Source organism: Primulina eburnea, chromosome 11 (assembly GCF_022965805.1).
Source record: "Primulina eburnea isolate SZY01 chromosome 11, ASM2296580v1, whole genome shotgun sequence".
In the NCBI taxonomy this organism is placed as follows: Eukaryota; Viridiplantae; Streptophyta; class Magnoliopsida; order Lamiales; family Gesneriaceae; genus Primulina; species Primulina eburnea.
Genome location: NC_133111.1, coordinates 35,927,656 through 35,998,680, shown reverse-complemented (window position 1 = coordinate 35,998,680; position 71,025 = coordinate 35,927,656). Strand labels below are relative to the sequence as shown.

Below are 71,025 nucleotides of genomic sequence, written 5' to 3'. Positions count from 1 at the left end.
TAGTAGATTTCCTCTATGTGTAGACCCTCGATACAGAGTTGACCGAAGTCTAGGAATAAGACGTACCGTCACCCCGAGTGGTTGGGTAGGTGACAGACCGTCTTATTCACACCGGGATCCCTAGAGTAGAAATGAGTCGAGTCAAGATTTAAATGTTGAATATAGATTTTTATTCATTTACATGTTTAGATTTTCATTCATGTTACTTGATATATGCGATGCTTTTGTACATGATTATTACATTGCATGCATCCATGTTTTATACTGGGATTTGTTCTCACCGGAGTTATCCGGCTGTTGTCGTGTCTGTATGTGTGCATGGCAACAGGTGGGGCAGGATCTGGGTCTCTAGCTAGATGAGAGATTGTTGATAGCGTGGAGATCTCGGGCGTTGAAGATTTCTAGTGTTTTCCTATTAGACTTGTTCTACTTATGTTGTAGTTAGTATTTGAAAAACTAGTGAATGTTTGTACTAAACAGAATTGTATGTACATTATGTGATTAATTATTATGGAGATAGATTATATTTTAATCACACATTTCAATTAATGTTAAAAGCAAAATTTTGACCCACATTTTCGAGCAAAGATCCAATAAATCCCAAAAGAACTGAGTTAGAGCCCGGGTCCCCACAACAGGTGGTATCAGAGCAGTAGGTTCTGTAGACTGAGATAGAATAGAATGAGCGAGGTAGATCGAGTCATCTTCCTTGCTTTTGAGATGCTAGCATGATTTATTGCTTTCCTTATTATATGTTGTTGTATTATCTGAACTGATTTACAGCATATAATTATCAAGCCTGAATCAGAACCGATTCTCGATCAGAGGTTATGATCAGAGGAGGGCTGAGACAGATGATATTGATTGTGTACTAATCAGTTTGATAATCAGATTTATGCCACCTAGACGTATACCACAGCCAGAGCAGGGTAGCACATCAGGTGCACAGATGGATGTCACCGCTACGCCGATGGAGACCTTACTGAAGAGATTTCAGTCTTTCCATCCGCCTACCTTGAAGGACACAGAGAGTGCAATAGAGTGCGAGAGCTGGCTTGATGATATCGAGATGTTGTTTGAGTCTTTGGCATATACTGATGAGCGACGTGTGAAATTGATAGGGCATCAGCTGCAAGAGGTTGCAAAGAGCTGGTGGTTGACTACGAAGAGAGCCTTGGAGCACCGAGGCATTGACATTACGTGGAAAGTCTTCAAGGATGAGTTCTACCAGCGCTTTTTCCCCGTCCCCTACCGAAAGGTTAAAGGGGCTGAATTCGCGAATCTGAGATAGGGACAGTGGAACATCGAGGAGTATGTTGCTAAATTTTCTGCATTGCTTCGATTTGCACCGCATGTGGCTGGTAACGACGAGGCAGTGGCCGATCAGTTCATCAACGGGTTGAATCCAGATGTCTTTACTTTGGTGAACACGGGACGGCCTAATACTTTTTCGGAGGCACTGAACCGAGCGAAGGGAGCAGAGGCTGGCTTGATCAGGCAGCGAGGGGCTTCCTACGGTGTTCAGGGGCAGAGACCGCCACAGCTTACTACCGTACAATTTCCACCACCTCCTCCTCGATTTGACAGTGGATCCAGTAGTAGCGGCAAGAAGGAATTTTTGAAGTCTAAGGGCAAGCAGTTTAAGAAATCCGGGAGTAGTTCATCGAACTCAAGTGGATCTCGACAGAGAGGTCAGGGTTCAGATTATAGTGGCGTGTATTGTAGTTCGTGCGGAGGGCGACATGCCACGGAGCAGTGTCAAGGAGTTATGGGACGTTGCAACATCTGTTGGCAACCGGGACACTTTGCCAGAGTTTGTCCCCAGAGAAGTGCACAACGATTCCAGAGTACTGGGTCATCAGCACCAGTGCCACAGATGGAGAGACAGACATCCTCTGTACACTCCTTCCAGCCACCATCTACACAGACCCAGCAGAGACCAGGAGGTAGTCAGACAGTGAGTCAACCTCCCAGACAGCAGGCTAGGGTGTTTGCGCTGACAGAGGAGCAGGCGCAGGAGGCACCAGACGATGTCATAGCAGGTAACTGTTTCCTTTGCGGTTATACTGCATATGTGTTGATAGACACCGGTGCATCCCATACATTCATCTCTGAACGTTTTGCATTATTGCATTCTTTGCCTGTCGAGTCGATGTCTACTGTAGTGTCTATCACATCTCCGTTGGGGAGTGGTCTGATATCTGTGAATACAGTTAGACATTGTATGCTTCAGTTTGAGGGGCATGAGATTGATCTAGATTGTGTAGTACTTGGTTTAGCTGATTTTGATTGTATAGTTGGCATAGATATGTTAACCAAGTACAGGGCCACTGTAGATTGTTTCCACAAGATTGTCAGATTCAGACCCGAGATGACAGATGAGTGGAAATTCTACGGAAAGGGTTCCAGATCTCGGATTGCCTTAGTATCTGCTCTGACTATGAATAGATTGCTTCAGAGAGGAGCAGAGGGCTTTCTCGTATATTCAGTAGATCTACTGAAGTCGAGCCCAGCATTGGCAGATCTGCCAGTGGTTTGCGAGTTTGCAGATGTATTTCCAGATGAGATACCGGGGTTACCTCCAGCTCGAGAGGTTGATTTTAGCATAGATCTTATGCCCGGTTCTGTTCCTATTTCGAGAGCTCCGTATAGGATGGCACCGATAGAGTTAAAAGAGTTGAAAGCACAGTTAGAAGATCTTCTGTCCAAGGGGTACATTAGACCGAGTGTATCACCTTGGGGTGCTCCGGTACTATTTGTTCGAAAGAAAGATGGTTCGATGCGGTTATGTATTGATTCCAGACAGTTGAACAAGGCAACAGTAAAGAACAAGTATCCTTTGCCGCGCATCGATGATTTATTTGATCAGCTTCAGGGATCTTCGGTTTATTCGAAGATTGATTTGAGATCAGGGTATCATCAGCTCAGAGTTAGAGACGTTGATATTCCGAAGACTGCATTCCGAACCAGGTATGGACATTACGAGTTTGTTGTTATGCCTTTTGGGTTGACAAATGCACCAGCGGTATTTATGAGTTTGATGAACCGCATCTTTCAGAGATATTTAGATGATTTTGTGATTGTGTTCATTGATGATATTTTGGAATATTCGAAGAATCTGACTGAGCATGCAGATCATCTGAGAATCGTATTGAACACATTAAGAAATGAACAGTTGTATGCTAAACTGTCCAAGTGCGAATTCTGGTTGAAACAGGTTGTCTTTTTGGGGCACATTATATCTGGAGATGGTATTGCAGTAGATCCGAGTAAAGTTGAGGCTGTGATCAGTTGGCCGAGACCGACTTCTGTGCCGGAGATACGCAGTTTCATGGGTCTAGCCGGGTATTATCGTCGTTTTATTCGAGATTTCTCCAGTATAGCGAAGCCGATCACCCATTTGACACAAAAGAACATGCCGTTTGTATGGTCTGAAGATTGTGAAGCCAGTTTTGTAGAGTTGAAGAAGAGGCTGACTAGTGCGCCTGTCTTGACGATTCCTTCAGGTACAGGTGAGTTCGTTGTATACTGTGATGCATCTCACAGAGGGCTAGGGTGTGTTCTTATGCAGCGAGGGCACGTGATAGCGTACGCCTCTAGACAGCTGAAGCCGCACGAGACCCGTTATCCAATTCATGATCTTGAATTGGCGGCGATTGTCTTTGCACTCAAGATCTGGCGCCATTATCTGTATGGCGAGAAATTTGAGATCTATTCCGATCATAAGAGCCTGAAGTACCTCTTTTCTCAGTCAGAGTTGAACATGAGGCAGCGACGATGGCTTGATCTGCTGAAAGATTTTGATTGCGAGATCAAGTACTATCCAGGGAAGTCGAATGCAGTGGCAGACGCCTTGAGTCGAAAGGTATGTGCTCTTTCCTTGTCGACAGTAGGTGTATCGAATTTAGTAGAGGATTGTTGCTTGTCTGGGTTGACATTTGACACAGAGAGTAGACTGTTGCGACTTGCTGCGATTCAGATTGAGCCAGATCTGATTTTGAGGGTTAAAGAAGCGCAGAGAACTGATCCGAGCGTCCAGAGATCGATTGATATGGTCAGAGCTGGTCATATATCAGAGTATCAGGTTAGAGATTCTGTTCTGTATGTGAATAACTGTCTAGTAGTGCCAGATGTTCCCGATTTGAGACGACAGATCATGGCAGAGGCACACTGTAGTCGGTTCAGCATTCATCCTGGTGGCAGGAAGATGTACAATGATCTGAAGACACAATTCTGGTGGAAGCAGATGAAGACAGACATTGCAGAATTTGTGTCTAAGTGCCTGAATTGCCAGCAGCTAAAGGCAGAAAGAAAGAAGCCCGGAGGTTTACTTCAGAGTTTGTCTATTCCTGAATGGAAATGGGATCACATTTCCATGGATTTCGTGACGAAGTTACCTCGATCTTCGCGGGGCTGTGACGCGATTTGGGTTGTGATAGACAGACTGACCAAATCAGCGTGCTTTATTCCTTACAGAATGACCTATCGACACGATCAGATGGCAGAGTTATATGTCAGAGAGGTCGTCAGATTGCACGGTGTGCCGAAGTCGATCGTATCAGATCGTGATCCACGATTTACTTCTCACTTCTGGCACAGTTTGCAGCAGGATTTGGGTACGACTTTACATCTGAGCACTGCTTATCATCCTCAGACAGACGGACAGTCAGAGCGGACTATCCAGACTTTAGAGGACATACTGAGAGCTGTAGTACTAGACTTTGGTACTAGTTGGCAAGATTCATTGCCGTTATGTGAGTTTTCATACAACAATAGCTATCAGACTAGCATTGAGATGGCACCGTTCGAAGCGTTATAAGTGCAGATCTCCGTTGTACTAGGATGATATATCTGAGGTACCAGAGTTGGGGCCTGATATGATTCGTGAGATGATCGAGAAAGTGAAGATCATTCAGGAACGAATGAAGACGGCACAGGATAGGCAAGCGAAATACGCCAATGTCAGATGCAGACCGTTGGTATTTGAGCAGGGAGACAGAGTATTTTTGATGATCTCACCTTTTAGAGGCGTTGTCAGACTTGGCAAGCGGGGGAAATTGTCTCCTAGATACGTCGGTCCGTATGAGATCCTTGAGAAGATTGGCGATCGAGCTTACAGACTTGCTCTTCCTCCTTCATTATCTGGTATTCATGATGTTTTTCATGTATCGATGTTACGCAGATATATGCCAGATAGTTCTCATGTCATTCAGCCTGACGAAGCCGAGATAGATCAGACTCTGAGCTATGTTGAAAGACCGATACAGATTCTGGATCGGAAGGAGAAACAGCTTAGAACCAAGACCATTCCGCTTGTGAAGATTCAGTGGAGTCGTCATGGTACCGAGGAAGCAACTTGGGAGACAGAGTCGGATATGAGACAGAAACACCCCGAGCTACTCATATGATGTAAGTCTTCCTTTTTGTTTTGATTAGACTGTTTCATATATACTTGCATGATTACTTGTTTACGAGTTCGAGGACGAACTTCTGTCTAAAAGGGGGAGAAATGTAAGGCTCGAGAATTATCAGTTGTCATTGATGTTAGATTTGAAGAGGTGAGAATGCATGACATAAAAATGAGAATTGTTGAAAGAATGGCCGAAGTCATACCGCACCTGCGTCTCAGACAAGAACGCACCCGCGGTGTATTATTCAGAATTATGAAGTTTGGCCGTAGCATCACCGCACCCGCGGTCTTGCCGAGACCGCACCCGCGGTCAAAGATTTTTCAGAAATAAAATGAGGCCGAGACATGAGCGCACCTGCGGTGCTTAAGTAGCGCACCCGCGGTGCTGCATGCGAGAAATCCACCTTCACTCCTTAGGTTGACACATGGCATGGTATATATACACTTGGTAGATGATTCATTCTTTCTCATTCAGAAACAGGAGCACCGAAAGTATCCAAGGGAGAAGACTTCATTTCCCTTTGATCTTAAACTAGTAATTTTGAATGAATTACCTATCCAATTTGTGAACCAAGTAGAGATTTGTATTCCTCTCCTCAAGAGCTTCAAAAGGATGTAAGTTTCTTTACATTTCAGCATGAGTTGGAGATTAGATATTGGAGAAATTCTGATGTAACTATGAATATGTGTTCTTATGATTATTGTGAACGTATATTCGCTACCGGATTGAAGAAAGGACAAGATATGCTATTGTTATGAAATTCCAGATTATTTGGTTATGGGATTATGCAGATTTCAGTGTATATATGGATGTCTTGATGAGATTATGAATTGATTTGGATTGATTATGATGTATTGAGATTATTAGTATCGAAGAATTACCCCGTTACGTTGTCGAAGTATATTGAAACCGATTTCAGCTTATATATTGAGTTGCTTGAAATGTATACTGATAGAGTGCACATTGATTATGTCATTTCAGATTTGTATTGGCTATTGTGAACTTGAGACTTCGCCTACAACACCGATTATTCGACCAAAAAGGTATAATTCATGTGGTCACGGGATTGCACAACTCGATTCAGAATTGATACGAGTTTCCCTAAATCACATACTAGATTGTTATTACATTTGATTATGTAATGTCTTGTTTATTGATTTATATTCAAGTCCTGAGATAGGAGATATTGGAAGATCGGCCAAAACTAGACGTTTCGGTGTATCGACGCATAGTAGTAGATTTTCTCTATGTGTAGACCCTCGATACAGAGTTGACCGAAGTCTAGGAATAAGACGTACTGTCACCCCGAGTGGTTGGGTAGGTGACAGACCGTCTTATTCACACCGGGATCCCTAGAGTAGAAATGAGTCGAGTCAAGATTTAAATGTTGAATACAGATTTTTATTCATTTACATGTTTAGATTTTCATTCATGTTACTTGATATATGCTATGCTTTTGTACATGATTATTACATTGCATGCATCCATGTTTTATACTGGGATTTGTTCTCATCGGAGTTATCCGGCTGTTGTCGTGTCTGTATGTGTGCATGGCAACAGGTGGGGCAGGATCTGGGTCTCGAGCTAGATGAGAGATTGTTGATAGCGTGGAAATCTCGGGCGTTGAAGATTTCTAGTGTTTTCCTATTAGACTTGTTCTACTTATGTTGTAGTTAGTATTTGAAAAACTAGTGAATGTTTGTACTAAACAGAATTGTATGTACATTATGTGATTAATTATTATGGAGATAGATTATATTTTAATCACACATTTCAATTAATGTTAAAAGCAAAATTTTGACCCACATTTTCGAGCAAAGATCCAATAAATCCCAAAAGAACTGAGTTAGAGCCCGGGTCCCCACACCTCGAACAACCCTTTTAGGACCTAGACCGAGCCTCTCAAAGACCTTCTTAGACCATCCTTACGAGCCATGCACGAGGACGTGCATGGTTCATCCTATATCTCACGACCGCAGCTAGGGAGTGCCCTAGGTGTACTTTCCTTATCCAGCCATTCTCTAGCCTACCTAGGGCCATGACTCGACCACCTAGGGACCCTCTAGATGTGGCCCGAATGCTATTAGAGACCGTGCCCTTCAGTAGCCCTTGAGCCGTGCCCTAGTTGCCCCAAAAAACCAAACCATGCGGACCCTATGTTCATGAACCCTAACCAGTCTGCACCTTGCGACTTAAGGCCCTTGAACCTCCTGAAACTCATCCCTTTTCATTTCCCTACCATGGCACCCCCTTAGTGCACTATTAGCAAGAGTTTTAAAAAAAATAAAACACTAGTTTTGTGCATGTATAGCCATAAAAACGAAAATACAAAAAGTCCATCATGTTTTTCATGCAAGGATAATTAAATACACCTAATATGATGTGAAAGATCTTTGAAAGAAGATTAAGGCATGCCTTTACGTATTTCACGCATGAAATTCAATCTTTGACGTGTGGGACATTGACAGAGAGACGCAGGAAGAAGCTTGCTGAATTTTTCTTTCAAATTTTCGTGCACTTGCCTTCAAAAATTTGGGTGGGGTGGGGTGGGGTGGGGTGGATGGCCGTGTTCCTGGGGAGGGAATAATCCTAGTATTTTTTGTGTGATGTGTGCGTGAGTTTTAGGTGTATATGTTTAGGGTTTTAGGCAGTGTTCTCCAAACCGGACCGGACCGGCCGGTCCGACCGGTTCAACCGCGAACCGGTCCCCAGACCGGTCCGGAGATACGTACAAAACCGGAAAACAGGTTTAACCGGGAAAAAAACCGGTTTACTCCCGGTTCAACCGGAAAAACCGGAAACCGGCCGGTTTGTAGGAAAACTGAAAACCGGCCGGGTGGCCCAATTTTTTCTTTTAAATTAGTTTGGTCCAGCCCAGCTATCAAATTGGGCTTAAAAAATGATTTCTCCAAGCCCAAAATCCATATGATTGGTTGTCAAATGAAAAAAAAAATGTCAGCCCAGCTTTGCAAAAAAGAAATCGTCAAACCCTCCTCCAACCCCAACCATCGTGTCGCACTGTCGCTCATCTCAGCATCAGCCGTGAGCCGCCCGCCGCGCCACCTTATACCGGAATTCCGACCGGCGACCACCGTCACGAGTACTCAAGATAACCGTGCTTCTTGCTTTGTTTTGAGTTCATATTTGATTCCTTTTTGTTTTTTTGAATTCTAGAGATTTCACATATCCATTATTGTGATGTTTGTTGATTAATTCATGGTATGTTCTTGTTTTTTACTCTCCAAAGCTTTCATGGTATGTTCTTGTTTTTTACTCTCCAAAGCTTTCTAACAATTTAAATTTTGGAGAGTAGCAGATCACTTTTGGAGAACTGGACTGGACTAACAGATTTGAAAATGTGAAATCAATCTTTTTCTTTACACACTTTTATGTTGCCCCTTGTATCATCTATTATGTCTACTCTATAATTTTAAAGCATCATATATATTACTGAAAATATGATTTAACAAAATCCAATTAGTGTAAAAAAACACGTATTTTACAAAATGTTTGGATACATGCATGTCCTTGAAATGAAATGGGATAGAGAAGTGGTTATTGCCTTGAACAGTAAAACTTAAGAAATGGGATATAACTGTTGTTTACGAAAAATATTTGGATGCCAATCTATAGAATCAGGGAATTACCTTCAAATAAGCAAAACATATCTTAGTCCAGTTCTTGGCATATAAATAATTAATTTTGAAGTGATCTGTTAGTAGCTATAAATATTTAACATTTCTAAATTCTAACAATTTAAATTTAAGAAAAATGATCTGTTAGTAGCAATCATTAACTAATATATCAGTTGGAATGGCTGCTTGGGTTGAAGTTACTCATATGTTCATAATTTATTGTTTATTTTTCCTCTTTTACTATACTTCATCAACTGTGCATTAAAGTTCATTATTTTTTAAAATATAGATGGATTCATCAAGTGGCGGGCAAAAATCTAGTTCCACATCTAATTCTGTTTCCTCGTTTAGAAGCAAAACCGATCCAGCATGGGCTCATTTTAAAGAGGATGTGGGTAATGATGGGAAAAGAAGTTGGACTTGTTTGCATTGCAATAATGTGTGGAGGGGTGGAGGGATCAATAGGATGAAAAAACATTTAGCAGGTAGAAAAGGAGATATTGCATCATGCAAAAAAGTTCCATATGATGTAAGATATCAAATGGAACAATCTTTAAAGGCATTTGAAGAAAAAAGCATAGCTCCGATATCATTTGAAGATGATAATATTGATGGTCCTCATATGACAAATCTTGAAGAAGAAATGCATCCACCACATACTCAAACAAGGGGGAATGATAAATCTTTTTTTGGTGCGGCTTCTCAAAAAGGAAAGAGAAAGAGAGATGAGAAGATGCCTAACTTTTTTGCACCAAGAACTACTGTCGGTGCACAACGTTCTATCAAAAGTGTGCTCGTAAGTAAAGAAGCTTTACTTAATGTTGATATGAGCATTGCTAGGTTTTTTTATGATACTTGTATTCCCATCAATGCTGTGAATTCTGTTTATTTTCAACAAATGGTGGATGCTATTGCTGCTGTTGGTCCCGGTTATAAAGCACCGAAATATAATCAGTTGCGAACAAACTTATTAGGAAGCATGAAAAAGGAAGTTCAATTAGTAGTTGATGGTTATCGAAGTGTTTGGGAAGAAAGAGGTTGCACTATAATGGCTGATGGTTGGCAAGATCGGTCAAATAGGCAACTTATAAACTTTCTAGTGTATTGCAAGAGGGGAACATCATTTGTGAGATCTGTTGATGCTTCTGATATTGTGAAAAATGCAACCACACTTTGTAATCTATTTGTTGAGTTAGTGGAATGGGTTGGATCAAATAATATCGTTCATTTGGTAACTGATAATGGGGCCAACTATAAAGCAGCCGGTGCTTTGCTTCATGATAAGTATCCCTCTATCAAATGGTCACCTTGTGCTGCACATTGTCTGAATTTGATTCTTGGTGATATTGGTAAAATGGAGCTTGTTAGTAATCTTACAAAAAAGGCTTCTTTGGTAACAAAATTCGTTTACAATCATGCATTTCTGTTGGCATGGTTGAGAAAGAGAGAAGGATGGACAGAGATTGTACGTCCAGGGCCAACTCGTTTTGCTACTACATTCATTGCATTGAAGAGTATCCTTGAACATCAACATGATTTGCAAGCTTTTTTTACTAGTAAGACATTTAAGGATTCTCGATACTTCAAAGACAAAAAAGCAAGTGTTGTTCTGGCGGTTGTTCTTGATACAAGATTTTGGAGTGATTGCACAGTTGTAGTTGGTGTTGCTGCTCCTCTAATACGTATGTTGCGTATAATGGATACTGATCGAAGGCCTTCAATTGGTTATGTCTATGACGGAATGTATAGGGCAAAGAAAGCAATAAAAAATATCTTCAAGAATAAAAAGAAATTTTACAAGCCTTTTACAAGTATTGTCAAGACAAGATGGGACAAACAACTTCGACGAGATATTCATGCAGCAGCATATCTCCTGAACCCTGCTTTTGCATATGACAAGTTTAATATGTGCACTAAAAAGGAGATAATGGATGGTTTTGTTGAGATGGTCACTACCTTGATTAGTGATAAATCTGTTCAGAGAAAGTGCATTGATGAAGTAGCAATTTATCAAGATAGATTAGGAAGTTTTGCTCGACAACTTGCTATTGATTCATCAAAGAGTATGCAACCAGGTATGCATTATTATTTTAAATATTATTGTTGTGGTAATTCTTATATTTTGTACTCATTGTTTAAAAGTTTAAATTTTCTTGTAGATGAATGGTGGAGAGTTTTTGGATGTAGTGCTCCAAACATACAAAATTTGGCTATTAAGATTTTGAGCCAAACTTCTTCTTCTTCAGGATGTGAAAGAAATTGGAGCGTGTTTGAAAGAATACATACAAAGAAAAGGAATAGATTGGAGCATCAAAGATTAAATGATCTTGTGTATGTCCATTACAACTTGCGTTTAAAAGAAAGGTGATGGTTTTTTTACTTACTCTTTCAATTTGAATTCTTGAAATTTAGAATTATTGTTTTGTTTATTGTTGTTGTTGTAGGCTTGATAACCAAATGAATTGTCAAGATCCTATTGATTATGAGAGCATTGATAAAACTGAATTTTGGGTTATGGAAGAAGAAGAAGAAAATTCTTCACCTATTTTAGACATAGATGAGTTGGATGAGATGCTTTATGGTGAGGAAGCTATTCCAATAAATATTCAAGAAGAAGAAAGTAAATTTTCTTTCCTTTATTTTTGTTAAATAGTTTGAAAAAATAATTGTTTCTTGGTTTATGTCTTAATAATAATTTTTTTTAACAAATTTTTGCTTTTTGTTTGCTAAACATGTATTATTTTAATTTTTTTAAAAAGATTTAGATAAAGGTGTTGGTGAAATGCAAGAAACACCTTCTTTGGACTTGGAAGAACTTTTGGATGGTGGGGATGAAGATGATAATGACTACGAAAGAACACTTCAAGAATTGGATGCGGTGTGGGCATCAAAGAATGCAACTTGAAAGTTGCAACTGGATGTTTGATACTTTTTTGTATAAGAAACTTGATGTTTGCTATTTTTTTGTATAATTAAACTTGATGTTTTCTTGGGCACTTAAACTTGGTCATCACTATTTGGTTACATGTTAGGTTCAATTTGGATTTTTGAATTTGAAAAGTGATGTTTATTTGGATATTTGTTGTAAGTTTCATATTAAAAATTAAGTAAAAACTATAAAAACATAAATAATTCAATATTTTACTTTTTTATTTATTATATAAAATAAATAAAATATTAATTTTATTGATCCGGTTCGACCGTCCGGTTGAACCGGTTGAACCGGTTGAACCATTTTTTAAGGCTTGACCGGTTCGATTAACGGTCCGGTTATAAAAACACTGGTTTTAGGGCCTTGTTTAATTTATAATACATGGTGCAAATTTAGGCTCATTAACCTAGTATAATATGTTCATTAAGCCTTTTACTTAATATTTAAAATATTTTATTTAGGAAAGGTTGTGAAAATATTTCTCAAAAAGTCCCTATTTTCATTGAAAATGGCATCCCGGTTTAAAATACGACTCGGCATATAAAAACACCTCAAAACATCTCATTTTCGAAAATCTCATTTAAAATACGTCACACATTAAACAATTAAAAATTATTATTTAATAACAATATTTTTCTTTATATGGTCTCGGTCTCCGTTCCTCGATCGCGCCTCAAATAACCTTCAAACATAGTTTTACGCATTCATGTAGAAAAGTACATTTTAAACATGCATATCATATTAAATTTATGCAATTAAAACTATTTATTTAGACATTTTCGATTTTATCTAGATTTGTATATAGTTGGATTACGATCGTATTTTGAACCTACATTTCATTTAGTTTTAACAGATTGTTACGTTGCAACATTCCATGTATTTAGTAAAAATATTAAATCTAATGATGATTCTCTAGTTCCATGTATATATGTCACGAAAGCAAAATGAGAAAATTATTTTTTAGACATTCCTAAAATATTTTTATATGCTTTTGTTTTAAGTCCTCGATTTAAACTAGATGGTTTACAAGAAATGTTAATATTATATTATGATTCTTTAGACCCTATTACGAAAACGGTTCTATCTTTCTCATTGATTTTGTTTAAAATTAGAACATATTTATATGATATTTGTAATGAATATTATGCAGAATATTAACTGTTCTACATGAAACATATCCACTGATGCAGTACGAAATTCAGGTGATCAATCTATCCGGGTGAACACGTTATTATGAGGGAATGACATCTACTTTTGTGTCCAGAGCAGTAAATATCGGAGTCGCCACCTATGTCACGAAATGAGATTGGAGGTATCGGGAGATACCCAGCAACAGATCCTCCAACACTCAAGTTAGCAAACACCCCAAGATATGTACTCACAAAAGCTATAGACTTTTGGAGCATATAATGAGATAATGTGAATGTGTGTATAAAATGGTGAGATAGCTTCTATTTATAGGCTTCCTTGATGAGCCATTGGGCTTTGACTATCTTGGGCTCTCTATTGGGCATATTCCTTAATTAAGGGCCCTATCCAATCTTTACAACATTAATTATGCCCAACTGATAATAAAAATAAACCACTCTCCAGACTAATACCCATCATAAGCCCCCCACTCTCGAACACCTACACTTTACTGAAGATGATCGAGAGTAATAATTTATCAGAAGAAAAAGTTTTCTCCTACGCCCCTAATAAAATAAAATATATTAACTTAACCAAAAACTTACTCTATTCTTTATTTTAATTTTGCAACTAAGTTAAGCCCTACCTCCCTATAAAAGGGTCCCACACGCCTCATTCCTCTCCCGATTATCCGCCGCCATGTCAGGTATCCTCTCTGCTTTGCTCTCTTTCTTTATGAGTCATTATTGTTGCTTTTATATTATATTATATAATATATATTATTTAAATGCTTTTACATTATTCTTTGAATTTGTGCTCCATGAAACAATCGTTTTTCTCCTTCATTCTACTTGTTTTACTGTTGTAATCTTGTGAGGCACCCTGAGACTCTTCGACCCCGATGCCCTGGTCTGACCGTCTGGTGACATGTAAATCGCTTAAGCTTTCCCAAAAAATGGTGGCTTGTTTTGAATATTTCCTTGCTCTCTGTTGGTGTTCATAAAAGAAAATAGTTGCTTATTTTCTGCGGCTGTTGGTATAATTTCGGTTCCGAATATGCCAGTTGCCTTTCCACCGACCGTTTGTCGGGAACTCACAATGCCAAGCCTGGTACCGGCGGAGCGGGTGGTGCTGTCGGAGATTGATAAATGAGGTTTCTGTGGTGTGCTCAGTAGAGAAAGCAAGTCCGACATAATGGCTTTGGGCTTAAATGGCTGAGAGAGAGCGTCAATATTAACGAGATTGAGACGGGTTTTGGTGAAGGTGGCAGCGGCGTCGGCGAGGGAGAGGGAGAAGATGAAGGCAAATCTGAGTGGGAGATGGTGCTTTACTTCACGCTACAAATATATTTAGACCTGGAGCCGTAATATTTGACTTTAAAATGTTTGGTGAAAGAGTGTTGGGTCCTCTACGGGAGAAAGCAGCCATAAAAAGTGGTGGTTTGGGCTAGGGATTCGGTTGGTTTGATTTTTGGGTTGGGGTTATTTGGGATAGGGATTGAGTTTGGGTTGGGGTGATTTTGGGCTAGGGATTGGTTTGGGTTGATTTGTGGATTGGATTTGGGTTTGGGTTGGGGTACTGTGGTCTAGGGATTGGGTTGGGTTGACTTGTGGATTGGATTTGCGTTGGGGTGATTTTGGGCTAGGGATTGGGTTGGGTTGATTTGTGGATTGGATTTGGGTTGGGGTGATTTGGGCTAGGGATTGGATTGGGTTGGTTTGTGGATTGGATTTGGGTTGGGGTAATGAATAATCTTTACAACCTGATACGAGTTGTGCGCCTCACGCTATTTTTCTCAGGTTAGCTGATAAATTTTAAAATTTCTTGCAGGGTGCGCGCCTCGTGGTAAGGAGTACTCTTTACTAATGGCTAGTCGCATGCACAAATCTCCCCTTTCGAGTGATTTTAGTTGGGACGAGGCTACAGATACTTACTCCTACCACTCTGCCACTCCGTCCCTCTTGAGCGATTTGGGTTCTTTGGGTGACCTAACCCTTCTTGGTGAATTGGGTTCTTTGGGTGATAATGATTTAATGGACGATCTTGAGAGTGCTTCCCTTCCCATCCCCCAAGTGCCTTTATCTTGCCTTCATGGCTCCTCGTTTGGTGACAATCCTGATCAAGAAGTTATTCCCGGGGACCTAGATCGGAGCTTTCTGACTCCTCAGGATGTGAAGTGCTTGAGTGGTAAACTGGAAATTTCGTATGACTATGAGTTTAAGGCTCCTGGACTGGGGGATTCTTATCATAACCCACCCGCAGGGTATTTCACCGTGACCCTGGCCCATTTTAATAGTGGGTTTTCCATTCCTCCTCATTCCTTACTAGTCGAGGTGACTCGTACCTTAGGTGTAAGCTTCAGTTAATTGTCCCCAAACTCACTTACTTATTTTCTGGGATTCTGTCATCGAGCAAACGAGTTCCAAATTCAGGCTACTACTTCTCTGTTTCATTCTTTTTTCTCAGTACGATGCCTTAAGCCTGACAACTCCGTCTATTTTCAACCTCGTGTTGGTTGCAAGTTTATGGTCAGACTACGCTCGACTCGAGGGGATTGGCGGTCCCATTTTCTTTTTGTAAAGGATAGTGGGTGGGACGTACATTCAACTTGGAGATCTAGTTGTAGTGTTGTGAAAATGAGAATGATTCATCGCCATTTGCAAGTTAAGTGTCAAAATCTGGGGTTTTTTGATGATTTATTCGATCCTAAAAGTTTGTTGGCCCGCGGTACCTTTTTTGTTGCTCTAATTTCTTTTTTTGCACATCATTGATATTTACTATTTTTAACTTTTACGTTCGATTTATGAATTTTTGATGCTTCATTGCCCCCTTATTTTTCTTGTAGGGTTGCGCGTGAACTTGGCCACCCTTCAAGCTCGCGAAGACACTATGGGGAGGCCTCTTTCTAATGGAGAGAAGAAAAGAGTTGATGACCGGCGCCACCCTCCTGCTCCTCGATCTTCTATCCCTACTTCGGGGTCGCACCCCCAGTCTGGTCGTGGAGGAGGGTCTAGTTCTCAAGGTCGTCAGGGGCCTCATCCTATGTCCACTGATAGCCATGCTTCTGGAGCTGTTGAGGATAAAAGAAAGGACCAGTGTACTAGAGGACACGACGATGGAAAGAGGAAGGGCGAAGTGGTCACCCCGCCAAACCTTAAGAAAGGTCGTGGAGATCCGATATCGTCTTCTCGAGGCCCTCGGAAGAACTCTCTATTCTTGGAAGGAGTTAATGCTAAGGAGAGAGTGGGGTCTTTTTGGGATACAGATGACCCTGATATGGGATGGAGAAAGGGGAGGGATATGATATGTGATTATGACATGGCCCATTTGGTACCTCAACCCCCTGCTGCTCTATCCCATTGCCTGGCCTTGATAGGTTGCCAGGTGCTTTCCTCGCCCCTCGGTGCCTCTTCTGCAGGGATGTTTATGTGATGTAACCAATTGTTTCTTGCTTTTCAGGCTGTGTCTCTGGCCTGTGCTTACCAGGCTCAAGAGGAGAGAGGTCGAGCTGAGGACTCTCCCAATTAAAGGAAGAAAATGAACGCCTTCGATCGGAGAACATGAATTTCCAAGACGATCTTTCTTGCTTGACAAAGAAATGTGAAGAAAAGACTAGAGAGGATGAGGAATTGCGTAAAGAGCTTGGTTCCCTCTATGACAAGCACCATACCGAAGTGAAGACTGGCGGGATGTTCTTGGCTTCTAAGATGGGGAAGTCTTTTGTGACGGGTGTTGAGGAGATAGCACTAGCAATCTTTCGTGCTTCTCCGGCCTATACTGATGAGGTTTACAGTCATGCTTTTGGTCTCCGTGATGAGGTGGTGCGAGACTGTCGTCGCCAGCTCCGTCTGACAGACTTGGTTCCTGAGGAGGTGGTTATAAGGATTTCACCTCATGTGGCAGAGTTGGATGATACCGCTCAGGTTGACCCTCTGCCAGAGTTTCCTACAGCGGGGGATGCTGACTGCGAGGTCATTGGTGCGCTGCACTTGCTCCCTGCTGACGAAGCTATCGAGGAGGGATGATTTTTGCTTTCGCCACTAGAACTGTCCGAGCTTTATACTGAGATCACATCTTTACACAACTATTTTATTCACTCGAGGTTTATTTTGATTACTATGTCATCTGGGCATTAATTTTCGTTTTCTTCTGATCATACTTTATGCTTGCTGTTTAGTTAAATATGAATTTAGGCATACTTACGCCTCTGTGGTCTCGACGGGAAGTTATTATCCTAGTGTAGGTATCCTGGGACTCTATTTTGGTGACCTCTTACAGTGTCTGAGCACTTTCCCGCTGGGCTGGCCAAGCCTCTTATGCTTGGGTGGCTCTCTGTGACATCTTGGGTCTCGCGATGATTTTTGCGTACGTTACACACATTTTTTTTTCTTGGTTCTTTAATTAAATAAAATGGTAAGATGATAAATGCAAGAAAAAATTTTCAAATTTATTGATAAACGTAACTCAGGTAACAACATCTTGCCACTGACTGCTCTTTAAGTAAAAACAAATAGAAACACGTAGTCTATACGTAAAATTTCTTTAAGTTCGCAATGTTCCATGTTCTTGGTAAGGTCTTCCCATCTTGTTGCTGGAGACGATATGCTCCTCCTTTGTTTATCTCGATCACTTTGTACGGGCCTTCCCATTTTGGATCAAGTTTACCTACCTGCCGCAAGATTTCTGCCCTCTTCAAGACTAAGTCCCCTACTTGAAATAACCTAGGCTTAACCTTGTTATTGTATGCTCTGGCCATTTGCGCCCTGCACCTTTCTGCACGGAGTGATGCCTCTTCCCTAAGCTCGTCTACGAGATCCAAAGATAACCTCATTGCTCTTCCATTATCCGCTAGAGTATAATTCTGGACTCTCATGGAAGGTTCTCCTATTTCCTGCTTCTGCCTCGTAAACCAAGTTGAAGGGTGATTCTCCGGTAGAGATGCGTGACGTAGTCCTATAAGCCCAGAGGGCACTCGGCAGTTCATCCACCCATTTGCCTTTGGCTGCTCCTAATCGGGTTTTGAGGTGCTGCAAGATAGTACGATTTGTAACTTCAGTTTGTCCATTTTCTTGGGGGTTTCCTACGGAAGTGAAGAATTGCTTGATGGAAAACCCCTCACACCACTTTCTTAATTAGAACCTGAGAATTGCGCTCCATTATCCGAGACGAAGGCTCGTGGTATTCCAAACCTACAGATTATATTCTTCCACGCAAAGTTTATTATGTCTCTTTCAGCTATCTTAGTTAAAGGTTCAGCTTCTACCCACTTCGTGAAGTAATCGGCGACAACAAGAAGAAACTTTCTCTGCCCAGAAGCTATGGGAAATGGTCCCATGATATCCATTCCCCATTGGGCGAAAGGCAAGGGGCTTTCTAAGGGTTGTAAGAGCGTAGCTGGCTGATGATTGATATTTGCGTGCTCTTGGCATGCATGACAGTGTCTTACCAACTTTTCTGCGTCACGCCTCATTGTGGGCCAAAAATATCCTTGTCGCAGAGCTTTTCCGGCCAATGCCCTTCCTCCTAAATGATTCCCACAAATTCCTTCGTGAATCTCTCGAAGTACGTAGTTAGCATTACTGGGAGCAAGACACTTCAAGTACGGTAAGAAGTAGCCTCTCTTGTACAACTCATTATCTATTATTGTAAATCGAGCGGCTCTTATCCGAAGCTTTCGGGCTGAAGAAGGATCTTGTGGTAGGCGTCCTTGTACCAGAAAACTGATGATTTCATCTTTCCAGCTTGGTTCACCCTCTCCAGCGCACAGAATGTCAAGAGTTGGTCCTTCCGCCTCTTCCTTAGTAATGGCTAGAAAGGTGACCCTTCTACTGTCAATATTCGTCATAGAACTTGCCATCTTGGCTAACCTATCTGCTACTTCATTATGGGCCCTGGGCATCTGCTTTATCTCATAGTTATCTAGACGCGAGAGAAACTCATTAACCCGGAGCACATATCTGGCCATCTTCTCCTCCTTAGCCACATAAGTCCCTTGAAGTTGGTTAACCACAAGCTGGGAGTCACTGTGTGCTATCAAATTTCTTGATCCTGCGGCTAAAGCTAGTTTTAATCATACTATAATAGCCTCGTACTCTGCTTCGTTATTTGATGCCGAAAATTGAAGCATTATGGAATATCGAAACTTGTCTCCTTGAGGATTTTCTAATAATATCCCGGCTCCACTTCCTGATGCGGTGGAAGATCCATCAACAAAAAGTGTCCAAGCGGGGCTGGAACATTCTGCCCCCATTATCTCCATTTCCACTATGAAATCCGCCAGAACCTGGGCTTTGACCGCTGGGTGCGGTTGGTACTCCAAGTCGTACTCGCTCAACTCCACCGCCCATTTGACCATCTTACCAAATGCCTCAGGGCTGGAGAGTACCTTTTTCAAGGGATGGTTGGTCAACACTACTACCTGATGCGATTGGAGGTAAGGACGTAGTTTCCTTCCAGCCGTGACGAGCGCCAGGGCCAGTTTTTCGATATTGTTGTACCGAAATTCAGCACCCTGCAATGTTTTGCTCACGTAATATACTGGGTTATGCTCTCGCCCTTCCTCTAAGGTTAGCACTGCGCTGACTGCTTCGGCCGAGACTGCTAGATAAAGGAACAACGTAGCTCCTTCGCACGGTTTTACAAGTAAGGGTGATGTGGTCAAGTATTTTTTTAAGCTGCTGAAGGCTTGTTGACACTCGTCCGTCCATTTGAATCTACATCCTTGTCTAAGCACTTTAAAGAATGGCAGGCCTTTATCTGCTGACCGAGAGATGAATCGGTTAAGGGCGGCGATCCGTCCTGTTAACTCCTGTATTCTTTTCAACGTCTTCGGAGGAGACATGTTCAAAACTGCACTGATCTTCTCAGGATTAGCTTCTATCCCTCTAACTGAGACCATATAACCTAGGAATTTCCCTCCTCCGACCCCGAATGTGCACTTTTCAGGGTTTAACTTCATTTTATACTTCCTCAGAATGCCAAGGCATTCTTTGAGATCTTCAGTGTGGGTTGAAGCCTGTATGCTCTTGACAAGCATGTCATCTATATACACTTCCATGTTGCGCCCGATTGTTTTTTCAAACATCTTGTTTACCAACCGCTGGTAAGTTGCCCCGGCGTTCTTTAATCCGAACGGCATCACCTCGAAGCAGTAAATTCCTCGATCAGTTAAAAAGCTTGTTTTTTCCTGATCTTCAGGTGCTAGCCGAATTTGATTGTAGCCTTGATATGCATCCAAGAAGCTAAGCATTTCGCACCCGGCGGTGGAGTCTACCAATGAATCAATCCTTGGCACGGGAAAGGATCCTTAGGGCATGCTTTATTCAGATCAGTGAAATCTATGCACAACCGCCATTTGTTGCCCGGCTTCGGTACGAGTACGACATTTGACAACCACTCTGGGTACATGGCTGGGCGGATATACTCGGCTGTTAATAGCTTCTCTACTTCTTCACTGATATGTCTGCTCTTCTCGAGACCGAACGTTCTTTTCTTTTGCTTGATTGGTTTTATCTTTGGATCTGCTTTGAGATTGTGGAGCGCATACTCCTGGGGTATTCCGGGCATTGCTTCATCCTTCCAGGAAAATAGATCTGCGTTATTTCTCAGAAAGGCTGTCAGGGCTTCTTCCAAATTAGCCGGTAAACCCGTTCCAACCTTGACCTTGCTCTCGGAATTTCCTGGTATTACTTCTATACTTTTCAGTACTTCTGCGGCTTTAAGTCTCTCGTCTCTTCCTGATTCGCTCTCAACAATATGAATCTCGCTGTTTCCCAGATGATGCTCCAACTTCTGCTTATTTCTGGGTGATGAGTCCTTTGGGGCAGCCTGCCTCTTTCGGTGACTTGCTGTCCCCTGTAAGGTGATGGCATGACATTCTCTCGCCAATCGGCTATCACCGGTGGCCTCCCATATTCCTTCGGGTGTGGGGAACTTAAGTTTCATGTGATACGTAGAGCTTATCGCCTGAAACAAATTTAAGCTAGGTCGTCCTAAAATAATGTTGTATGCTGACGGAGACTTCACCACGAGAAACTTTACCATTTTAGTGGTCCTTAGTGGGTAAGACCCCAAGGAAAAAGGAAGCATAACTTCTCCCAATGCCTCAACTACATCTGTAATGCCCTAGATCGAATATGAATAGACAGAAATTGAGAAATGTAATGCCTGAGATTCTTGTAGATAGTTGAATATGAAACGCAAGAACAGGCGGGGCGGAACGATGCGATAAAATGTGAAATTTTAGCTGTGCAAGACCGCACCCGCGGTAGAATTAGACCGCACCCGCGGTCCTAACCATACCGCACCTGCGGTGTAAAGACCGCACCCGCGGTGTTGTAAAGACCGCACCCGCGGTCGACTGTTTTGGAAAAATTATGCTTCTGCCGAGGGCATAGCGCACCCGCGCTCCTAACGTTACCGCACCCGCGGTGCTGCATGCGAGCCATCCACCCTTTCTTCTTAACGTGACACATGGCATGGTATATATATGAATTCGTGCTGATTCATTCATTCTTCCCTTCCAGCACAGAGAACCGAGAGCTCCCTCAAATAATTCCTTAAGTTCTTCAAAGTTTGAGGTAAGATATCTCAAGATTCAGCCATCCAAATTATAATCCGAGCTGAGATTCTTGTTCCTTGCGTCGAAGGCTTTGAAAGGGTACACTTTTTATTCAGTTCTAATATGTTTCAAGAATTTCATGTAAGGGAAATGCTATTATGACTGTATTTAGATATTCTAGTGAGGATTATGAGTTTATAATCAAAACTAGAACGAAGAAAAGATGTCGTATGCATTTCTTATGAATTTCAGCATGTTTAGGAATAAAATGTTTCGATTTTAAGTATGGTGTTGTGCATATGATTCGATTGTGAGTTGAGGATGGTATATGTTGATATTTGTTGAGATGGGATTGACCGGTATTAAGAATATATGTCGTTATGCCGTCAAATTGTATCAAGATCAAGTATAGATTGTATAAGTGTCTTGGTTGAGTTAGAGATTGATAGATTGTATATCCACGTTTCCATTTCAGATTCGTATTGTCAACCGTGACAGCGACTGTGCGACGAAAGGTATAGTACATGTTTTGTTTGGGGACCTGCGACTCAAATGAGATCACATTTGAGTTTCCCAACCAAAATCACATACTTGTTTTATTGATTATATCTTGATATGATTATGATTGTGTATAGATTTGTTTATAGAACTTGTATACAAATCTTGCTATGCTTTGTTTACAGATCATGTGGCACTGCATTAGAATGATTATGCTTGTTTACAGATTTTGTATTCATGCATTAAGATAGGACAGTCTGGAGATCAGGCAGACTTCTAGATGTTCGACGATATCTCAGCTTAGGGGAAGATCACCGCCCCTTTGTAGACGTGGATACAGATCAGGCCGAAGTCTAGGAATAAGACGTACAGCACCTCGATTGGTAGGGTAGGTGACAGCCAGTGACGTCTTATTCACAACGGGATCCCTAGAGTTATAGTCGAGTCGAGTCTAGACATGATTAGATTCGCATTGTATGATTTTATATGAATGACACTCATATCAGCATGTTTCATGTTTAGATTGTTTATATGCATGTTTACATGTTTATACTGGGATGTGTTCTCACCGGTTTTCTGGCTGTTGTTATGTCTGTATGTGTGCATAACAACAGGTGGGGCAGGATCTGGGTCGAGACAGAGATGATCGTGTTAGCGTGGAGATCACGGGCGTAGCAGATGGACCAGTAGTTGTCTTTTATTATGTACTGTCTTTTAATACTGGTTAGTTGAGGACATACAGAATAAGACATGTATTGTGTTTGTATGTTGTAAATTTAATAAAGAACTTATGCTTGTTTAATTACATTTGATTAAATGTAAAAGCGAAAAATTTGACCCACATTTTAGAATAACGATCCATTTAATCCCAAAAAAAAGAATTAGAGCCCGGGTCCCCACAACAGGTGGTATCAGAGCAGTAGATCTTTTAGTATAAGATAAGATAGAATGAGCGGGGTAGATCGAGTCTTCTTCCTTGCTTATGAGGTGCTAGCATGTTTATTGCTTTCTTTATTTCATGTTGTTTGTTATCTGGTTGATTACAGCGTGTAATAAACTGAATCAGAACCGATTCTAAATCAGAGGTAACTGACTAGAGGAGGGCTGAGACAGGGGTATACCTTGTATACTAAACTGTTTGAATATTAGATACATGCCTCCTCGAAGAGCAGCAGTGCCTCTACGACCATTAGCGCCAGAACAGGGTAGCACATCCGGAGATCCTATGGATGTTACGGCGACCCCTATGGAGACGTTGCTGAAGCGATTCCAATCCTTTCGACCTCCCACATTAAAAGGTACCGAGAATGCCATCGAGTGCGAAATTTGGCTTGAGGACATTGAAATGTTATTCGACTCTTTGGAGTACAGTGACGAGAAGAGAATAAAGCTAATTGGCCATCAATTGCAAGATATAGCCAAGAATTGGTGGTTGAACATTAGGAGAGCTTTAGAGCAGCGGGGTACCGAGATTACATGGAAAGTATTCAAGACAGAGTTCTATCTACGTTTCTTTCCTATCTCCTACCTTAAAGATAAAGGTGTTGAATTTGCCAATTTTAGGCAAGGGACTTTGAACATTGAAGAATACGTTGCCAAATTCTCTTCCTTGCTTCGTTTCGCACCCCATGTTTCAGGTAGTAACGAGGCGGTGGCGGACCAATTCATAAATGGCTTGAACCCGGACATCTTTACCTTGGTAAACACGGGAAGACCTAATAACTTTGCGGATGCATTGAATCGAGCCAAGGGTGCAGAAGCAGGATTGTTGAGGCAGCGGAGTGCTCCTTATGTTGCTCCGATACCGAGACCACCAGCACCTACCCTTCCACCCCCTCCAAGATTTGATAGTGGCGGTAGTAGCAGTGGCAGAAAGGAACAGCTGAAGGCGAAGGGGAAACAGTTTAAGCGACCTGGGAGCAGTTCGTCGAGCTCCAGCGGATCAAGACAGACTGGTTTTGATCAAAGTTCAAGGACTCCAGGTGTCTACTGCAATTCTTGTGGAGGTAGGCATGCGACTGAACAATGCCAAGGAGTTACAGGCCGATGTAACCTTTGTAGGCAACCGGGGCATTTTGCCAAAGTCTGTCCACAGAGAGGTGTACAGCAAGGCCAGAGTGGAAGAGCATCCGGGTCAGTACCTCAGTTTGAGCGGCAGGCATCATCGGTTCACTCTTTTCAGCCTCCACCAGCACCGACTCCACCCAGAGGCCGAGGTAGTCAGACGGTGAGTCAACCTCCGAGGCAACAGGCCCAAGTGTTTGCCTTGACAGAAGAGCAAGCACAAGATGCACCAGATGATGTTATAGCAGGTAACTGCTCTCTTTATGGTTATCCTGCTTATATCTTGATAGATACAGGTGCATCGCATACATTCATTTCGGAGCGATTTGCATTGTTGCATTCATTGCCTGTTGAGTCTTTGTTAGAAGTTGTATCTATTAATTCTCCGTTGGGAAGTGGATTGATATCTGTAACTATGGTTAAACATTGCATTCTACAGTTTGAGGGGCATGAGATTGACCTAGATTGTATAGTATTGGGTCTAGCAGATTTTGATTGTATAGTCGGTATTGACATGCTAACGAAGTACAGAGCTACCGTGGATTGTTTCCACAAGATTGTCAGATTCAGACCCGAGATGACAGACGAGTGGAAATTCTACGGGAAGGGTTCCAGATCTCGGATTCCCTTGATTTCGGCTCTTACTATGAACAGATTGTTACAAAAAGGAGCAGATGGTTTCTTTATTTATGCTGTAGATATGCAGAAGTCGAGCCCGGCATTGGCGGATTTGCCAGTAGTACGGGAATTTCCAGATATTTTTCCAGATGAAATCCCAGGATTACCTCCGGTTTGAGAGGTAGATTTTAGCATTGAACTTGTACCAAGTACCGTTCCTATTTCGAGAGCTCCGTATAGGATGGCACCTATTGAACTAAAAGAATTGAAAGCACAATTAGAAGATCTGCTAGCCAAGGGATATATCAGACCTAGTGTATCTCCTTGGGGCGCTCCGGTGCTATTTGTGCGAAAGAAAGATGGTTCGATGCGTTTATGTATTGATTACAGGCAACTGAACAAGGCAACGATCAAGAATAAATATCCTTTGCCTAGGATTGATGATTTATTTGATCAGTTGCAGGGATCCTCCGTGTATTCGAAGATTGATTTGCGTTCTGGGTATCATCAGCTCAGAGTTCGAGATATAGACATACCAAAGACAGCATTTCGAACCAGGTATGGACATTATGAATTTATTGTCATGCCTTTTGGTTTAACCAATGCTCCTGCGGTATTTATGGGCTTGATGAACCAAGTGTTTCAGAAATATTTGGATGAATTTGTTATTGTTTTCATCGATGATATTTTGGTGTATTCGAAGAACAGATATGAGCATGCAGAGCATCTCAGAATTGTTTTGCAGACGTTGAGAAACGAGCGACTGTATGCTAAATTGTCAAAGTGTGAGTTTTGGTTGAATCGAGTTGTATTCTTGGGGCATATCATTTCTGGAGATGGTATTTCTGTTGACCCGAGTAAGGTGGAAGCTGTGATCAGTTGGTCGAGACCGACTTCTGTACCAGAAATACGCAGTTTCATGGGCTTAGCCGGATACTACAGAAGATTTATCAAAGATTTCTCCAGTATTGCAAAGCCAATAACTCAATTGACGCAAAAGAATGCACCATTTGTTTGGTCAGAGGAGTGCGAGTCTAGCTTTCTAGAGTTGAAGAAAAGGCTGACCAGTGCTCCAATACTGACGATACCTTCAGTTACGGGTGATTTTGTTGTGTATTGTGATGCTTCTCATAGAGGTTTGGGATGTGTTCTTATGCAGCGAGGCCATGTGATCGCATACGCCTCGAGACAATTGAAGCCACATGAAGTTTGATACCCCATTCATGATCTGGAATTGGCGGCTATCGTATTTGCATTAAAGATTTGGCGTCATTATCTCTATGGCGAGAAATTTGAGATCTTTTCCGATCACAAGAGCCTAAAGTACCTATTCTCTCAATCAGAATTGAACATGAGGCAGCGTAGATGGTTAGACTTATTGAAAGATTTTGACTGCGAAATCAAATACTGTCCAGGAAAGTCAAATGCAGCAGCAGATGCCTTGAGTCGAAAGGTATGTTCTTTATCCTTGTCGATGATAGGTGTTACGAATATGATTGAAGACTGTTGTTTGGCTGGATTAACATTTGATACAGATAGTAAGCCACTACGACTTGCTATGATTCGAGTTGAACCAGACTTGATAATGAGAATCAAAGAAGCACAAAGAACAGATCAAAATGTGCAGAAATCAATTCAAATGGTCCAAGCAGGGCACATGTCAGAATATCAGGTACGTGATCATGTGTTGTACGTGAATAACCGTCTTGTTGTACCAGATGTTGCAGAGTTGAAACAGCAGATTCTGTCAGAGGCACATTGTAGTCGGTTCAGTATTCATCCTGGTGGCAGGAAGATGTATAATGACTTGATGACACAATTCTGGTGGAAACATATGAAATCAGATATTGCAAAATTCGTGTCTAAGTGTTTGAACTGCCAACAGGTAAAAGCTGAAAGGAAGAAGCCCGGGGGGTTACTTCAGAGTTTATCTATTCCAGAATGGAAATGGGACCACATTTCCATGGATTTCGTGACGAAGTTACCTCGATCATCGAAAGGCTGTGACGCGATTTGGGTCATTATTGACAGATTGACCAAATCTGCTTGTTTTATTCCGTACAGAATGACGTATAGACAGGATCAGATGGCGGAGATTTATATTCGAGAGGTAGTCAGATTGCATGGAGTGCCGAAGTCTATCGTATCAGATCGTGATCCACGATTTACTTCTCACTTTTGGCACAGTTTGCAGCAAGCCTTAGGTACGACTTTACACCTGAGTACTGCTTATCATCCTCAGACAGACGGACAGTCAGAACGGACTATCCAGACTCTAGAGGATATGTTGAGAGCCGTCGTGCTAGATTTTGGCATTGGTTGGCAAGATTCTCTACCTCTTTGCGAATTTTCTTACAATAACAGCTATCAGACGAGCATTGAAATGGCACCGTTTGAAGCTTTGTATGGTAAAAAGTGCAGATCTCCGCTATATTGGGATGATATCTCAGATGTACCAGAACTTGGGCCAGACATGATTCGTGACATGACAGAGAAGGTGAAACTCATTCAGAAGAGGATGAAGACAGCACAAGATCGACAAGCTAAGTATGCCAATATCAGACGTAGACCGTTAGTATTTGAGGCGGGAGATAGAGTATTTTTGAAGATTTCTCCATTTAGAGGCGTTGTTCGATTTGGCAAACGCGGGAAACTATCTCCTCGATACATTGGTCCTTACGAGATTCTTGAGAAGATTGGCGATCGAGCTTATCGACTTGCACTTCCTCCTTCTCTATCCGGAATACATGACGTGTTTCATGTATCAATGTTACGAAGATATATGACAGATGTTTCTCATGTCATTCAACCTGACGAAGCTGAACTTGATCAGACTTTGAGCTATGTGGAACAACCGATACAGATCCTTGATCGGAAAGAAAAGAAACTCAGAACGAAGAATATTCCACTTGTGAAAGTTCAATGGAGTCGTCATGGCATCGAGGAAGCGACTTGGGAAACAGAGGCAGGCATGAGACAAAAACACCCCGAGTTATTTATATGATGTAAGTATTTAGTCAGTTTTTGATTTTAATACTGTCTCAAATACTTTGATTGATTTATTCAGTTCGAGGACGAACTTATGTCTTAGAGGGGGAGAAATGTAATGCCCTAGATCGAATATGAATAGACAGAAATTGAGAAATGTAATGCCTGAGATTCTTGTAGATAGTTGAATATGAAACGCAAGAACAGGCGGGGCGGAACGATGCGATAAAATGTGAAATTTTAGCTGTGCAAGACCGCACCCGCGGTGCATGGACAGTAGGGTGCTCAAATTTGAGTTTGCAAGACCGCACCCGCGGTCCTAACCATACCGCACCTGCGGTGTAAAGACCGCACCCGCGGTCGACTGTTTTGGAAAAATTATGCTTCTGCCGAGGGCATAGCGCACCCGCGCTCCTAACGTTACCGCACCCGCGATGCTGCATGCGAGCCATCCACCCTTTCTTCTTAACGTGACACATGGCATGGTATATATATGAATTCGTGCTGATTCATTCATTCTTCCCTTCCAGCACAGAGAACCGAGAGCTCCCTCAAATAATTCCTTAAGTTCTTCAAAGTTTGAGGTAAGATATCTCAAGATTCAGCCATCCAAATTATAATCCGAGCTGAGATTCTTGTTCCTTGCGTCGAAGGCTTTGAAAGGGTACACTTTTTATTCAGTTCTAACATGTTTCAAGAATTTCATGTAAGGGAAATGCTGTTATGACTGTATTTAGATATTCTAGTGAGGATTATGAGTTTATAATCAAAACTAGAACGAAGAAAAGATGTCGTATGCATTTCTTATGAATTTCAGCATGTTTAGGAATAAAATGTATCGATTTTAAGTATGGTGTTGTGCATATGATTCGATTGTGAGTTGAGGATGGTATATGTTGATATTTGTTGAGATGGGATTGACCGGTATTAAGAATATATGTCGTTATGCCGTCAAATTGTATCAAGATCAAGTATAGATTGTATAAGTGTCTTGGTTGAGTTAGAGATTGATAGATTGTATATCCACATTTCCATTTCAGATTCGTATTGTCAACCGTGACAGCGACTGTGCGACGAAAGGTATAGTACATGTTTTGTTTGGGGACCTGCGACTCAAATGAGATCACATTTGAGTTTCCCAACCAAAATCACATACTTGTTTTATTGATTATATCTTGATATGATTATGATTGTGTATAGATTTGTTTATAGAACTTGTATACAAATCTTGCTATGCTTTGTTTACAGATCATGTGGCACTGCATTAGAATGATTATGCTTGTTTACAGATTTTGTATTCATGCATTAAGATAGGACAGTCTGGAGATCAGGCAGACTTCTAGATGTTCGACGATATCTCAGCTTAGGGGAAGATCACCGCCCCTTTGTAGACGTGGATACAGATCAGGCCGAAGTCTAGGAATAAGACGTACAGCACCTCGATTGGTAGGGTAGGTGACAGCCAGTGACGTCTTATTCACAACGGGATCCCTAGAGTTATAGTCGAGTCGAGTCTAGACATGATTAGATTCGCATTGTATGATTTTATATGAATGACACTCATATAAGCATGTTTCATGTTTAGATTGTTTATATGCATGTTTACATGTTTATACTGGGATGTGTTCTCACCGATTTTCCGGCTGTTGTTATGTCTGTATGTGTGCATAACAACAGGTGGGGCAGGATCTGGGTCGAGACAGAGATGATCGTGTTAGCGTGGAGATCACGGGCGTAGCAGATGGACCAGTAGTTGTCTTTTATTATGTACTGTCTTTTAATACTGGTTAGTTGAGGACATACAGAATAAGACATGTATTGTATTTGTATGTTGTAAATTTAATAAAGAACTTATGCTTGTTTAATTACATTTGATTAAATGTAAAAGCGAAAAATTTGACCCACATTTTAGAATAACGATCCATTTAATCCCAAGAAAAAGAATTAGAGCCCGGATCCCCACAACATCTCCCGCAAATCCAACCAGAGGGGTGTTTACCAAGGCTATTAGGGCATTGTCAATTCCTAGTTTTACAAAAGCGCTATAAAAAATGATGTCAGCAGAACTTCCTGAATCCACTAGTATCTTTCTCACCCAGAAATTGGAAATGGTGGCGGAGATGACTAGGGCGTCATTGTGTTCCCCACGAGGGAACTCCAGGTCACTGTCACCGAACACCATATCTTTCTTCGACTTGACTATCTCGAGCACGGTGTGTGATTTGGTACTAGTTGCAGATGGAAGTTCTTGCAATGCTGCGCGAATCAAGGTTTTTCTCGCCCTGTTCGAATCCCCACATGCCGGGCCTCCAGAGATTACTGTGATGTTTCCTCCAGTAGGGAGGTTCTCCTCTATCCTTTCGGGCCGTTTCCCTTGGTCGTTTCCTCTCAGAGGGCTGGGCTTGCGCTGGAATTCCGGGCGCTTATTGTCCTGCTGATTTCGTGACTTATCCACGAAACTGCCCAAGTATCCTCGCTTGATGAGTTTCTCTATTTCTGCTCGCAGGACAAAACAGTCTTCTGTGGTATGACCTTTGTCCTTGTGAAAACGAAAATATTTGTCAGATTGCTGTTTTTTCGAGTTCTCTTTCATAGGGCGAGGGGGCTGCAAAAGACCTTGCTTCTCGGCTACCACTAGTATGTCCGTCAAGCGTGAGTTCAGCGGGATGTGCTGGAGATGAGGGCTCTGAGTTACCTGCCTCTCTTCCTTCTTGACCCCGAATTTCTCATCCTCTCTCTTTCTTTTTATCAAGATAACGAGGTTCTACTGCTTCTTCGATCCGAATGTACTTTTCTGCTCTTTCAAGTAATTCTTCCAAAGTGTTAGGGTGTTTTCCCGCTATTGAATCTTTGAATCTCCGGTGACGAAGGTTTTGCTGCATGATTCCTGCAAGTAAATCGTGATTGACGTACGGGACCTCATGAACAGCCTGAGTGAATCGCTGTACGAACTCTCTCAGGCTCTATCCCTCTCTTTGGACTATGGTGAACAAATAAGATGTTGTCTTGGGATACTTCCTATTAATGGAGAATTGTTGAAGAAAACGTCTGGTGAGTTCATCCAGGCTGCCTACTGTCCCCGGGGTAGCTTGTTGAACCAAGTAAGGGCTTGTCCTGATAGGGTAGTTCAAAAGATTTTTACAGTAAGCAGCGTCGCTGATGTCATAAAGGTCTGCCTTTGCATAAAATTTGTCGAGGTGATCTTGTGGATCCCCTTCTCCTTTATACTCAGGTAGGTTTGCTATCTTTAATCCAACTGGCAACATTTCTGCTAGTACAGCTGCGGTGAAAGAGCTACGTCGTGCAGGTGAAATTGCCATTGCAACCTCTTCTCCTCTCTTGGCGTGGAGTTACTGATAGGAAGGAGGTGCCTGGCTATGAGCCTCGTCATCTTGGAGTGCAGTCCCTTTCTTTAGGTTTGTCGGTGGCACGTCGTTGGTCCCAACTACCTCTCTCTCTGGTAAGATTCTCTCTGAATGATGCGAATGGGCTCCTTCGCCGTGCGCTCCCCTATTCTCGTTGTACTGCTGCCGAGTTGCGAGGTATCGCGCCACGGCTTCGGCTGCAGTCCTAGACGCTGCTTCCTCCATCATCGCCTTCAGAACCTCGGACGTGATCAGGAACTCCTCCTGCTGCGGGCGAGCTGGAGGAGGGCGCCCATGCTCCTCTTGGGCGTCATGAGTCGTACGCGACCGTGTTTGCATTCTCAGTGATCAGGTGGCAGGTGTTCCCACAGACGGCGCCAAACTGATGCAGTACGAAATTCAGGTGATCAATCTATCGGGGTGAACACGTTATTATGAGGGAATGACAGCTACTTTTGTGTCCACAGCAGTAAATATCGGGGTCGCCATCTATGTCACGAAATGAGATTGGAGGTATCGGGAGATACCCAGCAACAGATCCTCCAACACTCAAGTTAGCAAACGCCCCAAAATATGTACTCACAAAAGCTAGAGACTTTTGGAGCATATAATGAGATAATGTGAATGTGTGTATAAAATGGTGAGATAGCTTCTATTTATAGACTTCCTTGATGAGCCATAGGCTTTGACTATCTTGGGCTCTCTATTGGGCATATTCCTTAATTAAGGGCCCAATCCAATCTTTACAACATTAATTATGCCCAACTAATAATAAAAATAAATCACTCTCCAGACTAATACCCATCATCCACTATCAATAATAATATTATTTATAGACTTACTAAAGTAGAAATTTTACAAAGGGAGCGGACGAACTTCCACGAGAATCCCCAAGTTCCGGTCAGAAAATTGAGAATTATTTACCACTACTTTTGTTTTAGTTATGCAGATGAGGAAACTTTCGACATATTGCGTTGATGGTGGAACCTGCCTCAAATGGTTAATTGGGCCCAGACCTAAATAGTCAGGCTCACAATCCGGACCGTAACCAGCCACAAGCAGGCCGGTTAAGGGTCGGGGGTTTTCCCGATCCGAACCCAGTGGTCCAACCTCCCCCAAACTGAACCTAGCCAGTGACCAGATCTAACGCGAAGCTTGCTGTAAAGAAAGCTCTTTGAATGCTTTCTATCGTGCGTTCGAAGTCACCAATCACCATAGGGGCTTGGCTTTGAACTTTTGGATTGTGTTCAAAATGTGAGCTTCCTTTTTTGGACCTAAAAGCTTAGAATATAAAACTAAGTGAATAATTTCACGCGATACATGTTTATATAGTTTTTTATTATTGTGACATTTTATATTTAATTAAAAATAATATCGTATTTTTAAAAATTAATTGGGGGTTATATAGTAATTTAAAATGAAAAAGATTATTGTATTAACCGTTAGCAGACATGTAAACAGCATTATTATATGTATTTTTAGGATCTGAAAGTTTTATGATTGTTGTTGTAGGTGGATGCAATAAAATCCTCGTCACATTTTTAAATATTTACAATAAAAAATATCAACAATAAAGACTTATTAGAGTATAGGAAAAAACTTATGCGAGACGGTATTGCGGGTCGTATTTTGAGAGATGGATATTTTATTTGGATCATCCATGAAAAATATTACTTTTTATGCTAAGAGTATACTTTTTATTATGAATATCTGTAGGATCAACCCATCTCACAGATAAATATTTGTGAGACCGTCTCACAAGAGACCTACTCTAGAGCATAAAAAATTATCAGACTATGTAATATTTTCTGTGAATGGCTGATTCGTTGTTGTAGATATTTATAATGATATGACTTTAGGCATAGTTTGATATACATGATAGGATAAACATGTGATATATAATATAAGAATAAGTTAAGGATAATGAAAAAATTAACCTTATCATAATAAATTTTATAATTTCAAAGTTATTTCTTGAGTTCATATTTCTTATCTGTTCATGTGTCGACTGTGCTTGCATTATTTATTTATTTTTACCTAGTTTTATATATTATATAAATATGATAATTGAGCCTTTGATTTTGTGATTCAAGTCAAATATCAATTTTTAAGGTTAATCGAGTTATACTAATAATTTTTTTAGATTTTTAAAAATCATTTATAGAATTATCTCGAGTTCATTTATATAATTATCATATTATATAATATATAAAATAAATAAAAATATTTATTTGATTTTAATTTTATATTAAGATCGAAAGGTAGGGACTTTTCACAAGAGGAAACTTTGAATATTTATAATAATCATTTATATAATTATCTCGAGTTCAAAACATCATTATTTTGATAATATATAAAAATAAATAAAAATATTTGATAGGGTTTAGAATTTTTATATATTGAGGGCAATTAAGTTATTTGTTGTATTTTTTATCATTAAATTAAAAATATCGTATCTCATACAAGAGATATTTTATCCTTGTATAAAATTATTTATCACAAGCCCTTAGGCATAGTTTGGTACACATGATATGATAAACATGTGATATATAATATAAGGATAAGTTAAGGATAAATAAGATGTAAGAAGGTATGATTTTAATAAGAGTGATTAAATTTATATATTAGATTGTAATGACAAAATTAACATTATCATAATAAACTTTATAATTTCAAAGTTGTTGCTTGACTTCATAATTTTTATTTGTTCATGCATCGATAGTGCTTGCATGATTTATTTATTTTTACTTAATTTTATATATTATATAATATGATAATTGAGCCTTTGATTTTGTGAGTCAAGTCAAATATCAATTTTTAAGGTTAATCGGGTGATACTAATAATTTTATTGAGATTTATAAAATCAATTTATATAATTATCATTTTATATAATATATAAAAATAAATAAAAAAATATTTATTTGATTTTAATTTCTTCCTTAGCATAGATTTATAAAAATCATTTATAAATTGAGGGTAATTAAGTCATTTGTAGTGTATTTTATCCTTAAATTAAAACTATCACACCTAATAGAAGGGATATTTTATCCTTCAAAAAAATTATTTATTTAGGTCCCATGATATTATCATGAGCTTTTTAAAAATGTACCAAAGGATAAGGAGGATTATTTATCAATCCCTCCCTTATCCTATGTACCAAACTATGCCTTAGAGTATAAAATATAAATTATCACATCTCATAAAATAATGATTATTTATCAATCTATCTCTTATCCAATATATATATAAAACATAAATTTTGTTGAGTTTCTACGCATGTCAATTATTATATATGAATTCAGCGTAACAGTATGAATGATACTAGCCAGCTATATGAATTCACACTCACAAAAAAAAAAAAAAAAGACATATCCATATGTCGTTATCTTACTGGAGAATGAAATAAATCTATATCTATATACCTATAAAAGTGTGGATGAAGAGCATTGTTTTCCAATTGTGCAATGACAAAATTAACCTTCTATACACATGACTTCAAGATTAGAACGTAATCCTATATTAATTTTATCAAATAACTCATCTTTATACTACATTTAAATGTTTTATCCTTTTAATTCTCTCTACATATTTTTCCAATGATTTTATTGTAATTTTGTAATATATTTTTATTGCAATTTCTAATTAAGTAATAAATTATAGTATCACAAAAATATATATGAACGTCTATTTCTTTTGTTATATTACAAATTTTAATCTATATACCTATAAAAGTGTGGATGAAGGGCATTGTTTTCCAATTGTGCAATGACAAAATTAACCTTCTATACACATGACTTCAAGATTAGAATGTAACTCCTATATTAATTTTATCAAATAACTCATCTTTATACTACATTTAAATGTTTTATCCTTTTAATTCTCTCTACATATTTTTCCAATGATTTTATTGTAATTTTGTAATATATTTTTATTGTAATTTCTAATTAAGTAATAAATTATAGTATCACAAAAATATATATGAACGTCTATTTCTTTTGTTATATTTCAAATTTTAATCTATATACCTATAAAAGTGTGGATGAAGGGCATTGTTTTCCAATTGTGCAATGACAAAATTAACCTTCTATACACATGACTTCAAGATTAGAATGTAACTCCTATATTAATTTTATCAAATAACCCATCTTTATACTACATTTAAATGTTTTATCCTTTTAATTCTCTCTACATATTTTTCCAATGATTTGCATTGTTTTCCAATTGTGCAATTACAAAATTAACCTTCTATACACATGACTTCAAGATTAGAATGTAACTCCTATATTAATTTTATCAAATAGCCCATCTTTATACTACATTTAAATGTTTTATCCTTTTAATTCTCTCTACATATTTTTCCAATGATTTTATTGTAATTTTGTAATATATTTTTATTGCAATTTCTAATTAAGTAATAAATTTTAATCTATATACCTATAAAAGTGTGGATGAAGGGCATTATTTTCCAATAATACTATTTCATTTGTATTAATATTGTTTTTAAGAGTTAGTCATAGTGATTTTAAATCGATAATTATTTGTCTTTAGTACGTTTCGCTTTTGTAAATTATGATTTATACATAATTTGGTTGATTTTTAGGTTATTATGATTTATACGTTGTGTTTGAATATATAATTTTTTTAAAAAATTTGTTTCAGTTCATTTTGTTTTATATATTATGTTCATTACAATTTATTATATAACATAAAATCAACTGCTTGAATTTTAATCTGGGAAACAATTTTGAAAATAAGTTATATAAGTTTTTATAAATCGTCTAATATGATAAGAAATTAAGCTCAGATAAATAACAAAATGATTTAATTTTTTTTTTTAGAAAATCATATTTTTTAATTTTTATAATATAATTGAAATTACGTGCAACGCACGTGCATCATGCTAGTATATAAAATGTGTTTGATTTAGCAAAACCTCGATGAGACACGTGTAAATCCAACATTGCGTTTATTTGTGTTGATGCGAAACAAATAATTGCGTTTATTAAAATGTTGAATATGATTTGTAATAGCAGCATTGAATGAGTAACAGTAGGATTGGTTTAACAGATTAAATTCGAGATAAAATGATAAAATAAAATCTTATCTTTTTCAATATTATGTGATGCTCCTTGGCTCTGACTCGACTCGGATCCGACTTAAGTCGACCTGATCATCATGGCAGCCCTTTAACCAAAGTTGGCTCATGTTGAATATAATTAGAACCAAAGTAGAGGCGAGATAAACTACTCGAAGTCCAACTCATTATTCCATGTTCAAGAACAGATATAACACAAAGAACAAGAACAATCGAGCCCATCAGGATCGAGAAGTTGAATTGAAAGTGTACCTACCCAAACTCAAACTAAGTATGACGATGAATAAAGTTCTATTTGTGTAAAACTTTGAACGAATATCATGTGATAAAGAAAGAATCTCGAAAATATACTATTTGAATTTATAAATTATCATTACAAATATAATATTTTTGAGAACTTATCCTATCAAGAGTGGGTCTCATGTGAGACCATCTCACGGATCTTAATCTGTGAGACGGATCAACCCTACTCATATTCACAATAAAAAGTAATACTCTTAGCATAAAAAATAATACTTTTTCATGGATAACCCAAATAAGAGATCCGTCTCACAAATACGACCCGTGAGACCGTCTCATACAAGTTTTTGCCTTCTACCAAAGTCCTTTCCCTATGGAAAACTTGTTCCTCTATAATCTTGTCATAAAATATATATACTCTCAACTCTATAAATACCAAGCATTCATCATTGTCATATTCACTCACATATTGTTATCACTAACAATATACAAAGTATATAGTCTCAACTCTATAAATATCAAGCATTCATCATTGTTAGATTCACTCACATATTGCTATCACTAATAATGATACAATCGCGCACTTAAATTTTCTCTACTGACTGACTTAAATATGGAGGGGTTACGACGGGAGCACTTCTGGCGCCGTCTAACATTTGTTAATTTGCGTAGGATTCATCTCGGTCGTATTCAGCTCAGCATCTCCCTATCATGACATTTATGCTCGGATCACTTGGCCTAGGACAACCATCAAGGTCTGTAAGGAGTAATTGCTCGACATATGTGTTAAATTAGAAAGTTGTGTTTTTTTCAGAATCAAGTGTTAGTGTCAAATATTACAACATTTAAGATAACATGCAGTGGAATATTAAAGTTTGTAACACAAATTGACTTTAAATAAACAGATGGACAAGATTAATCACTAGAAAACTAAATTGTTTACAAAAACCAATCGCTCGTGATCTTAATGAAAATCAATTTCCTCAACACTTTGAGAAAATAAAATGCTTTCTAAAACAACTATCAATAATAAAACGTAATTAAGAAGACAACAAAACATGAGCCAAAAAAAACTAAAGCAAGAAAACGATCTCTAGCCAACTTCAATTTTTTTGTAAATTGATTAATTTGAAGATAAATAACTTTAAAATGTTGAACCGATCAATCATTAAGAAAAATATTTATATTAAAACTATTAAAAATTTACCTTTCGATCAACTTATTTTTATTTTTAAAAATTATTGAATTTGAGCCCTAACTTCTATTTTTTTTGTAAATGAACTAATTTAAAAGATAAATAACTTTAAAATGGTCAACCGATTAACAATTTAAAAAATATTAAAAAATTATCTTTCGAAAAATTTGCACTTAAACTCAAGTCTATGAAATAAATAAAAAATAATTTATCTTTCAAATTAGTCCATATCCAAAAAATAAAAGTTGGAGCTCAAATTCATTAATTTAAAAATAAAAAGTAAGTTCATCAACACACATACACATCTTTTTTTATTTATTTTAAAACTAAATCAACATAAATTTAAATGGGCAACTTGGGATTCAGTACCCAATTTTTATCAACTTTGGTTTTGATACCTCATTTCCCAAAATACCCCTCAAGCCTTTATTTTAAATAATTGATTTTCTTTTCAATTAATGGCCCATCATGCTTCCGTAAAATAAATTAAATCTTATACCTTTTTGACCGGAGTGCCACCGGGTTATATCCACCGTATTTTACGAACTGCTCCTTACAGCCCAACCACGCGATCGCAACCGATGGTTACTGTCGTAGATTCCTTCAGCAGCACTTGGCACAACCTTAATTCGTTTCCTACCTTAAGGTGTACAGTATAAGATAAAATTTTGAAAATAATACATGAGAGGGGCTAAGAGCAAAGATCTCTTTTATTCAAACACAAAGATTTATTTATTACATAGTAACCTCCTGTAGAGGAGGAGAAACTTGTTTAGCTACTCACAGTAGCTGAACTTACTACACACATAAACTTGAAAGAAATATTACAAATGAGTTGAAGAAAAATGAAGAGGTTGATCGATGCCTTCATCTTCTTTCTGCTTCTTTATTTATAGAAGGCTTTCTTCGGATTTGAAACTCGGACTTCAAATCTTGATAAGCCTTTACAGCTTGCATATGGACCATGTAGTGGTTGAGTGGTCCTTATTAAGATGGTTCCTCCATCTTTCTTGATTTGTCTTCTTCTAGATTATTAATCTAGAAACAGTCATTTCTTGCAATTTTATCTGTCTGCATAAATAGTTTATATGCACCTGGATCAGATCAGCTTGTATTTCTCTCCCTGTTTCTTTGAGCTTCTTTTGATATTCTTTGAAATTTTTTAGCTCTTTTCTTGTTCCCTTAATCCTTTTCCTGGAAACTCTGAGATATGCAAAATACATTTTGTTTCCAAGTTTGGTTTAAGTCTGGTGTGAGTTACTGGTTCCCATTTTGGTCTTATTTATAGATTTATTTGGGTCCAGTTTCTCGTCTTTTTATTAGATTTCCTTTATCTTTAAAGATAAGGAATCCAATGTCCTTTGTCATTTTCCACCGATTATTGGTGGTCCTTTTCTTTTTCCACCGATTATTGGTGGTCCTTGAATTCCACTCACATGATTTTTCACATGGTGGTCCTTCTTTTCTTGGTGGGATGCTCACATGTTCCTTTTAACTTTGTCGAGGAATCTTTGGCTTTCGGTTTCCTCGAGGAAAACGTGAATGTGGTCCATCTCCACTTGTACTTGTATCGGTAAAGTGTTTCCGATCAGATCTCGGTTTGAATCCTTTACCGAATTCCGGTTCCTTCTGGTTTTGGCATTCTGGACAGATGTTTTCAGACCATCTTCCTACATGTGCCATATTACAGAATTTTCGGCGAGTCTCTTTACTAGCCGGCAGCTTGCTATTCCACAAAAGATTTCTCTTTTTCTCGAATAGATCTTCTGCAAAACTTGTAGTTTTTCATGTCATGGTATTTAACAGGAATGATCCGTTCACTGAATGATTATAGAATTTGAACGGAAACTTGACCTTGTCCATCTCAGTGAGACAGACCCATAGACCCCAAGCTCTTCTGGTAGACATATCATCTTCAGAAATTGAAGCAACCATGGGTGTTTCTTCTGTTGGAGGATCCTTGATAAATTTTTGGACATTTGTATCCGGCCCCCTTAGCTTGATGAAATGAAAGGCTTCATGAGAACCCTTTCCTGCTGGTTCTGGTGCTGCACTAAAAAAGTATAGCTCCAAAACATCTCCTCTGGACAAATAATCATTGTTTGCCCAAGTTTCGTGAACAGCTTCCTGGATCCATTTTTGTAGACCTGATATTTCCGGAAAGCTGGGTGATGTCGTATAAACTGAGGCAAGAGCCCCGAATTCATACCATGATTTAACCTCCTTTGGATATGAATTTTGTTTCATCCATACCCTTGGATATTTTCCTGAAACATCAACCCTATTGGTAGCTGGGTTAATGCCAATTCTTGTTTTTAATTTCTCCCAATTCTGCTGATAGACCTGAAATGGAGAAATTGTTGATTCGTTAATACCAACCTTAGATTTGCCTTTGTCAATACGAGGCCTAAGGTTGATCTCTCCCTCTTCAATTCCCGAGGTGAAGGGTTGACTTGATGACTCAAGATATGGATCAGGAGTATCAATTTTTGTTTCAGCCGACTCATCTGGTGATGATCCCGACTTAACACTTGTGCAAGGGGTATTGGAATCCCCCGCTACAGGTATAGAGTCCTGTACTCGAAAACTCTCCATTTGGGAAACCAGTGGCTTCTCAATACCTTGGAGGATAGGCCTTTGCATTACAGACCATAACTGAGTATATGCCTGTAAACAACCTGTAATTCGATCAGAGACAATTCTCTTAACAGTTTGTTGTAGCCTTCCCGCAACTTCTGCGTTAACGGTCAACTTGTTAAACTCGGTTTGAAGCATTTCAAGGTGTTCCCTCAAATGCCTCTGCATCATGATAATAGCATCAATGTCAATGCTGTCCATCTCTTGTTAAAAAATCTGCAAGAATATTTTCATGAGATTTAATTATCACAATATCAAAAATATAATTCTGACATAGTGCTTGCCATCGTAATAATCTAGCCTTCTCAGGTTTAGACTCGATTATATTCCTTAAAAAAGCTTTGACTTGTGTGTTATCAACTTTCAAAGTGAATTTCTTTGCAAGTAGAAATAATGGTCATTTTTCAAAAGCCCTCTTTACTGCATAAAATTCCTTTTCATTGATATGCCATCTTATGGCTTCTGCATCTGAGAATAACCCACTACAATATCTGCATGGTTGTTCTCCCTCTGGGGTGAGCTTCGTAAGAACTGCTGCCCACCAATGATCACTAGCATCAGTATATAATACCAGATCATCTTCATCTTGAGGAATAGCCATTTTCGGAAGATTTTTGCAAACCTCCTTTAAATGGATAAGTTCTTTTGTGTGTTCGTCTGTCCATATAAATCTAGCATCTTTTTTCAATAATGGACTGAACACCTTCCTGTGTTTTGCTAGATTTTTAATAAACATCCCAGCAAAATTAACAACTCCTAAAAAACTTTGAAGTTGTTTCTTGTCTTTGAGACTTTCTGGAAAATTCTGCACCTTTTCGACTATGTGGTCTTGCAGAATTATTCCTGACTCATCGATTTCAATTCCAAGGAATTCAATCTTTCTTGTAGCAATGACTGCTTTCTTTTCAGATAAAACCTGTAGTAGCCCGAATCCTATTTATTTAAATAAACATGATTAAGTATCTTTAATTAAGTAAATCATGTGTATTTTGGCTTTAGAGTTCGTGTGAGTAAGCCGAGGTGTAGCCAGGAAGGGAAGGGAAGAGCAGCCCGGGAAGAGAAGATTAGCCTGGGAAGGGAAGAGCAGCCCGGGAAGGGAAGATCAGCCCGGGAAGGGAAGAGCAGCCCAGGAAGGGAAGAGCAGCCCGGGAATAGTATTTGGTTGACACGCCTGCCGGGCAGGTGTCAAGTGCATGGTAACTGTTGGACACGTTCATGCAGGTAAGGTGAGGTGTCTTTGTGCATGTTGCCTAGCGACAGGTGTCCGGATGCATGGGATTTGATTGACACGTTCATGCATGTAAGGTGAGGTGTCTTTGTGCATGCTGCCTAGCGACAGATGCCCGGATGCATGGGATTTGGTTGACACGTTCATGCAGGCTGAGGTCTATAAATAGGCCATGGGATTTCTCATTGTGGAGAGGGGTACTGTGTCTTTAAATGCAAGTTTTAGCTCTCTAGATCAGCCCGGGAAGAGAAGAGCAGACAGGAAGGGAAGAGCAGCCCAGAAAGGGAAGAGCAGCCCGGGAAGGGAAGAGCAACCCGGGAAGGGAAGATCAGCCAGGAAGGGAAGAGCAGCCCGGGAAGGGAAGAGCAGCCAGGAAGGGAAGATCAGCCCAGGAAGGGAAGATCAGCCCGGGAAGGGAAGAGCAGCCCGGGAAGGGAAGATCAGCCGGGAAGGGAAGAGCAGCCCGGGAAGGGAAGAGCAGCCAGAAAGGGAAGATCAGCCCAGGAAGGGAAGAGCAACCCGGGAAGGACAGAGCAGCCCGGACAGAGCAGCCGGGCATAGCCGACGGTCCGAGAAGGGCAGTCAGGGAGCTCAGTATCGTCAGGGCAGACGACGGACTAGACCCGATTGATAGGATTTCCTGTGAACTAGGATTGCTTTACTAGAGGTACGAAAGTACTATCCGAGATATCCTGGTTGAGTATACATTCTTATATGTGTTGCATGATTATTTGCTGCATTGATATATGTCATATGATGCATGCTATTATGTCACGTTTTATGCTGCATGTTGCATTTCATGTTGAGCCGTATCTCTTTCGAGATAGCCTTTATTGTTGAGCTGTATCTCTTTCGAGATAAGCTATATCTTGTGGGGCCGCTCAGCCCTGTCTTGTGGACGCATGGACACCGAGAGTACACAGTGGCCGACGGGTCCGGAGGGCTTCGGTGATCCGGGACATTTTAGGTCCACGTCTGATCTTGTAGTGGATGCAGTGACCCAGAGGAGTACCGCGCGGCACTATCCACTTGGCGCCTCTAGACTGAGCATTTTGAGATCTTTTGTGACTCCTGTTTCTTGACTACCCTGGTATCATATCATAGCATGTGCATTTCATATAGGCTTGTATACTCATGCTTTTGTACTGGGCGTTCTTATCGCTCACGTCCTCGATTTTGTTTATCTTGGACACCCCATTCCCACGGGACAGGCCTCAGGTTGGATGGCTCAGGAGGAGGATGAGGAGGACGTTGAGTAGCCGATTGAGTTAGTTCTTCAGTACTGTTTTGTTTCGATATGGTTGTACCGCATATTTTCATTTTAGTTCGAGTTGTTCTGGATTTCGATTGGGTTGTATAACTATCGTTTGTTGGCCTTTTCCGCAATTATCTCTGATTGTTATTAATTAACTTAATTGCATGCTTAATTCTTGATTAGTAGGTGATTCTGGAACGGGTCACTACATTTATGGTATCAGAGCATGCATATGATTTTGGGATATAGATTCTGTTTTAGGATTTCCGTTGACCATTTTACCATTTTTTCTCCATTCTATCTTGTAGCGATGGCTGACCACCTTGGTGATGAGAGTAGTCAGGGGAGTGTAGGTCGTTGGGGTGACCAGGGCGATCGTAGGCGTCATCGTGAACATCGTCATCGTCGTGATGGCCCTAGGCGTTTCGAGATGCACCGTTTCATTCAGATGGGGCCTAAGCCTTTAGTCGGTGGCGAGACTCCCAATGTTGCTGAGGATTGGTTAGAGCGCATGGAGAGTTGTTTCCGTGCATTCCAATGCACCGAAGAGCAGCAGATGGAGACCCTTGGTTTTCTTCTCGAAGGCCGTGCGCGCAAGTGGTGGCGATCGACTTCTGCGCCGATAGTCCAGCTCCACTGAAGAAGCCACTTGGGAATTAGAGAGCCGTATGCGTTCAGAGCATCCAGAGCTCTTTTGAGTTGTACTGTAGTTGTAATATGGATGTATGTGTGTTTTCCGTTGTAAACCAAACCTCGGTTGTATTCAACAGTATTTAAGTTGTTTATCGATGCTGTGATTTCGTTTCGTTCTTCTTCTAGCCTGATTTCGAGGACGAAATCTTTTTAAGTGGGGGAGAATGTAGTAGCCCGAATCCTATTTATTTAAATAAACATGATTAAGTATCTTTAATTAAGTAAATCATGTGTATTTTGGCTTTAGAGTTCGTGTGAGTAAGCCGAGGTGTAGCCAGGAAGGGAAGGGAAGAGCAGCCCGGGAAGGGAAGATTAGCCTGGGAAGGGAAGAGCAGCCCGGGAAGGGAAGAGCAGCCCGGGGAGGGAAGATCAGCCCGGGAAGGGAAGAGCAGCCCAGGAAGGGAAGAGCAGCCCGGGAATAGTATTTGGTTGACACGCCTGCCGGGCAGGTGTCAAGTGCATGGTAACTGTTGGACACGTTCATGCAGGTAAGGTGAGGTGTCTTTGTGCATGTTGCCTAGCGACAGGTGTCCGGATGCATGGGATTTGATTGACACGTTCATGCATGTAAGGTGAGGTGTCTTTGTGCATGCTGCCTAGCGACAGATGCCCGGATGCATGGGATTTGGTTGACATGTTCATGCAGGCTGAGGTCTATAAATAGGCCATGGGATTTCTCATTGTGGAGAGGGGTACTGTGTCTTTAAATGCAAGTTTTAGCTCTCTAGATCAGCCCGGGAAGAGAAGAGCAGACAGGAAGGGAAGAGCAGCCCAGAAAGGGAAGAGCAGCCCGGGAAGGGAAGAGCAGCCCGGGAAGGGAAGATCAGCCAGGAAGGGAAGAGCAGCCCGGGAAGGGAAGAGCAGCCAGGAAGGGAAGATCAGCCCAGGAAGGGAAGATCAGCCAGGAAGGGAAGAGCAGCCCGGGAAGGGAAGATCAGCCGGGAAGGGAAGAGCAGCCCGGGAAGGGAAGAGCAGCCAGAAAGGGAAGATCAGCCCAGGAAGGGAAGAGCAACCCGGGAAGGACAGAGCAGCCCGGACAGAGCAGCCGGGCATAGCCGACGGTCCGAGAAGGGCAGTCAGGGAGCTCAGTATCGTCAGGGCAGACGACGGACTAGACCCGATTGATAGGATTTCCTGTGAACTAGGATTGCTTTACTAGAGGTACGAAAGTACTATCCGAGATATCCTGGTTGAGTATACATTCTTATATGTGTTGCATGATTATTTGATGCATTGATATATGTCATATGATGCATGCTATTATGTCACGTTTTATGCTGCATGTTGCATTTCATGTTGAGCCGTATCTCTTTCGAGATAGCCTTTATTGTTGAGCTGTATCTCTTTCGAGATAAGCTATATCTTGTGGGGCCGCTCAGCCCTGTCTTGTGGACGCATGGACACCGAGAGTACACAGTGGCCGACGGGTCCGGAGGGCTTCGGTGATCCGGGACATTTTAGGTCCACGTCTGATCTTGTAGTGGATGCAGTGACCCAGAGGAGTACCGCGCGGCACTATCCACTTGGCGCCTCTAGACTGAGCATTTTGAGATCTTTTGTGACTCCTGTTTCTTGACTACCCTGGTATCATATCATAGCATGTGCATTTCATATAGGCTTGTATACTCATGCTTTTGTACTGGGCGTTCTTATCGCTCACGTCCTCGGTTTTGTTTATCTTGGACACCCCATTCCCACGGGACAGGCCTCAGGTTGGATGGCTCAGGAGGAGGATGAGGAGGACGTTGAGTAGCCGATTGAGTTAGTTCTTCAGTACTGTTTTGTTTCGATATGGTTGTACCGCATATTTTCATTTTAGTTCGAGTTGTTCTGGATTTCGATTGGGTTGTATAACTATCGTTTGTTGGCCTTTTCCGCAATTATCTCTGATTGTTATTAATTAAGTTAATTGCATGCTTAATTCTTGATTAGTAGGTGATTCTGGAACGGGTCACTACAAAACCAGTCTTTCTTTCTTGCAAACATTAGAGAAAATCTCCAAATGTTTAACATGTTCATTCATATCTTTGGATGCTATTAAAACATCATCAATATAAACAAACATAAACTTAAAATAATCTTTAAAAAGATTATCCATTTTCCTTTGAAATATCTGTGGTGAATTAGCCAATCCCATTGGTAATACCTCCCAGATATAATGTCCTTGAGGTGTGGAGAAAGCTGTGAATTTCTTGCTTCCTTCCTCCATCCGAATCTGATAAAATCCGGACTTACAATCAAATTTAGATAATATCTTTGCATTGCGTATGCAACTAATTAGATGTTCTCTGCTTGGTATAAAATACCCATCAAACTCCAGAATTTTATTAATTTCTTGATAATTAATAACCAATCTGGGTTTTCCTCTTTTTATCTCACCATGATTTCTTACCAGAAAACCTGGACTGCTATATGGTGACATACCTGCTTTGATTAAACCAAGGTCCAAATGTTCCTTGATTATTATCTGCATATCCCTTTGATCAATGATGTTCATTGGGATGGGTTTACAACGGACAAATTCATACTCTTTGCCTTCCTTGATCTTAAGGCAAGCCTTGAGTTGATTTTTGTCCCACCATGCCAAGGGACCTTCGTTATAGTTTTCTTTGATCCTCTTCTTGACATCTTCCAGTGACACCTTAGATTCAAACTCTACTTCATTAGTCTGTAGAGTTATCTTGAGGAATTCTATATCTTCTGGTTGGAGTTCCTTATCTGCTCTTAACTGTAGCATTGTTTCTCCAAACCGTCTAGAATCCTTCATTTTTGGGTTCAGAAGTTTTCGTGAATCACCACGCTTGCTGCGAAACGGGATTGACAATTTTATGTAAAATGCCTCCCTAAGTCTCTGGACTATGATTTTGTGAGCACATGGTGTTGTGAACACTAATCTTCTAGTCTCATTTTCTTGTGTATAGGATTTGAACATCTGTAGGAAATTATTTCCTAATAATATGTCAGCTTCTGTATCATGAAAATAAATTGGTGGTGTTTTTACCTTGTACCAAGGTGTTTGTCCAGCACCGCCAATCATGATTTCAGTCATCTTAATCTCTTTACATAAGATTAAGATTCTTCTGGAAAAGTCTCTTCCAGCAATCTTTGGTAATTCTTCCTCCAAATTATTTGGAAAAACTCCTCGTTTTGCTGTGCAGATTCCAGCCCCTGAATCAATATAAGCTGCAAAATATTCTGTCTTATATTGTTCATATAACATTCCTACTGGAATGTATATGGAGAATGGACTTGTGGTCATTGGATTTTCCACATCTTATCCTCTGCCATAAACTCCATTCCATACTCTAGACGTTTCCAAGGTTTGTGGTCCTCGAGAAACTCTAGTCCAAGAATCACTCGATCTGATTCTTTTCCTGGAATCCATTTAATGTGAACCTCCAATTCTCCGATATTAATCAGTCCTTGGTAAGTTTCTATCATTGGTTGTTCCAAATAGTATATTGAATTACAAGGAAATTGATTCCTTTGTTTTGTAATGTCAAATACTATTTCTACTTCCTTCCATCCTTCTGAGCATCTGAGCTTTCCTATTGTAGAAAAGCTTTTCAGCTCCTGTTGGGTTTCTATGACAGGCTTTTTATCCCATCTATAACTTTTAATTTTATCTCCTTGAAAAGATAGTCTTCTTGATTCCAGTTTAAGACTTTGATTCCTCTGTAGAATCGGTTTGTCTTGGATCTAGATATCTGTTTCCTGTATTAAAGGAAACTCGACTCTCTCTGGATAAATTGCCTGAGCAACTTTTCCAAATATCTCAGGGATTTCAATAAACTCATTTATAATAAACAGTTCAGAATGATGTGTATTAGATAGAGCATATGAAATTTGGTAGGTAATAGAATATGGCCTATTACCTTCTTTCATCAACCTTTTTTCCTTGAAATTCTGATGTAATGTCAAGGCTCGGCTGAAATCCCGATCTGCCAGGTTGTAGGCTATCCTTGGATAGATTACTCCTACAATTTTTCCTGCACAGAGGTTTCCTGAGATTGTTCCCAGTACTGAATCTTGTAGATTCCCCATTCTTTTATCGCATATTGCAATATCAATTGGTGAATCTATTCCTTCTTTGAAAGTAGCTTTTATCATAATTTGGATTGCTCCGATATGAATCCAGGACATAGTCCTTGCTACTTCTATCTTGAGTTTTTGTAATTCCTCCTTAATTTCTTCGGAAGGAATTAACTGCATCTCCATTCTATTTCCTATAAGTTCTATTGGGATTGCCATTTCCCTTCTAGAAACTTTATAGATTAGATGATGCTTTCTGTTTCTTAGGCCAAGACTTCCTAAGAACTTTTCTACTTGTCCTGCAGAGAAACCTTGATATCTCTGTAGACTCGGATTTTCTCTCATGATTCTTTGAACCATGTTATGAGATATTGGTTCTTTGAACCATGATTCTTCGAAACACCTCGTCTTCAGTCAAATTCCGATTCTGTTCCATCAGAGTCTTCCTGACTTAAGACTTCTTCTTCTTCATATATACTTTCATCTGAGGCGATGTCCTCAAATCGGTATACTTGAATAAGATCTTGGTAGTAAACTGCTTCTTCTATATCCGGGGTAGGATCAAAGCGTTTAATACCTCTTTTTTCATTTTCTGGACAGTTGGTCGAGATATGACCTCTTGCTCCACATGTCCAGCAATTGCAATCCTTGAAACTTTCATTGGCTCGAGTATGAGCTCTTCTGAAAGTTTTCTTCGTAGGTGTTCTTCCTGTGCTTCGAGATGTACTCGATGCTTGGGATGATATCCTACTTCTTGATGGTCCGCTTCTTTGCCCAGATTTATAAGTTCTGGCTTTCTGTCTAGACCATACGGTTCTTGGTTTCCAAGAACTTCTTCCACTTCGTGCATAAGGGTGAGTCCTAAAACTTTTCTTTTATGCTTCTGTGGTTTACTCCCAATAATCGTTGGAAGATCATTTTCCTTACAACACAAAGGAGTTCTTTTGTTGATACCCCTTAGTCGTTTGTAATTCTTTTGTAATGCTGCCATGTGACACCATTCTGCCAATTTTCCTTTAAGGAAAGAGGCTCTTCGAGCCAGTGTATCTGGATTTCCAGGTACATATTCCCTTATAAGCATTTCTCTCCAAGGGCTTGGCATTTTTGCGAAGAAAAGCTGCATAGCTATATCTTCTTCGACTCCTGAATTCCATATATATTTAGTGAATAACATAATGTATTCATCCACCAAACATATGTCATGTAATTCAAGACTATACAGAGCTTGAGTGTATTTTTTCTTCTTTTCTGTATCTTGACTGTTGAAATAGTCTACTCCTATAAAATGTGCTTTAAATAGGGTAGCCATTTTTCCAGCGATCTCACTAAGAGACTCTCCAACTAGGACTGACTCTTTCATGTCCGATGAAGTCATGTCCCAAGCAATTTTTACTGATCCCATAAGACTCATTTCCAAAAGTTTAATGAATCCTTCTTTGTTGAGATCGAGTGTTCCTGCTGCAATTCTCATAACAGATGTCCAATCATCTATGAGATCTTCTCTGTTTTTGAAGTCTAATACATCAAGGTTAAGCATAACCCCATAAGGATGTATAGGATCTAAAACAGTTTTCCCATAGGGTGTTTGGTGCAAAGGAATTTGAGTTCTCCTTGCCCTTGTCCCTGCTGGGTGTGATCCTCCACCAGTATGGAAATCAGATTGTGCTTCTCTCATGTTTACATTATGAGATCCCACACTTTCCCTGGGTGGTTCATGAGAAGATGACCAGGTTATAGCAGATGGTGTTTCACCTACTGCAGTGTTCATCTTTAGATCTACAACTTTGAGATTTGCGAAAGATTCCGCAAGCTCTTGTAAATCCTCTAAACCAATTTTTTCTAAAGTTGTCATCGGATGAATTTCTTTTCTGAGACAGACTTGATTAGATTGATCATCTTTTCTTCTTCAGTCAAAGGTTTTGACACCACTCTGGCCTTCCCTTGTTGATGTAACAAAGGTTCAGTACCAAAAGATGGTGGTAACCAACCTCCTGAAGTTCTTCTACTAGAACTTGGTTGTTGTTCCAGTTTCTGAATTCTTGTTTGAATATCCTTTAATAATCCCAGAATTTCTTCTTGGGTTTCAAGGATTTTCTCAACTCGTTGCGGTACAAAATACAGTATATTGCCATAATTTTGGACTGTCTTTTGAATTTCTCTAAGATCTAAAGAGAGCTTAGAGGAGTCTGGAACTATCTCCAGAAACTTATTATTTTGGATCATAAGTTTACCTGAGATTTTACCTGCGGATGCAGTAGCTTCTTCTTCTGTTTCTGATATCTAACAATAGTTAGATGTACTTGTTTATATTCCAAAATATTGGAATATTTCTTGTAAATTATTTTCCTTGAACCGAATTTCGGATTCATAATTTTTCAATATTCTCCTTCTCATACAATTAGTTACTATTAATAATAAAATTTGTGTTTGAAATAAATCAACCTTTGGCTCTGATACCATTTTCGGGCTAGTGCCCCAACTCAGAGCTCCACCTTTCGCACCAGGAGATGAGGGATCAAGGATCAATCACAGGGTGACACCCCAAAAGATACCTATCAGTTTGCTGACCTCATCTCTGTAGCAGAGCTAAGGTTATCCTCTACGGAGAGTCGTGCTTCGTGTCAGATCACACGATAGAGGCTCGGGACTTTTTATAAGCTCTGATATCATTTTCGGGAGCGCGGTATCAATTAAAATCAAATAGGGAAGGAGGGTATTTTTGGCATTTTAAAATAATTTTTATCTCTCCAGGTACTAAAACTCAACTTCATTTTAAAAGTGTACTGATACACAATTTACCCAATTTAAATAAATAAATAAATTCGTTAAAAAAATATAAAAAAACAAATTCAAAAATTTTACGTAAGAAAATTCAAATTTTCATATTTCAATTATTATTATTAATAAAATATTAATAAAAAAATAAAAAAATATGTAAATGAAGACGAATATAATTTTTCTTCGAAACTAAACAAAACATATTTATATAAATAATTTTTAAAAAAAAAACTAAGATCAATTTCTTTAAAAGATAAATTAATTAATATTAATAAATAAATCATTTTTTTAAAAAAAATGATTGATTAACAAACCATTTAAAATGATCTATTTTTCAAATTAATTTTTTATATATATAATCTTTCTATTTTATTCATAATATATTAATTCAAATTCGATAATAATAATAATAATGATGATGATTTTTTTTTTTTTAAAAAAAAAAGCAACGTCTGTTGCACATGGCAGCTGGAACGTTGCTACTATATATTCAATTAATTAATTAATGATAGATAAACAGAAAAAGGAGCATTTTATTCAATAAATTTGGAGACAACATAGTACACATATTAATCGGTCAAGGTTGTACGACAGGGACTTGGATCTGCTGCTGCTGAACATTCAATCTGGAGCAAGAGCGTACAATATCCTCAGCCAAAGGTACCATTGGAATATTATCACAATTGCATATCTCCACCATGAATCCATCTGGGTCGTGGAAAAACAACTGATCAACGTAGATCCCACCTTCCTCCACTCTCTGCCGCACCCAATCCAGCCCCATGTCCCCCAGCTTCTTCTCCACCACTCCCATGCTCTCGCACTGCCCAAATCCAAATATACGAAATTAAATATCAAATTGAAATTATTCCACTCCATCGATAAAAAATATTACTTAAATGTAGATCGAATTAAACAATATATATATATATATATATATATATATATATATATATATATATATATATATATATATATATATATATAAACTCTAGAGATCGTCGAGTTATAAATTCGTTTGTGACAGAGAATAATTAGTTTGGTTATGATTAAGACTAATATCCACCATTATTTTCCCTAATCATTTCAATGAAATGATTAGGTGGGAACGTGTAAATCATTTGTATTAAAATAATCAATAAAAAAAACTAATATCAAACTAGTTGATTAGTTGGACAAGTAAATATCATTTAAGTAGTATGTGGGGGGTAGGAATGATGAACGCATATCATATATGAGTTAAAAAAAAATTGTCGATCGTTACATAGATTAATTTTACGAGATATATTTTTAACTCAACTCAACTGGTTAAAATGTATTATTTAATTAAGAACTATACAATTAATTCTAAATTGAAAAAAACTAAACCCAACAAGTAGTAGATGTTGCACACTCATATTTTGAAAAGCATATTAAGTTTATGACAAAAATTTACGTGACATTATCTCACGAGTCGTAATTGTGAGAAGGTTCTCTTATTTGAATCATCCATAAAAAAATTATTACTTTTATGTTAAGAGTATTATTTTTTATTATGAATATGGGTGGAGTTAACCCGTCTCACATATTTCCGTGAGACGGTCTCACACCCACTCTAAGTTTATTTGATTAAGTTGAGATTTTTTTTACATTTAAAATAAACATTATTTAAAAGGTATACCGATATCATTATCACATAAAAACAACCTGGAAGGAAATGTGATTATCCTTGGGATTAATGACAGTTTTCTTCGGCATATTCTCCGGATCTTCAGATTGCAGCAAATGAATCCCAATCCCATGTCCAAATAACCTGTAATTAAGTACGCTAATTAGTTAAAAAATACTACCAATTTAGCCGATGACTTGTAATAGATCTGTGAGAAGATAAAGAATCTCGAGATTCAATTGTAACAAACTTCGACTAAAAAAACGATTTAAAAAGACGAAGAAATCTCGAAGATTTAAAAAACTGAAAAATACCAGGCGCCATCAAAATTCAAAGAACCAGGCCTCCTAACAGGAACGAAGCCGAGAACATTGTGGTAGAAATCAGTGGATTCTTCCACTGATCTGCAAACAAGCGAGATGTGATTCAAAGACGAGAGTTGCAGCGGATTCCCATCATTGCCCTTCATTGTTTTTGTTTCGATTTGTTTTTTTTTTTGCAATGTATGCGATTAACTTGGCAAGAGGGTAGGAGAAATGATGGGGGTTTATATATAGGTGGGAGATGAGGTGTGGGGTGCGGGGTTCGGATGGATGACACGTGGAGGGCTCGATTTGAAGATGATGACTTATAGGTGATTCCTTGACACGTAGTTTCCACGTTGCTGACTCGGATCTCATAATTCAGCTAACCACAACGGGTTAGTTTATGCTTACGAAATGTTTCTCATTTTATTATAATATTATTTATATATTTTATATTTTTATATCAACCGACAAAAAAATCTCTTATGAAATAATAAGATTTTATTCTCGAGAAATGTTCATTCCATCGATAATTATCATGAAAATTATACTTTTCGTAGAAATTTTTTTTTTTTTCATAAGTAAGATTGGTTGAAGATCCATATTACAAAATTAACCTATAAAGTAGTTTTACAAGAGTTTGTATATAAAAATCACGATCTTGGTCGATAATAGAGTTTTTATTTAAAAAAAATAAAAAATGAGAAAGAAATTTTTATAATAAACTTTGTTCTTATTGTTGTTGTTATTATTATTTTGGTTTCTTGAGTGTATAAATATGTGGTAATACTCATTTACAAAGAAAATCCTCTAATTAGGTTCAGAATGGAAGGAAAAAACAAGTGTTTTAAAAAACAAGAAGTCTGACCATGTTTCACTAAATCAACATAAAATCAACTTTCATTTACATCTCATGTGCAGTAGAGAAAACAAATCAAACCGCACCTACAGATTAATTCGATTGGATCATTCATTTCAGTTTATCTGATTTTTACTCGTTTATATTTACATTTCAAAGTCTCTGTTCGATTTTGTTTCTCCAATATTCGGGATGAACCGAACTACCAATTTCGCGGGTTGGAAAAACTCCAACCCAACCTAACCCACAAAGTCTAAAAAAGTAAAAAAATAATATTCAATTTGAATATGCTATTTATTGTCTTCATCATTAATTTCTAGAGTTTTTGATCGTTATTTGCAAATAAAAATACACATAGACAAAGATGTTTCACTACACGATAAAATTAATATCCAACCAAGTAAAAAAATAATAAATGGAGAGTTAATCCGACCCTATCCGTCCTGACCCATAACTCAAACAGGTAACCCAGGCATTTGGACCAACTTCCAAATGAGTTGTTAAAAACTCGACCAAATCCACATTTTTATTATACAAGGACAACTCAAAATCTCGAGCTCGACTCATTTGTTGAATTGAAAATTAAAAATAGTAGTAGTAATGCACATTTGAAAGGATTTAAACATAAAATCTCGTTGAAAAAAAGATGAATTTACACCACTTAAAGAGCAATTATAAATTTGAATTAACTTGCCTATCATTATAATAAAATAATATTTAACACAATATATAAAATAACTAAAAAGAAATACTACTCTTTTCCACAAAATTTACACCATTAACTAAATTTACAAATTGCTATACTAAAATAATGTTATTTTAAAAACTAGCATAATCAATAAATAAAACTCCACAAAAACATATCAATTGATTAATTTACAAGGAATGAATACATTAAATAACATAAACTTTCACTAATAAATCGGAATAAACTTGTATATATAATGCCGAAACATTTTTTAAAAACTAGCATAATAAATAGCTAAAATATAATCCAGAATCTTATAATGCCATATCTTGAAAAATTAACTAAATAATTTTATAAAGAAAATTCATAGAATAAAAATATAAATTTAGAACAATAAAAGTAGGCTTATCATTAATCAAATAAAATTTAAAACCAAATCTTAGTATGATTTATGAACTATTTAGAATAAATTACTTGAAATTAATAAATGTATTACAAATAAAATATTTTAAATAGAATATAGTTAAAACTAAATTAAATCTAAATTCTAAGATAATATATTGTATATGATGGTTAATTAAAAACTTTATATATTAAATTAATATTTCATTCAACATTAATAAATAATTTAAGTTAATGATATCGAATTTATTATAATTTCTAGTATTGTCGGTCAGTGCAACATGAGTCAACAGGTGTGGAAATTGACAACCGTCTGCCTTTACATTTGCAAGGTGTAGTACCAGTTTGATCAATCGGTTTACAGTAATGCATACTGTTTACAAAAAAAAAAAAAAAAAAAGAAAGAAAGAAAAAGACAACTTTGTGGAAGTTACGAGAAATTAATAACATATCAAATGATATCAAAATTTACAAGAACAAATTAATTTAGAGTAAGTTTTCTGTGAGATAGAGAGTTGACCTGATTCATATTACAAAAAAAGTGATTTTTCGACATAAAAAATAATTTTTGAAATGAAACAAATCAAGTTGGAGATAAGTCTCTGTAAACTTGACAATTAAGACTGGTCTCTTGTATGTCCTACTCATATATAAAATAGTAGAGTAGGTCTCATGTGAGACCGTCTCACGGATCTCAATCTGTGAGACGAGTCAACCCTGCCCATATTCACAATAAAAAGTAATACTCTTAGCATAAAAAGTAATACTTTTTCATGGATTATCTAAATAAAGATCTGTCTCACAAAATACGATCCGTGAGACCGTCTCATACAAGTTTTTGTCAAAATAGTAAAGAAGGGAAGGTAGTTTAATTTCACCATTTCAAAAAAGACTCAGTGTTCAATCTAAATATAATATAGGAATTTTACAAATTAAAATCTTAAATGATTTGAAATGTACAATGAAAATTATTTTATTCAGAATGATTCAAACATACATTTTATTTTCCAAAATTTTACTCCAAGATCTTCCAATTTTTTTTAACAATATTTAAAATAAATCAAATAACTGAGTTTTTTTTTTCCTTAAATAAAAAGTGGGAATGAGGTGTGAAATCAGAATAATAAGGAAAAGATTGAAAAAATAGCTTGGCCCGATAACCAATTGGGCCTGCCCCGGAAGTGGCTTCTTTCACCATGCGCAATTCCCAATTATCATGGTAAAAACCCTAGCTTTCCCAAAACCCAGCCGCCAAATTCAACCAGGAAGAGTGTGATTACATTCATTTGCGTACAATCGAGCGCAATCTTGCAGAGCTTACACGCCGAGAATCTACGATTATAATCCGCTGCCATATGGAGGGAATAACAGAAGGAGTGAACAAGATGAAAATAGCCGAATTTCAAAAGAAGAACCGGATTCAAGTCTCCAATACCAAGAAACCTCTTTTCTTTTACGTTAATCTCACCAAGGTATATGTATTGCAGTCGATATAACTGATGTTATTCTCAAACGGAACCCATTTTCGACCTTTGTTTTTTTCCCCTCAACTGTGTGTAGAGATACTTGCAACAGCACGATGAAGTGGAGCTTTCGGCACTTGGCATGGGTAATGATATCTTTTCTTACTTGAATGTTTTACATTTTCTTTGCTCCCTGTGGTTTGTTAGAACTCAGGATGTGTTTGGCTTGGCTTATTAGAATCTACGTCTTGACTGCTCGACTAAAATTTGAAGCTGTAAGAATCCTAAATTTCCCTCATTGTGACCTCATACTCTTGTTCCTTAATTGGTGGTTGGATGTTGCCTTGCCCTAGCGGTCGATATTCAATTCACGGTGTTTCCATTGGTCCAACTTAGTACATTTTTAATTTGTACTCGCACACATATTATCTAGAATCAATTTAAACCTGTGAGTGTAGTGTACACATGCAATTTTTTATGATAAGTATTGATGATCATTGTGAAACATTTTTCATTCATGATATTTACTTTTTAAAGGGGTAATATTTATTGGTTTTTTTGCATATAGAAAGATTCTGTTTTTCTTGCTTTAACATAATGTTGAGACAACCAAACACGCTTATGTTATGCTTGTGCGAATCTCAATGCAATGTTTGATATGCCTAAACTTTTAGGTATTTGTGAAAAATATACTATTGTCACCGATAAGAACAAAGCTCGAAAATTGTCTTATTGTCACGAACTTAAAATAAATATTATGATCGGAATTCGGGCTGTAAAGATGACATGTGGGAGTCATAGAGATACCAATGATGTCAGTTCGACATCTCTAAACCACAACTTATGGCCTTAAAGTTTCTTTACGATGATTAGTTTCCTTCCATCTTTTATGCATGCATTAATACTCGTTTATGTTATATTATCGCAGCAATTTCAACAGTTGTTTCCATAGCTGAAATTCTGAAGAATAATGGATTTGTCACTGAAAAGAGTGAGTTTCGGTATTCTTTATGGCTCCTTGTTTATGTGGAAAGTGTCAAATTGTATGGACTATGGACATCTTATCTTATGCATCTTTTCAATACATGTAGAAATCATGACATCCACTGTGGAGATAAAGGATGACGGTTCAAGGGGGAGGCCCATTCAAAAAGCCAAGGTAAATTCAATTCTTCAAAGAACTTTTATCTCTATTCTGGTTAGTGTACTGCGAGAAAACTAGAATGGTTTTCTGCAAACATTGGCCATACTGCCAAATTATTCAAGAAGTAGTCCAGCTGCTGTATCCTAGTACAGTAATCATAAGCTCAAATTGGATACTAGAAATAAAAGTCATGGTGGATAGCAAACAGAATAAGCTAAGAAACTAAAATTGTATATCAGTAAACCATAATCAACTGCAAGAAACTACATCTATTGAAATAATGAAAAATATAATCTTTGGCTGAAATAAAAAACTATGATAATCTTTGGTTGAAATAAAAAATTATGAAGCTTGATTCATGTATCAAAATAGTGTATAATACAAGCTGTAAATTATGGTCTATCACGTCTTATCACCACTAAGATCGTAGGTGCTGTGAAAGGATTTTTTACGCAAAATTTAATTTCAAGTGGCACTTGCATTTGTTTATACCCTTCTCCAAGAATCCTGTAGCAATCCATTTAGTGGGATAACTAGTTTTGTATTGCCATTTCATATCTCCACATCAGTTTTGGTTTTGGTTATGGTTAAATTCTGCTCAATGTTTTTCCTTATTTTGGTGCAGATTGAAATAGTTCTAGGTAAAACTGCCAATTTCGATGAATTAATGGCTGCTGCTGTGCGAGATGGCGGAGAGAATGGAAATGGTGAAGATTAGAGATATGAACATACCTGGCGCCCGCGCCCCATTGTTTTTCAATAGCTTCATAGTTATATTTTTCAAGATTGTTGAAATTTGTTATTTTTCTATTTAGTGATGATGATAGGGCTAATGTTTTTGTTTCCCTTGTTTAAATTCTATATTTTTTCTACATAATAAATTTATTTAAAATATATGGATGAAGTGTTTATTCATTTAATGACTCATATATTAAATTTATTATTGTTTAATTTGTTATATGAACATGTTTACTTGATTAGATGAAATATCTTATCATCTAGATGTCATTTAATTGACCTTTTCAATTAATTGATGAAATTTGAGATGAAATTATGATTATATGATAAATTAATTCTCAACAAAATCAAAATTATTAGGTAAGTTCCACTATTTTATATTGTTTTTAGCTATTAGATGTTTTTTTATTTATCAAAATAATACCAACGTTGTTAGTTTTGATGTTTTTTTATTTACGAAAATGTCACTCATAATTATAAAATAATAAAGTTGATGTATCTATAGTGTTTTTGTGATTATTATTTTTTTTTAACAAAACACTATATTTTTTAATTTTATAATTCATTTTTTTTCCGTTAAAAAAAATGTATTGTACGTGAATTTCTTATAAAAATATTAAACATTATTATGAAATATTAGAAATTTAGACCGTCTTTTTGAATCTTCATAACGGAAAAGGAATTAAAAAAAATACAAAAATTCATGTGAGACAAATTCGTTCATGAAAAAATATTTTTTTAAAAAATAATATAATTTATAAAATATTATTTTTATAAAAAATATTATTTTTTAATAATCTAATTTTTTTGTATATATGTTTTAAAACTATTAAGATTTAAGTATCCTTCCCTATAAATTAAGAGCTGGCCATATTCCAAATTAGGAGTGAGACGTGAGACAGTCTCACTGATCTTAATCTGTGAGACGGGTCAATCTTACGAATATTCACAATAAAAAGTAATACTCTTAGCATAAAAAATAATATTTTTACATGGATAACCTAAATAAGAGATCCGTCTTACAAATACGACCCGTAAAAAAAATACACCATAGGTACTACCATGATGGGTATAATACAAATAGGTACTACATAAGAATTAGGTGAATTGATCGGCATACCTTAAACCATTTCCATGTTTCGTTTGTGCAATTCTCGTCAATAGGAGCGGGTTTCACAAGAAGTATAGTGTGCAACTTCAAAACAGATATCAGGACTTCATGAAAATGAGTGCTTACAGTGTGTCCACTGCGTAGATAGTCATGCCCAATGATTCTATTTTTCTTATGATGGGCTAAAATAGATAAAAATATCACAACCTTCTCTTCGACCCGAAGATATCTAGAATCTTGAAGGCCCCCAACATGGATTAGTAGGTAGCATAGTCGTGCAAAAGAGTTTCTACTCATCCTCAAGTTAACAATACACTGCACATCTCCTACTTCAATAATCCTATGTAAATGGATGATTTGGGCTTGTAACCTTTCTTTAATGACATATAAGGAATGTCTAATATGGCGTCTATGTTTTTTTTGGGATAAAAACATGACATAAAACCGTGTTATCAATGTCAAAAACACGAACCAAGAGGCGAATAATTGACGTAGTATTAGAAAAAGATGGACGGCTTCATCTTCTTTGCCCATGGCAGAAGTCATTCTGCAACATGGCGACCAAGTTGTATATAAATTTCAATCAAATATTAACTATAGCAGTGTGTTCAAGTAGGAATTTTTGTATCCAAAATCTAGATGTAAAATAACATATATGTTACAGGGGTCAAAGTAGAATAAATAACTTTTTTAACAATCTTGCAATTGAATAGTCCATGTAAGATCTAAAAAAGGATGAAATTATCAAAATTACACATCATTAAATGAACGTCCAGATATAATTTCTTTAAACTGCCCGCTTAAAGAAAATTTCACTAATCATAATTTTGTTTTTTGTTCTTTGATAAATTGCATATAACCTTTTACATAACAGAGTCACAACCAAAGATGTGAGAGAAAACAACTCTTTTTTACATAAATAAGTGTATAAAATAAGTGATTCAAGATTCAATCCAACCTCCACAGTGGAATATATAGTGTCAAATCCTCTTTTCTAGTAAAGAAAAAAGTTGTCTGAATCCAACTACACTTGAAATTGGTATAAAAATCAGCATATCTCAGCAACATAAAACTGGACACATAGGAAGCTTAAAAAATTACACTTACTGTAACTTTAAAAAAAATTAGAGAAAATCCTACTTTCATAGGCATTTTGTAAAGCACCTTCTTCACAATAGTCACAATAAGGAGAGCAAGTTCAAGCACACACCTGTAAAAGTTTATTTTCACAAAAAAATTCACATTCTTCAAACCAACCATAATCACTTCCAACTAATAAACCCAGATCTCACCCACCCAAAACGACGAAGATGGGAAGAATGAACTAAAAAAAAACACGGAGAAATCATACTTACGCGAATTAATCTTCGAAATCTTGAGTCATTTACCTGTTAAATAAGTCATAAGATTCAAAATCTAAAGTTGTAGGGAAAGAAATCGCGAAAAAATATCAAGAAAAAAGAATAATTAAATTCTGAACCGATACCTCATTCTCCCATGTTCACCTAACGGCCGTAGCTTCAAATGCCTCTCACGTGGAGAAGTGTTTTCTTTTGTTGAGGAGAAGGGTATATTTGTCAAATTGCAGAGATATAACGTTAATCCACCTCACATCCCTTAGGGTTGGAGTGATTTTTCATCTAACCCATATGTAGTCATATGTAATAGTATCACTGATCATGAGATGATAGTTGATTACCACAAAATTGAGAAAAACATGGAATTATTAAAAATTTGTTCTCATCTCACTTTTATCCAGCATACCAAACATAATCATGGTGTATTTTCTCAGATAAATTTTGGCCCCAAATTAGAAGTTGGAGTATTTTATTATTATTTTTATTTTTTTAAGTCGAGAGAAGTGATTGTTAAATCATGAATTCAATATTTTGTATTAAAATCGAGATCATATTTATAAAATTATTAACTAATTATGATATTTGGTAGTAACAGAAAGAAGCTCATTCATACTGAGATCTATCTGGATTCTACAAGTTCAAGTTCAAATGTTTGTGGGAAAAACCCTACTGATCGTAACCCTGATCTTTTTTTCTCTTTTTCTAGCTCTTTTTCTATTTTCCCCTGCTTCACAATTTCCTCAAGAATCTCTGAATTCTTCGATGTAAGTCGATTTTTCGTTTTTGATTTCGAAATTGCAAATGATGGATTTTTGGGTTCACCTGGGTTCGGAATTAGTTTTATATTTTTGTTTTGAATCAAGTTAATTGGTATCCGAATTAGCAGATCCGAAAAGGCAGAGATATGGACTGTACGGAGAATCATGGAATGGAGGCCTTGCGATTGGTGGTTAAAAGGAAAGCCAGCTGGTTAGGTTTCTGTTTCTTTTTTTGGATGAAGATTTCTGCTTATGGAATTCTTAATCTGTGTGTTTCTAATTGGTTTTATCAAATCGGGATTTTGATCCCTGTGATTGTGATTTCACTGAAGTTGAATGTCAGAATTAAATGCATAATTTCTTTGAAGATGAAAGATAAGTACATACGAAGGGGATAAATTTTACCAATTTTTTCTTGATAAGTTCAAATATCACATTCAGAAAATTAACTTCGTGATTTTTGGGCTAGAGATAATGTATGTCAAAACTAAGGTATCTAGTTTTCCGCCCATTTCTCCAAATGCCATTAGATACTGAAAATCTAGAAGTTTTTCAAAGACTGAATATGCTAGAGGTCTATAGTGCTTACTGATATTCATAGTTGGTCAATGGATTCTAGAACTGGTTTCTTGTTGACACTCATTTTTCATCTACCGATCCGTAATAAAAGATAGTACGAGACACTTAAAAATGTGCAGATGGATTTGCCTTTTGTAATGTTCAATTACCACATTCAGAAATTGAAGCTTGACATTTTCTTCTAGAAACGATAAATTTGAAGATTAAGATAAAAAATATTTCTTTGGAACTAAAAGCTAGAATCCTTTTGAAGGTTGAACATATTAGTGGTTTTCAGAGCTCGATTATTTTGAAGCCGTGCAAAATAAGATCTACAGTTTGTGCCTTGGCATCTGCTGGCAATTGGTTATTGGGTCAAAATAAACTTTGTTAATAAACAGGGATATATCAAGGTGTTTTCTTGCTTCAATATGCAGAATCCTTCTGCATTTGAACATGTATACCGAGTAATATCTCATAGATTTTGCCGTGGTCTATATTTTCTGAGTCAACTTCAACTGACTTCAAATGCAGACATTTGCAATGGTTTTTTAATGATGCAGCTCTGCCAGCTAAGATCTAATGGGTATCTTCGAGTTGATTGCTATGGAGGGCTCAATCAGATGAGGCGGGATGTGAGTACTGTTACGTTCCCTCTTACGTTTGGAATTCACTATCGTTCTGTTGTTTTAGTTTCTGGAGACTTATTACTATAGATTTGTACATATTGCAGTTCTGTGATGGTGTTGGTATTGCTCGCCTACTAAATGCAACTCTTGTCCTACCCAAATTTGAAGTAGCTGCATATTGGAATGAATCTAGGTAAGATTTATGACTGTGACGTCCAGGATAGATTCTAATGGTTGGAAATAATGAATGCCATTTATTGCTATCCTTTAAATCATTCCTCTTAATTCATAGTTTGACAATGCAGTGGATTCGGAGATGTCTTTGATGTGGATTACTTCATCGAACAAATGAATGGCTTTGTTCAGGTTGTGAAAGAGTTGCCTGCAGAGCTAGCATCCAAAGAACCTATTCAAGTTGATTGTAGCAAACGAAAAGGTTTATTTGATTATGTAGAAACTGTGCTTCCTTCGCTGCTGGAGCATCATTATATTTCAATAACTCCAGCGATGAGTCAAAGAAGAGACAGGTACCTTGCATTTTAATCTCTTAAATTTAAATATTTTTCCAACGCAAAGTTGGTGAGACTGGTGGACTCCATAGGATTTGGTAATTTCTCTTGGATTACTTATTTGCCCTTTTATTTTCTGGAGTTTTTATCCGTGTTTATCTTTCTGTAAATATGGGTATATATCATGTCATGAGGAGTGAACGAGAGTGGTGATCCATGAAATTTTCTCTGGATTGCTGAGGAGTCTACATAAAACCCACAACGATGCTTGTAGTATAGTTCTTGAGATGATTGATAAGCTAAGGGCAGATCTCTTGCAAATGTTGTCCTTTCCAGTTCTAAAATAAATATGAACTCGAGCGCAATTTAGTTCTTGGTGCATGTGGTTTCCCCTATCCTGTGACGCTGTTGCATTTTATGCATTTAAATTTTTGGTAGATCAGGTATAATTTAGAAGTTCCATACTGCCTTGGCATTGCTATTGTTGCAGATATCCACAGTATGCAAAAGCTGCCCTTTGTCAGGTTTGTTACAAAGCTCTGCGTCTGACCAGTGCATTGGAGAAGAAAGGATCTGAGCTTTTGCAAGCTATTCCAAAGCCATTCCTTTCACTTCACCTCCGGTTTGAACCTGACATGGTAGCTTATAGTCAGTGTGAATACTCTGGTCTTTCTCCCTCTTCCGTCCAAAGTATAGAGGCTGCGCGAGGAGAGAGGAAAACATATACTGGAGAGCAAGCTCGTTATTGGAGAAACCGTGGAAAGTGTCCCCTTACACCAAATGAAACTAGGATCATCCTTCAAGCTCTTGCTATTCCTACCAATACAAGTATCTATCTGGCAGCTGGGGATGGTCTAATGGAACTCGAAAGCCTGACTTCTGTATACACGAATGTTTTTACCAAATCCACACTTTTGAGTGACGAGGACTTCAAAAACATGCATGGAAACACAAAAGCCGCGCTAGATTATTATGTCTCAATCAGTAGTGATTCATATGTGGCTACATATTTTGGGAACATGGATAAAATGGTTGCTGCCATGCGGGCATTCAAAGGGTTGTATAAAACCCTTTTCTTACGCAGGAGGGCATTTGCAGAATTATGTTCGAAGGGGTTCCACGGGAATCTTTTGATGGATGCTCTGTACAAGGTTCACAAAGATGATTTTGTAATGGGCGTTGGATCTGCTTTACCCGATTGCTTCTGTGAATTCAAGCTTCGTGGTTAGTTTTTGTTTCTCAGGACATTTCTAAAATCTATTCACATGTTAGAATGAGTTTTAACTTCACTTTGTAGAGAATTGAAGTATTCATTAATTTCTGTAAGTTTCAACTGTTGGAACAATCAACACATATAATCAACATATGCTAAACAGATCTGCACATGAACGATGTATAGAAAACAGCGCTCTGTCGAGCTCTTATTCATTTGCTTTCCACTCTCTTCTGTTTAAGATCCCTATACTCCCTATGTTGGCTGGAAGCAGTCATAGATTATCAAGGATTGGTGTTAGGAACTAGAATCCACCACAAACTATTATCCACGACAGTTCTTTAGTCATGTGCAGTGGCATTGAACAATTCAGGTAATTACAGTCCCTTTTAGTTTATTGGCTTAACGAGCCGGGATCATCCAATAGCTCTTTGCATGTAAAATCTAAAGTAACTAGCCTTGCCATGGGATGAATCAATGATCGTGGAGGCGGCACATCTAAATAGTTTATTGAAGAAGACCCCATTAATATATTGGGAGGGAGGAATGCTACAATCAGTGGTGGATTTAGGAAGTTATTTGAGTAAAACGAGGGAATTTGACTGGGCGATTCAATATATTTTGGGAGTAGACTAGACTTCTATTATTAGAAATAAATATGGATAAAATCTGATTTCTCTTTTAATTTAAGTGGACTGTTGTTTCACTGCCACCAATACTTGAGGCCGATAGCTCCATCCCCAATCAGTCATTCAATAGTTTATCACTATTTTTAACAAAATTTGCATCTTTCATCTGAAAAGAACTGAATCGCGACGGTTGAATCATGTGGCTCAAAAAACCTGCAAATTATGGATCTTCCGATGAATTAAAAGCAACATAATTCTCCAGAAAATGAAATCACCAGAATTATTTATAAATCACCAGAATTATTTATACTTAGAAATAGAAATATACTTTTATAGAACTCCAAGTTTCCCACTGTAGTTTTCATATAATTGCAACACTATCTAAAAATCTAGCGTTGCTTAATAGCTATAAAGATCTGAATGTGATAAAAGGGACTCATTGCCTATTGCGACAACGGAGAGCTGGAGTCGATGAATGTTCGGTCACTTGAGCGTTGATGCATTGTGTGAATGGTGGCTGTTGATCTATTGGTACTATGTTAACATCATCCATTTGGATATCAACACAAGGAACCGTCTGGCTGCAACTGAAGTTGATGGTTGCGTCCCGGCTGATGGATGTCCCGCGGAGTCCTATGTACTTCACATCGCTGACTTTGACAGCAGATTTCTGATGAATGAAGATCAGTTAGTCTGAAACGAACTTTGGCTGATACCATGATCAGTGATGGAATCAGAAATTTGATTCAGGATGTTGAAAATAAAAATCTGAAAGATTTTTCATATGTAGAAAGGGCCAAAGAGCATTTTTACCAGCATTGCATTGCCACTTGCACGGCTGGTAAAAAATATCCAACAGGAACTTAACCTTGACTGCTATAAATATCAGTTCATGCAGAAAATTAGAATGTGCGTCAAGTGAACTTGGCTCACCTTTTCCGTGCATATTTGGTGAGGGCAGTAATACTGGTCAATGATTACAGGGTTATCGGTTGCATCGAAGTTGATATTCGAGAAGGTGATTCTTCTGGCAAATCCCGAGCCACCCTATCAAAGATGAATATTGAAAAACATATAGTAAATTAAAACTTTACCATCGATCCCGGAATTAAAGGAAAACAAATGGCGTCATGCTTTTAACGTTGACAGTTTTTACCTGCCATGTTTTGATTCTTACTCCATTATGTGTTCTATGGAAGCTGCAATTGCTTACGGTTATATCTTCCACTTCTTCGTATCTTCCATCTTTTCCTAGGCTTCCAATGCTGCAACAGAAAACAGAACTGAATTCCCATAATAAAAGTAAAGTATGTTCAGAAAAATCAATTTCCATCAAATTATTTCTGCTACAGGATAGGGCGAATCCAATGCGTTGAGGCTGTTACCCCTTCACATCCTGGAGGCTTATTTGATCCAGACTAATACAAGCCAGAGTCAGGTTGGATGATGGCTCGCTGTAACGGTCATGGAAGCCATCGCGGAACCCACCTTTCCATGGACATTTCACGCAACGGCCGCGATACCACCCTTTCAGCCTTGAATTTTGTCATGGCAGCTGCCGTTCTGGAACTCTGGTCGTTAGGCTGCCGCGACGGCGAACCATTGGACCCGTTTTCTACACTTACAAGATTCAAACCGGAGTTTTGTCTAGGGAAATCGAAACTAACCTTATTCCATGTCCAGGACCACAATCTATTCCGGTTATATTGACATGTGAGGTTCCTCCATTAATGGCAATGCAATCATCCCCTTTAAACTCAAATCAAATACACGTTTCATGACCAAAAGATGCCAAAAAAAAAAAAGAACAATTTTTTTTTACCAGTTTCCATTTTAGAGTCGTGAACACTAATGTTGGTAGAAGCACTTATGTCAATTCCATCAGTATTTGGACTTGTAATTGGTGCGATCATGTGAAGTTCTGTAAGGCGTACATTGCTGCATTCATTTATTGATATATGGTTCATTGGGCTGTCGATGTGTATCAAGCCGCTCACTCGAAGTTCGCTGCAATGTGAGAATCTCAATGCCTGCAAAGAAAAAAGAATCCGATAAAAAAAAAGTATAAACAAGAAAAAAAAATTTATTGGCTTGTGAATTTAGTATGTATTAAATAAATGTATGATACCGTGGGTCGTCTCACGTTGGGTCCCTGAAATAAAAAGATTTGATATTGTATTAAGACTCGGAAAATAGTCATAATTAACTTTTACGAATTAGCATATGTATACAACTTTTTAAAAAAAAGAGAAACAATAATTTTGGTTTCGTATGTTTTTATTAGTGATTTTGTTTTTTTAAACGTTATCAAATTTCAGTTTTAATCTATCATATCTGATTTTTGCAGCTTTAGTCATTTTTTCATGTGGCGATTGTGTGTGTACAAAGTACAGTGTTACAAACAACATTCCTACAGGAAAATGACTAAAATTTTCAAAAATAAAGAGATATATGATTAAAACTGAAATTCGTGAAATATTAAATATCATAAACGCAAATAGACGAACATACCTGATCAAAATTATAATTTTTCTTAAAAAATGTTTGCTTGAAAAAAAAGTGAGAAGGGTTGTATGAACTCACATAGGACCACCAAGAACCTCCTTTTCCATCTATGAGTCCTTGCCCATACCCTAGCACTTCTAGTCCAACTACTTGATGAAAAAACAGCCATTCATCTGCAATAATTTGTGCCTGATCCCATTTTGATCTTGGAGGAGCAACAATGGTTCCCAGTATCTGTTTGTTATCAAGAACTTTATAACACATTCCTTAACAGTAAAATTTGAAAACACATAATTTCAACTTATATTCTTGTTTCTGGTTTTGATCCGTGAAATTATTTTCTCATCGGAAACAAATTAAAGCAATTATTGGGTATGCGGCAGTTTTTATATTAATGTTTTTGGGAAATATTTTCAGGGAAATTATTTTGTGTGACGAAAGAAAATATACATTCGGACTGTTTTAAAGGAGACGCGAACATTTACTCTGCACAGTAGAGCCGTTGGATCATTACCTGAAATGAAATCAATATTGGTTTGCATGGGCCTTGAAACACGATACGGGACACCAAAAATGCCTTTCCACTGGGTACGCTTATTGAAACTTCGTCCAAACCACTCGTGCATGCTGCTCCCCACGCTGCCTCAAAAGCCTATATATCATTGGTTTTGCAAATATTACCCATATTAATTAATCGAAACATATATAATAAATACATCAATATATTAAAAAACTGATTTTATATATGATATTTATTTAAAAATAGATAATAATTACTTTAGTATCATCTGTTATTCCATCTCCTACAGCACCATAGTTTGTGACATCGTGAGATGTGGTGTTATGGGAATATCCATCCGCCGCAATTTCGTGCTCACCCCTTGTAAGAACTCTTGATTCGAAGAATACCAAGCTCAAAATCACAAAATATTTGACTAATTCCTACACCATAAAATGGACAATCTTATTTATAAAAACGATGTTTTTTTTTTCCTGTTACGACGAAAAATCAACAATCATAATGTGTCATTCAATCCCGAAATGGATCGATCCATGTTCCATATGCCGCGACATTTTTAATGATACCATCTTGACGTTTTTTTAAAACAATAATTGACTGAAAATGCAGTTTTCCTTAAAAAAATATATGTTCAAACGAAAACAAGTGCAATAAAAAGAAAATTAAAAAGAATGGCCATCCTTTTTATCCATACCATTGTTAAAATAGCTTTGTAAAGAACTCTAAAGAAAGCAACTATGATAATCCTTGATTATTGTTCCAAACAAATGACCGAATATATATAAGAAAAATTATGTCAATACATATATTAATTAACACGAAGATTATAATTTTTGAAATCCGATTAGTGGTCTAATATATATAATATAACCTAAAGTAGAGGATTCAATGTAGAAAATCACCTAATTTTTAAGATGAGAATTATGCATTAATGAATTATATCGTCATAACTCGATTGTGTTTCTTGCTTTTTGATTTCCCAATTTTCCTCTTGAAATATATTTATTGTATGTGATATTTAAATTGATTTACACCAAACGTTGAATTTTGTGAGATTATGTATATAAATAGGGTATACACATGTTACATGTTTCACTAAATACAAAAAATAATGGTGAAATTTGAGAAACTCATTCATTAATCTCTGAAAATTATAGAGATCTTCTGGTGATGGGACCAAAGCACTCAATCCATTGGAGATTTTAGTTCACATAATATATTTAGTTCAATCTTTTAAATCTTTGCTTGATTTCCTCAATTTTTTAAAATTTCCAAAAATATCCTCAATATTCATAATTAGTGTACATGACATTGTCTTACCTATCGAACATGTTCTTAAAGACATATAGCTCAAAGACATACAATTACACAAGGTTTCCAACCAAGTTACTATGTTCAGATGATCGATTTTTTTTTAAATTTTTTATAAATAACCCATTATGCTTCCGTATAATAAATTGAACAGTTTATCTCTTTGACCTGATTGTCGCCGGGTTGTATTCATCGGGTTTTACATATTGCTCCTTACAACCTAACCACGCAGTTGCAACAGATGGTTCCTGATGTGGATTTCTACAACAGCACCTAGCACAACCCTATTTCGTTTCCTACCTCAGGATGTATAGTTGAACATAATTAACACTACAACAAAAATGGCATTTCGCAGCATGCAAATTCTCTTTCCGCGGCGCACATTGCACGCTGCACAACTGCAAGCTGTTGAAAGTTAAAAATTATCCACGGCGTACATGCGCACGCTGTTAATACTATTATCCACGGCGTGTATATACAATTATCCGCATCATGCAATGTACGCCGTTAATAATAAACGCAATATCTAAAAATTAGAGACGGTTTTTGACAACACCGTCGCTAATTAACGATTTTAATTTAGCGACGGGTAAAAACCGTCGCTACTTTAGCGACGGTTCGAAAATCCGACGCTATTTGTTTTGTTAAAATAAAAAAAATTACTTTTATAATTTTATAAATTTTTTAAAAAAACTTACACTATGTTAACAATACTCATAAAAAAATTACTTTTATAATTTAATAATTTTTTTTTAAAAATTTACAATATGACTATGCTAAGAGAGAAAAAAATTAATTGTTGTGAAGTGGTGTGGAGGAAAATGAATCGGAAAAACGGATATTAATTTATAGACATTTTGCGACAGTTTTTTGTATTAATATTAAACCGTCACTCTATTTATTAAATCGTCGCTATTATCAGCAACCGTCGCTATGAGCGACAGTTGGTAATTCAGCTATTAGCGACAATTGAGTTAAAACTGTCGCTAATAGCGATGGGTTTTTAAAAAAACCATCGTTGATTTAAAATTAGCGAAGGTTTTAAAATAACCGTCGCTAAATTTAGCGACAGTTTTTTTAAAACCGTCGCTACTTTTAAATCACCCCGTCGCTTATGTACGTCGTTAATGTCTAGACACATTTTTTTTAAACAATGATTTACTATTAACAACGCACATAAACATGCACGCTGTTAATAATACTATTAATGGCGTGCCTTTATTGTGCGCTGCGAAAATTAACATGTTATTAACAGCTCACATATAACTGCATGCTGTCGTTTATATAATTTATTAACTGCGCACATAAATGCATGCCGCAGATATTACTATCTGCAACGTGCTTTTAATGCACGCCGTTATTTCTGTCAAGTGTAACCAAATTAACAGCACACATATGAGTGCACGCCGTTAAAAGTAATATTCGCAGAGTGCTGTTAAATGCCTGCTGTTGATGACGTGCTGTAGAAAATTATTTTCTTGTAGTGTCAAGAAGGAAACTGATTATTTATATGTATATGTTTCTTAAGCAAAACTGTCAATCAAAGCCCTACCGACTACCTAAGAAAAACTGCCAATTCATTATTCTAAAACTAAAGGTCACTAATAATAGGCAAGCTGATACAAAATGATCGCTGACAGAAACCGAGCTGATCAAAGGACAACTGATATACAATATACCTCAATAGACCAGTCAGTTTAAACAATGAACATTCTATGAACATCTGTTGCTCATTCTCAAAGAATAAAGCCTAGCTAATGATTAAATAAGATCTAGTATAACAATTTTTTCAGTCCATTGAATGTTAGAGTCCATGCGGATTATTGTCAGAAAGGACGATGGCATGACACACCGACTTATCTATTTGTAACACATTTCCAAATTTAAAAAAAATACTGTGGCAGGCGATGCCTATAAATAGATCAGTCAGGGTATACTCAAGAACTCTTGATTACTTGCTTCATTTTTTTGATATATCTTAGAAAAGTTCTTTGAATTTAAAATCAATTTTCAAAAGCCCAACTGAGTTCATTCTGATAATTGATGATCAATTTTGTGCTTAGAACTTATTTTCAAAATCCTTGTAACAGAGAGTAAGAAGCCTTACTGCTCATTTTTTCAAATTTTTAAATACTAAAAGTTTCAATTAGATAGTGTGGTAAGTCTTGATAAGGTGGGAAGTTTCAAAGTATTGTAATTTTCAAAATCTTTTAGTGAAATACTTCAACAATAAATAAATTATGACGTAAAAGTATTGAAGTCTCCGAACCTACAAAAACAAGCTTATATTATTTACTCATCATTTACTCCACCATAACTTTCTA

General features: G+C 37.7%; 6 protein-coding genes across 7 annotated transcripts; 4 read left to right on the top strand and 2 right to left on the bottom strand.

Moving 5' to 3' along the window:
- Positions 1-9,301: 9,301 nt before the first annotated feature.
- LOC140804775 (uncharacterized) lies at positions 9,302-12,053 on the top strand. The gene is made up of 4 exons (XM_073160900.1): positions 9,302-11,121; positions 11,206-11,410; positions 11,491-11,666; positions 11,806-12,053. The coding sequence occupies exons 1-4, from the start codon at positions 9,336-9,338 to the stop codon at positions 11,949-11,951; spliced, it is 2,313 nt and encodes a 770-aa protein (XP_073017001.1). The 5' UTR covers positions 9,302-9,335; the 3' UTR covers positions 11,952-12,053.
- Positions 12,054-14,858: 2,805 nt separating this feature from the next.
- Positions 14,859-16,615, top strand: LOC140805306 (uncharacterized). The gene is made up of 2 exons (XM_073161570.1): positions 14,859-15,293; positions 15,952-16,615. The coding sequence occupies exons 1-2, from the start codon at positions 14,972-14,974 to the stop codon at positions 16,536-16,538; spliced, it is 909 nt and encodes a 302-aa protein (XP_073017671.1). The 5' UTR covers positions 14,859-14,971; the 3' UTR covers positions 16,539-16,615.
- Positions 16,616-50,866: 34,251 nt separating this feature from the next.
- Positions 50,867-52,529, bottom strand: LOC140804652 (glyoxylase I 4-like). Its single transcript, XM_073160731.1, has 3 exons — positions 52,316-52,529; positions 52,040-52,145; positions 50,867-51,176 (listed from the first exon to the last, which is right to left on the bottom strand). Exons 1-3 carry the CDS (start codon positions 52,468-52,470, stop codon positions 50,931-50,933), a joined length of 507 nt encoding a protein of 168 aa, XP_073016832.1. The 5' UTR covers positions 52,471-52,529; the 3' UTR covers positions 50,867-50,930.
- A 2,872-nt stretch (positions 52,530-55,401) lies between these two features.
- On the top strand, positions 55,402-57,756 carry LOC140805320 (uncharacterized protein At2g34160-like). Its single transcript, XM_073161585.1, has 5 exons — positions 55,402-55,727; positions 55,816-55,864; positions 56,647-56,709; positions 56,810-56,877; positions 57,488-57,756. Exons 1-5 carry the CDS (start codon positions 55,611-55,613, stop codon positions 57,578-57,580), a joined length of 390 nt encoding a protein of 129 aa, XP_073017686.1. The 5' UTR covers positions 55,402-55,610; the 3' UTR covers positions 57,581-57,756.
- Positions 57,757-60,594: 2,838 nt separating this feature from the next.
- Positions 60,595-63,951, top strand: LOC140805307 (O-fucosyltransferase 13-like). Of its 2 annotated transcripts, XM_073161571.1 has the most exons (6): positions 60,595-60,833; positions 60,956-61,038; positions 61,920-62,020; positions 62,119-62,207; positions 62,320-62,541; positions 63,014-63,951. In XM_073161571.1, exons 1-6 carry the CDS (start codon positions 60,718-60,720, stop codon positions 63,750-63,752), a joined length of 1,350 nt encoding a protein of 449 aa, XP_073017672.1. In that variant the 5' UTR covers positions 60,595-60,717; the 3' UTR covers positions 63,753-63,951. The 2 variants fall into 2 exon arrangements, with proteins under 2 accessions (XP_073017672.1, XP_073017673.1); XM_073161572.1 differs by lacking the exon at positions 60,595-60,833 and having other exon boundaries at positions 61,949-62,020.
- Positions 63,952-64,722: 771 nt separating this feature from the next.
- On the bottom strand, positions 64,723-70,665 carry LOC140805577 (probable polygalacturonase At3g15720). The gene is made up of 10 exons (XM_073161841.1): positions 70,657-70,665; positions 67,648-67,812; positions 67,385-67,522; positions 66,949-67,104; positions 66,494-66,517; positions 66,188-66,395; positions 66,033-66,114; positions 65,522-65,630; positions 65,299-65,412; positions 64,723-65,035 (listed from the first exon to the last, which is right to left on the bottom strand). Exons 1-10 carry the CDS (start codon positions 70,663-70,665, stop codon positions 64,802-64,804), a joined length of 1,239 nt encoding a protein of 412 aa, XP_073017942.1. The 3' UTR covers positions 64,723-64,801.
- Between the last annotated feature and the right edge of the window lie 360 nt (positions 70,666-71,025).

What these genes read in the sequence shown, in the direction of transcription:
- LOC140805306 (XM_073161570.1), top strand. Translation starts at nt 14,972, where the DNA reads ATGGCTAGTCGCATGCACAAATCTCCCCTTTCGAGTGATTTTAGTTGG. An exon ending in GGATGTGAAGTGCTTGAGTG is followed by an intron (nt 15,294 to 15,951) that starts GTAAACTGGAAA and finishes TTTTTCTTGTAG; the next exon opens with GGTTGCGCGTGAACTTGGCC.
- LOC140804652 (XM_073160731.1), bottom strand. Translation starts at nt 52,470, where the DNA reads ATGAAGGGCAATGATGGGAATCCGCTGCAACTCTCGTCTTTGAATCAC. An exon ending in TTGAATTTTGATGGCGCCTG is followed by an intron (nt 52,146 to 52,315) that starts GTATTTTTCAGT and finishes ACTTAATTACAG; the next exon opens with GTTATTTGGACATGGGATTG. An exon ending in ATAATCACATTTCCTTCCAG is followed by an intron (nt 51,177 to 52,039) that starts GTTGTTTTTATG and finishes GGATTTGGGCAG; the next exon opens with TGCGAGAGCATGGGAGTGGT.
- LOC140805577 (XM_073161841.1), bottom strand. An exon ending in GGTCCTGGACATGGAATAAG is followed by an intron (nt 65,631 to 66,032) that starts GTTAGTTTCGAT and finishes TTTCTGTTGCAG; the next exon opens with CATTGGAAGCCTAGGAAAAG. An exon ending in ACCAAATATGCACGGAAAAG is followed by an intron (nt 65,036 to 65,298) that starts GTGAGCCAAGTT and finishes TTCATTCATCAG; the next exon opens with AAATCTGCTGTCAAAGTCAG.
- LOC140805307 (XM_073161571.1), top strand. Translation starts at nt 60,718, where the DNA reads ATGTTTGTGGGAAAAACCCTACTGATCGTAACCCTGATCTTTTTTTCT. An exon ending in GAATCTCTGAATTCTTCGAT is followed by an intron (nt 60,834 to 60,955) that starts GTAAGTCGATTT and finishes CCGAATTAGCAG; the next exon opens with ATCCGAAAAGGCAGAGATAT. An exon ending in GCATATTGGAATGAATCTAG is followed by an intron (nt 62,208 to 62,319) that starts GTAAGATTTATG and finishes TTGACAATGCAG; the next exon opens with TGGATTCGGAGATGTCTTTG.
- LOC140805320 (XM_073161585.1), top strand. Translation starts at nt 55,611, where the DNA reads ATGGAGGGAATAACAGAAGGAGTGAACAAGATGAAAATAGCCGAATTT. An exon ending in TTTACGTTAATCTCACCAAG is followed by an intron (nt 55,728 to 55,815) that starts GTATATGTATTG and finishes AACTGTGTGTAG; the next exon opens with AGATACTTGCAACAGCACGA. An exon ending in GCTTTCGGCACTTGGCATGG is followed by an intron (nt 55,865 to 56,646) that starts GTAATGATATCT and finishes ATATTATCGCAG; the next exon opens with CAATTTCAACAGTTGTTTCC.
- LOC140804775 (XM_073160900.1), top strand. Translation starts at nt 9,336, where the DNA reads ATGGATTCATCAAGTGGCGGGCAAAAATCTAGTTCCACATCTAATTCT. An exon ending in AACTTGCGTTTAAAAGAAAG is followed by an intron (nt 11,411 to 11,490) that starts GTGATGGTTTTT and finishes TTGTTGTTGTAG; the next exon opens with GCTTGATAACCAAATGAATT. An exon ending in AAATATTCAAGAAGAAGAAA is followed by an intron (nt 11,667 to 11,805) that starts GTAAATTTTCTT and finishes TTTTTTAAAAAG; the next exon opens with ATTTAGATAAAGGTGTTGGT.